Genomic DNA, 72,089 nt, shown 5'->3' with positions numbered 1-72,089 from the left:
TCAAGGGGTGTTTGTAAAAAAACATATGCCCCCATGATGGTTTGTTGAAATCAAAGGGGAGTGTAAGTTCTAATTTTATAACATTGACCTTTTTAACATCAGGTGTCTTCTACAGACTACAAACATTACATGTTAAGGGGATCGACAGACAAAACGTTCCTTATTTACTGGGTGGTAATCATATTAGACTTGAACTAGGTAATTGTGACCTTTTTCCTTTATCAATTGTCGCAAAACAATATTGCTCATTTACTGCAGAAAATAAATCTTTTAAATTCAATGATAGCTGATTTTTAACGTCATTGAGCGGAAACCAGACTTTATTCTGTAAAGGCACGAATGGAAAATGCTTACGATATTGTATCTGCGCCATATCTAATATAAAATACACTGTATCCTGCTGGTGTAATGCAATGCCTCAAAAGTGTCGCAGAATAAAACACAGTCTGTTTGACACAGAATTAGATGAATTTGATTAATACTAGTGTATAAGTTGCGACATTGCCAGTGCAAGTTATAGTACGAGATAAAATCATTTTTGTGGTGTAGCCGTAAAGTTTAAATTGATACAAGTATTTCTATATACAGATCGGAAAAATAGTTACGCATGATATTATGAAGTATTGTGTTAATGTCTACTTAAATTGCACGTACGGATGTAACTATTTGTCGTTAGTACTGCAGGAATGTGTGACTAAAATTGTGCTCCAGATGGACCGCATATAAATAAAATTCTAATAACTATTATAGCCTTTAGTGCCAAACCAGTAAATGTTATCTAAAATGATATGACTCTGTATAAATACTTGGTTCATGGCACTTTGTTGTTCAATTCGTGAAAAAATACAACAAATGTTTAATTCTAATGTCATGTATAAAAACACTTATTGAAGGGCTTGCCTATCAATAGTCAAAACTATTTGTTGTTTGTCATCCAGACATAGAGCAATATACTAGGTAATTTATAAGTAATGACAAACAAGCCATTCAATAAGTTTATAATTTAGATTATCTAAGATTTATACTAGCATTTTCTGAGAAAAAAAGGGTCATGTATATCGTTCACCTGTTACATTTGGCCTAGGGATCATCAAGATAAATAATTTGACCAAGCCTTATGAAGATAGGGTAATTAATACGACCTCAAGAATGTTAACAGACTTTTCGTTTGATTTTAGCGGGTGACCTAGTTTTTAATCACATATGACCCAGTTTCTAACTTGGCATAGGAATCATCAAGACAAACATTCTGACCAAATTTCATGAAGATAGCATCATTAATGTGGCCTCTACGGTGCTATCAAACTTTTCCTTTTTTTTTGACCTGGTAACTTAGTTTTTGACCCCACATAATCCAGTTTCAAACTTGGTCTAAATATGATCAAGTTTGCAAGTTTGTGTCAGATCAAAGCATAAATGAAACCTCTTTATGGCTAAAAGGTCAATCAAATCAGTTTTCGAACTGAACCGAGATCGTATCGAGACTTAAGTCGTAAGTGTGGTTAAAGTCAAACTTAAAATGTCATTTCTAGCGTGTTCATAATGTAACAATTAACAAATTTTGGGACTTTCGTGGTTCAAATAGGGGTCGTTATTCTGGAACCTTTGATTTGATCTGATGAAGTCATCATGGAATGCAAGATTTATTGCTGTTAAAGATATTTCGCAAGTTTGTTTCAAATCAAACTATAAGTGAAGTGCCTGTGTGGCTACAAAAGCCAACATGGCAAATTTTGGCCCTTTAAGGGGCCACCACTCTAGAACACATTATGGGATCTCGCCAGTTTTTGACAGGAACCGAGATATTATGCCAGTAGAATATATGTGCAAGTTTGATTAAAATCAATTGCAAAATGTGGTCTCTACCCTGTTCACAAGCCAAAACAGAAACTTTTGGCTCTTTAAGGGGCCCTAACTCTTGAACCCATTATGGGATTTTCCAGTTTTTAAAGCGAGATTTTATACCAGTACAAGTTGCTATGTTGTTTCTCATCAGTGTTATGATTCCTCCCTTGCTCCTACCCAACCTGTCACAACGGAAGCACTGGTAGCCTCTTAACATTAAAGGATTTATCCTCGCTAAGGTGAATCTCTTCGATGCAGCAGACCTGAATGTCCTTATCAAATAATATGTTCTCTAATTCATTTTCTTATTGAGGAGTCCTTTTGCATTCCAATGCATAACCTTGAAAGGTTGCATTGACTTCTTTTTTTTTTTTGTTCCTGGTGGCCAGTAGATTTCCTCCCTCGTCTCCTAGCTCTTATACAAGTTGCGCGCAAGTTTAATTAAAATCAATAGTAAAATGTGGTTTCTATCGTGTTCACAAACGTATGGACGGACGAAGGCGATCACAAAAGCTTCCCTTGTGTCACTACGTGACAGGTGAGCTAAAACTCTAACAGAATCTATTTGAATTATATATGTTTGGGTGATATAATTACGACTTTTTTATACGATTTGTAAAATTTCTTGAATAGTGATATAATGAATTATCACTACATTAATTAGTTTTAAAATCTTCTGAATAGTAAAGATTATTCAAAATGTCTCATTTTATAAACATTAAAGTTACACATTATGTCAAATTTCTACATTACATTCAACACATCAGAACTACATTCCATCAATCTGTTTATCATGAGAAAGGTAAATACAGATGTGTACAACCCCGAAGCAAGCATTTATACTTTGTTAATTTGTAAAATCTGTATTGATCGATCAATCACATCTTATACATAGTTTTAGATGGGTGGGGTAATGTTCATACCCCTACAATTTCACAATTTTGACAAAATTGCACAAAAGAGTATTTAAATTATTTACTTTCAAATGAACAGTTAGCAAGTAAAGATTTCGTCGCCTTTTATTATTGATGTTTGTATTTATTAAATGGTAAATAACGGGTTGTTTGTTCTAATTATCGGTTGTAAAATACATAGGTTTTCCTACCCCCTTTTTCTATTCAAAATCTTTCAAATACCCCTCATCCGTCTTTTAATTGTCATAAATATAAATTATATTGTATATGTGATAAAAAGAATATATCTCATTGATTTTTCGTCGAATATTTTTATTATACATTTTTTTTTGCATTATATAAAGTGGGTGGGATACATAAAATACCCCGGTTTTGCGTATTTCTTAGCCACGCCTGGAGTAGATTGCACGAAAGAGTATTTAATTAAATTACTTTCCAACTGAACAATTGTAAGTAAAGGTTTCATCGCCTTTAATTAGTGTTGCTCTTATTTAATAACGGGTTGTTAATTCTAATTATTGGTTGTAAAATACATAGGTTTTCCTACCCCCTTTTTCTATTTAAAATCTTTTAAATACCCCTCATCCAGCTTTATATGGTCAAAAATATAGATTATATTGTATACGTGATAAAAAGAATCTATCTTCTTGGTTGTTGGTCGAATATTTTTTATTATACATTTTTTGCATTATATAAAGCGGGTGGGGTACATTAAATACCCCGTATTAGCGTATTTCTTAGCCAAAACCGAACTAGATTGCACGAAATAGTATTTGAATAAATTACTTTCTAAATGAATAGTTTGCAAGAAAAGGTTTCATCGCCTTTCATTAGTGTTGCTCTTATTTAATAACGGGTTGTTTATTCTAATTATCGGTTGTAAAATACATAGCTTTTCCTACCCCCTTTTTCTGTTTAAAATCTTTTAAATACCCCTCATCCAGCTTTATATGATCAAAAATATAGATTATATTGTATACGTGATAAAAAGAATCTATCTTCTTGGTTGTTGGTCGAATATTTTTATTATACATTTTTGCCTTATATAAAGCGGGTGGGGCACATAAAATACCCCGGATTTGCGTATTTCTTAGCCAAACCTGAACTAGAGTATCTAGATGATTTTCTGTTCTAACAGACTGTTTCGCAGCGGTATTAATACATGACTTTGAGAAATAAGACCATTTTAAAGGTTACTTCTTTTTACTGTAAATTTTAGGTTTAATATTTCTATTTTATTCTCTGGTATTTTAGGTGCCAAATCTTATAATAAAATGTACATAAAATGGGTACATTTTGCGTATTTTTCAACCATAAGCCTTATGCGTAAAAGCAATGTTAATATATATATATTTGAACTGATTTTAGAAACATGGTGCCATGTTTTGTTAGTAAAAACACGATTTGAATCTTAAAAAAACTGCAAATATACAGAGTTATCTCCCCTTGATATTTTCAAATTTTGCAAGAGCTTTTGTTTTGCAGGCCCGATTTTTCTGATCCGCGAGACTTTGTACTTTCATAATATGTATAGAAACTGACTATAGCATGACCGGACAGGTAAATCCATTTTTTCATGCCTTGGCTCCCCGGCTATCATGTTGTGTTAAATAGTTTCACATTGAGCTGCATGGTATCATGTTTTGTTGGATGATTTCATATTACGGTGCATCGCAACAAGTTTTTCAATGCATCGTTCCATGTTTAGATGGATGGAATGAAGTTTTGCATTAAATGGTTTCAATATACAATGCGTTGAATGCAAATAAATTGGACGGGATGGAGTTTTAGACTAGACGGCGTTGAAATGCTATGTGCTGACTGACTTGTTTATGAATGGATTGTATATTTACTAATTTTGGCGGTCACCGCCGCCCATAGTATTGTACTTACGATTCTTCAATATAAAAGCATATTTTGGGTATTCGTCTAGCTGGTTTCGACAATCTGCGCCGATAGGCGTTTGTCTTAAACGTAGATAATATTATACTGAAATTTGATGCATGAACAAACTGCAGTTTCATCTACCAACCTGCCTGTAGTATGATGTCTGAATGACAATAGGTAAGATGAATTGTTCTTTCAGACTACTTTACGATATCTATAGCCAGACCATTTATATTGCATGTAACATGTCACAGATAAAAGCGACAGTATTATATTTTTAGACAATGGGTTTTTAAAGCCCAGAATTGGGAGCAAATACTTTTTTTATTAAAAATGATAAAACTTGGAGATAATCTGGACCTGATATTTATCAATGCTCAAGCTTCAAGTAATGAAGGTCGTGGGTTCGATTTTTTTCAAAAGTGTATACAAAAATAAACGTCTTTCGAAGATGGTGTCATGATATTTAGCTCTCTCATTCTTTACAGATACGGATAACACCGGACTTAACATTCTTAATAATTGTCTACGACATGATGTTCGTGCAAGATCTAGTGGAAATTACAGTTGAACATTCATTTACATAATGCTTTGGCTTTCCACAGCAAATTGCTTCGATTTTGGAATGCATCAAGTCCTCGGTGTGTCATTTATCCCGTATGCTGAATATTCATTTGCTCGTTGGTTTTCTAAAATCTCTGGCAAATATTGATGCCACAGACTATTTGGTCATGTTGATTTGTTGTCGCAGTTCTGAGAAAGTGATGGATGACATACGCAAAAAAGAGTGAAGCAATATGTAAATATATTAGTAGAAATAAAAGTACAATTTGTAAATATTACAGAAAACGCCCTTAAGACCACTTCTTTTCTTATCTTTTTTTTCGAATAACAAAAAACTTGTTCCAGTTTTTTATGGCCCTATATTGTCTTGCAATTTCACTCTTGGCTACAGTTAAAGAAATTATTTGCTTTACCATCTTGTGTTGTTGCTACTTTAAATTAAAGTGGGGCAAATAACGTCGACCATCACCACTGTATCTTCCAGGGGCCTCCGTGGCCAAATGGATATGATGGTTGGTTTCGAATTACTTGCCCCTCACCAATGTGGGTCGAAACCTTGCTTGGGGTATAGAATGCTGGCATACGGCGTGTCAGTTGTTCTACCCAGGTAAACAGGTCAGAATGCACTTCATTACAACCTCAAATGTTTTGAATAGATGTCCAGTCATTTGCGTCCAAGTAATTTTAACAGACCCGCGGCAAATAGTAGAGCTCACAGAGGAAACCTTAAATGTAATACAGCATAAAGAATAATTGATATATACTAAAATAATCTACATCAACTTCTGGAAATGAGAAACAAACTAAAAACTGGCTTATAACATTTCTTATAATAATTCATTTAATGACAGTGCTGGATGTTCTTATTTAACAAAAACAGAAATTCTATACTTGGTCAGAAATTTCGATACAATTATCAAACGCGAACATTTCTGTTTTTGTTAAATAAGAACATCCAACTGTCATTAAATGAATTATTCATTTTTGTCAGACAGAAACGTGAACTGCTTTTTTTTCGTATCTTAAATTGAAAATAGTTTTATTTTGATGTGCTACGGGAAACATAAAATAACAATTTCATCAACCGTTTGTGAATGTTAGATGATCTTTTTTCTGTAGAGTGGCATTATTCAGAAGAAATGTTATGTTTTGTTCCAGGCAGTGTCGTTTACAAATAACAAAGAAATAAAATATCGTCAAATGCTTGACATTCTTTATGCGTGCAATACGTATCTGAAATTCCAGTTGAAAACGCATTTACATAATTTTAAGACGTTTGAATGCAAATTGCTCCGATTTTGTTATTCATAAAGTCCTCGGTGTGTCATTTATTCCATATGTTGAATATTTATTTGCTTGTTGATATTCTGTAACATAATTTTCCAAATATTGATTGTATACAAACATAGCTCAGACACGATCATATATTTTATCTTCTGCTGGTGGTATCTAAGGTCAGTTTTCAGAAAGTGTAAAGCATGGACAAACAATTGTTATATTGTATATCTCACCAAAATATGACCAAAATTGATGAGGCTAAAATGTGTCTTCCCACAACAATAATACAAACGAAAGCGCAATTTATAAACCTCTTGGACAATCCTCTTAGCGCTCGTGTTTTCTTCTCTCTTCTTCGATTTTGACAAAAACGTTGGTATAGCAATTTAAGATTCAAGATTCAATACTGAACAAATTAAGTAGCTTTTGCATCTTATACTGTTGCTATCATATTCGAGGTCTGCTGGCATTGCAAAACCCTTTGACCTCCACGTTACCTTCTATTCTCTGTCATTTATTTTTTTTATTTTTTTTTTTTTTAGTTTTATTTATTTCCATCCAGAAGGTCTGAGACCCATGAGGCAATACAAAAATACATATAAATATGGCGACATGTAAAAGACGTATATATCCTAATGACATATGTAAATTTCTCATAATAATATTATCATTTAACAAACTTATCTGCCAACAACATTCTATCCAATAAGACATTATGAATATACATGCAAAACACCAATTCACACACAATTTGAATTTATAACGCTCTGTATATCACACGTACAAAACGAATATTTTCTAGTAAAATGTTTTCATAAATGTTTCTGTCATTTCTTAATATTCCAAAGTTCCAGATCGACTCACAACTTGCTCGAAATCGAAAACTAACAAGGTGTGACATCTGGATTTTTTAATTTTTTGTCACCAATAGGCGAATATCAGACAAAATAATACATTAGATACCCGGAACAATATATTTTCTATGTAAATATTTAACATGTCCATTTATTGAATTTTGGAGTGGAACAACATAATGCGATAAATGCGCATATACTAAGCGTAGTAATATTGCGTATACGTACACTCAATGAGTCTATTAGCACGACATAGAGTCACGTCTTGCTCGAAAGCGAAACTAACAAGGTGTGACGTCTGTATTTTTACAATAAACGAACCTCAAACAAATAAATACAGTAGATATACAGAACGTTAAATTTTTACTATGTAAATATTTTATAAATTCATTCGTAGAATTATGTATTTAAACAACATAACGAAATATATGTGTATCTACCAAACATAGTAATGATGCGTATACATACACTCAATGAGTCTATAAGTATCTTTATATATTGTTATAAACTATAGATCAGTTAGATATCTTAGACAAACGTAATATGTTGATTTCTAAAAAGTGTTGCCTCTGTAAAGTTCCATTGTTCTAACTGCAAATGCTTTTTCTACATAACTGCTTAAGTTTCTTATGACACGTTTATTTTCTGTAATGATTAATTCAATAAATTTTTGCATATTTGGTCGCCTGAAATAATAGGCTGGTATAAGATGTTTTCTTAGGTCATTGTACAAAACACATTCTAAAGTAAAACGATATTCATCCTCTAATCTGTTACATAAGTTACATTTTCGTTCGTTTACTGGGATGCTTACAGGTCTGGTCCAACGGCCAGTTTCAATGAACAGTCTATGAGAAGATAAACGTAAACGTGATAAATATATACGAAATTTCTGTTAGTGGTATGAATCACCTGACCCATCTTTTCATTCATCCCTGTCAAAGTTTTTTCAAAATTCACCATTCCTTTGTTACAATTCATTTGCTCAATTCTAATGTTTCTAAGTTCATCAAACATGTAGTTAAGTTTACTATCAATGGAACTGTTAGCAAAATCATGTCTAGTTATGTCATTATTGGTATTACTTATATTTATTGAAGAATTCATTGTGCTATTTTCCCGCTCTTGTAAAATTTGAAAGCGGTTCTTTGTTGTCACTGCAAAATCACCGTTTACATCCATTTCAAAGTTCTCAAATCTCTATTAAATACCATATGGAGGATTATATATCCGTAAACTACCGGTAACTTTCCAGTGATAAAAATATTCCTTTAAGTTCTTTAAACACTATTTTAGATAACTTTTGTCAGCTAGCAGAAAAAAGCTACCACATTGTCCGCCATATTTAATTTAAGTTTGTAATAATTTTGTTTCGTTGATCTATTAATATGGCTGACCAAAGTGGCAGCATCCGTAAGTTGTTAAGCTACATATTTTGTCTCTGTGACCATCCACGAAATGGAAGGTCAGCGTCGTCCGAAGGTCACATTTCAAACCGGGTTTGTTTACTTTGGGTTTTAGCGCTGATTTTTCAACAATATTTCAGTGACGTAATCTAACCAGTTTTCCCGGATTCTGTACCAGTACCAACCTGTTCTCCGCAAGTAACCTCTAACTTCCTCACATGAATCAGAAGATGAACGATCGTCTTCTCACCTGGGTATCGAACTCATGACCTCGGGATCTATAGAAACGCAATCTCTGTATTGAGCTAAGTGGGAGGACATTTCATATTGTAGTTGACATTAATGAAATATATTGAAACATAAAGAAGAACATGCTGTATGTGTTGGCGCAGATCCTTTGACTTAAGATAATGGATCTGTCATGATAATCGCTATTTTACGTGTGTTTATGTGTTCTAAGTTTCACGAATTCGGCATCCTCCGGCCATAACAGAACATTAGTTTTCATAACAACCGGAGATTGCCGAAATCGCATACGGAGAAAGCGTAAACGAACGAAAATTGCCGATTGTCATTACGTGTCCATTACCTTTTGGGAGTAGGATGAAAGAAAAACAACCTAACAAACATTTACTATGTTTCACTTGAAGAATCTTGCCGGCCGCATAGAAAGAGGAAGAAAAAAGGAGGATCTTAAATGAGTCTATTTATGAATGGGTGTAAAGCTATGAAACGTTTAAGACACACCGTATGTTTCATGTGCAACCCTTTTACAGTCCTCTTTTATTGTGTCTGTCGGAACAGGTGGATGACTCTATAACAGGCAGTTGTATAAGCTGTTTTGACATCAGCCTTCTGGCCTGCTTTTCAAGCTAGAGGTTGCGAAGATCGATATTCTGACATTTGATATCATTTTATGCTGCCTGCTGCGAAGGTAACTCTCAATTGCAGAATAATTTACTATTTTCAGTATACTGATTTCTGTTTTCGTCTTGAAAGGAGACTGCATATTAAGCTAAAAACAATTTTTGATAAGCTAATCACTTCTCTTCAAAATAATATAACTGTGCTTAGACACGCAGGACATGTACAAGCGGTTGGCAAGACACTGCATTCTTACTATCCATGACATGCTAAAGCTTGGAAATCAGTTTATTTTCAGAAGCGGATCCGGCATTTTTGTGTAGAGAAGTTTCTAGTAGGTATTGGGACATATCCTCTAGGAAAAGTTTTGGCAAGTATACTAAAAATGGTGCAATCTGACGTTGATTTGACATAGTTAGAGCATGAATATCAGACAGTCGTCGTTGAATTTTTGAATCCATGTCCAGAAAGCAACAGTACCCAGTTGATACCTTTTTAATTTGACTGTCGTCCAGTCCTATCATTTCTTCAATTATAATATAAAGTTTTGCGAGAAGAATCTAATTGACTGGCTAAAATGACTGATGTTTCGAACGTAGGTTACCAAAAATGTATGCTTGCCGGAATTAGGAAGAAGCGCGTGGCAAGAATTAGCAACGTATTTGAACTGATTCCTCGAAATTATGATTTTACGGAGTTTTACAAATTAGATTAATTCAATTTTTCAAAAGTCGTCTTTAGTAATAAAGAAGTATTATACTTTAGTTTGCTATCGTCTGTGCAAAGAAAAATGACTACAGTTGTAAAATGACATTAAAATACTACAAGTGGAGACATTGCAGCAAACATATAGATGTACTGTTTGATCTATCTTTTCCATCACATTATTTTTCTTAATTTTTCTTTATATTGAAAACAAAGCAATTGATAGTATACACAATTCTAGGGACCTGCGAGAGTGATAATAAGAATATGTTCAAACAAATAGGGAAGCTGTAAACAAAATGCACCTGACACTAATGCTCTTTTCAAGATCGCTTACATACTTACTCCTTACATAGTTGAACACACTTTTCTATCAATATTAAAGACACTGTGAAACCTATTACTTTATAATCTAATTCAAAATCTTGATTGAACAAGAAACTTCATTGCCTATCCCATCTCTACCACAAAATGTTGGAAGGCCTGTACGCCTTGAAAAAAATACTCGTATCCTATTCAAGCACCATAGTTCTATTAATATCACCTTGTAACTGTAACAGGTAGCTAAAATCCCAAGAATGCAAAAAAGAATATCGTTTAAATAACCTTTTACACCTTTCTTATTTGCTAGAAAATGTGTGACATTCTGGATGCCTGAAAAACTTACACTGTTCTCCGAAATTTTGATGACCTGTACGCCTGGAAAATTTTCTCATTACCAATGAAGTATTCGGCCCTAATACTTCATGAGGTCAACGATTTCTTGAGCTAAGGGATTCTTTCATACACAGAGTTGTGTCATCCGTATTGCAACTTATAGCTTCAAGACTTCATATACTGAAAAATATTTAATATTTATAGCTGATTTTTCTTGTCCTTCATACCCTAGCTATGTCAATGTGCGATTCATGTCCGGTGAGCATCCGGCCATTGCACGTTGACTTTATGTCCGGCGAGGTAAACTTGCGTATGCCAAGATATAATGTTAATGGTTGCAATACGAACTGCTAACCACCATCTGGATTACATATTGCGATCCGAACTGCAAACTGAATTGATATTCGATGTTTCTCAAAAAATATATATATATTTAGGGCATTTAGGGCTTTGTAATAGGGCATTTTAGTCACTTTTCTGATTTTTTTCTTTTTTGTTGTTCAATAAATTATGGTGGCGTTTTTTTAGCCATTTCTTTCTGAATTGTTGGTGCCATTGAAAAGCGCCAATAATCAAGAATGACAAATTAGCGCGCCAAAACGAAAAATATATTTGTCGTTCTGAAGTATTAGCGTGCTGACGTTCTTCAAACTAGCCAACAAGTGTGTGCTCGTTTGAATGGACACCAATACGCAAGAAAGACAAATAAGTTCTCCAATACGACAAATATGGGCGCGCTGATTAGTTGTCCTGACTTGTTGTCGTGTTAGCTCTCTTGAAACGTGCAAGCATGCCAGAACGAAATAACAAATCAGCCACTATAAAACATATAATTCATTTTGAACAGCGATCCATTTTATTAGAAAGATATTATAGATTTTCAGGTTTAAAATAAAAAATATTTCAGTCGCCTTTGAGCTTCCTAATGTGAATATCAAACTGCAAAATATTTTGTGATTCGCAATTGCATGCTTTTTTTTCGGTAACTCAAGACTCTGAGAGTACATGCTGAACCATGATCAAGTTTTTTCAAAAAGGAAATGGTGTTGTTTAGGGCATTTTAGCCTTCAGAATTGAACAATTCAGTCTCTTTTGCGCTTAGTAATTTGAATTGCATACTGCAAAATATCGGTTTGCATTTTAGATTCTTATTTCAAGCTGACTTTTTATTTTGCAATTCAAGATAAAATATGGAATCGTGGTTTCTCAGAACAGTGGTATATTTTGGGCCTTTCATGCTTTAAAACTGAACATTTCAGTCGTTTTTACGCTGAGTAATTTGAACTGCAAATTCAAAAATATTTTGCAATTCGAATCGCATGAATATCTTGTTGTTTGAAATTCAAAATACTGGTGGAAATAAGATTTCCAAATTTACTACCAGCTTCTCCACATTTAGGTTAGAAATACCATCTTTCTACGAACCCGCATCGCGGGTCGAAATATCTTTTGAAAAATAAAATTTTAGTTTGCATTTCGAATCGCAAAATGCAAAAAAAGCTAAATATTTTATCTTGAATTAAAAAGTGATATTTGCAAATAATTAAAATTTTGGAGTTTGCAGTTCAAATTACAAAGCACAACCGAGACCGCAATATGCAGTTTCGAAGCCTGAGATACAATAAACAATACCATCTCATGAATTACAAAATGCAAGATCGTTTACAAAATACAAAATCAGTTTGCAATTCGAGTCGCAAAATGCAAAATATTTTGTAGTTTGCAATTCTAATTACAAAACGAAGACAAGATAGAAATTTTCCATCTTAAGCTGAAATACCCGAAAAATACCACCTTTCATGGTTCAACATATCATATCTTGATTGCGGGATCAAATTAATTATTTGCAATTCAAATTGTAAAGCACAAAGCACGCTCAAATGTTCAATTTAAAGTTGACACGCCCTAAAGATAACTGAAACCTCAGAATGTGCGATTGTACCTAATGCATCCACAAATTCTCAAATGATTCCTTCCCGTTAGTGACTCGTTTCAAGCCTGGCTGACAAACTCCTTGCTGTCTTTAATTCAACTAATAAAAATGTTTTCGCCGAAGCTCATGTAATTATATCGACTATGTTTCTTCTTGAAATAGTTGTACAAACTGCATAAATTTGTACAATCATTGCCTAAGACTCTTCCGTGAACTTTTTTTTTCAAAACGCAAATTTAACATTAATTCGCTCCTATTGGAATAATATACTAACAAGAGGTCGGGGTAGGTTATATAGTGAACATTCAATGCGTGTGTACGTTCAATGTGGGAGAGTTAACGCCTTCCTTTTACAAAAACCGTTGGAAATGGCTTTCCTTTGTGATGTTAAATGGTATCACGTCCATTGTCTTACAAAGCTTAGTTTCAAGACTGGGGATTTAAATCCAATCTTCTGGAAATGTAATAGTTTTGCTTTTATGGGTAGGATTTCACATGGAATGAATAGATTCTGACTTCAAATATCGTAAAATAGTCTGAGAGAACAATTACTAATAATAGAATAATACTTTACTTTTGGCATTAAAGACATCATTCAACAGACATATTAGTGGATGAAACTGAAATTTGTTCTTGCAAAAAATCTCCATTTCGCCCACACGTCAGACATACTCGCTCTTTGGCATTATGTTAAAAACAGAGGTGGGGTGTAGGATAAGAATGTTCTTGTGTTATAGATTGTCTCAGTCTGTAATGCTCATGCATTTTGCAAACAGATTATCATTAAAACGTGTCGAAAGAGTTACGTATTTCAAATCAAAATGTATAGCATCATACCAGACATTGGCTACATGAATGACATCTGTCCTTAGTTTCTTTAGTAGAATTTACAAGTTCGCCGGTGTTACGAAAGCCGTCAGTTTTGTCCTCTCGAGAACTTATCTAAATTCATGACAAGGAATGCATCTTAGTAATTTCTTTAAAATAACGACGAAATGAAAAAACAGTGTTGTTTTTCCTATTAATTCCACTATAATATGCATGATCAAGTTCCGTTTTAGTTGTTAAAACCTTAATGCATTTTGTATTGTTTGAAATACCACGGAATATAAGGTCATAAAAATACGAAAAGCTACAGTTTCTCAGCAATTAAGGCATCAGAGGTCGACTTATTCTTTTGTATTTTGAGGTAAATTTTCCAACATTCTTAAATTTTATGTGTAATACCTATAACGTGTAAATGTGTAAAATATCAACTTTGACTGACTGTAAAGACTTACCTGAATTCAGTTTATATCAGTTAGTAATTTGAACTGCACCATGAGAAAACCAATATAGTGCATTTGCGACCAGCATGGATCAAGACCAGACTGCGCGTCTGGTCAGGATCCATGCTGTTCACTTTCAAAGCCGACTGCAATTAGAGAAACGCGGATGCGCAGGCTGGTCGCAAATCCATGCTGGTCGCAAATGCACTATGTTGGTTTTCCCATGGTGTAGCTCATTTCTTGATACATCAAATATAGATAAGCAATATAAAACTGAAATATATATACCTGAGGAGAAAGTCTTAGAGATGTTAAATTTAAGCTTTTGTAATCACACTATAACCATCTTTAATTCCATTCAAGTACGTCAAAGTAATTTGCAAAATGCACAATAAAGTCGTCAACGGGAAATAATTTGATTAAAATTTGAAGAAATTCATCTATCAGCCGGGGTCTCTGTGACCAAGTTGATAAGCCCGCGGACTTCGAATCACTTATCCCTCGCGTCTGTATTTCAAAACTCCACCAGGCTTACCAAAGTTCGGTGGTTCTATCAAAGCGAGTGTTTGTGACTAATATAACATAATGCGCGGAAGGCCAACTAGATTCTTAACCTACCATTAAAAGCGTGAAAACACACGTCTAGAAAAACTGTAGCATCGCAGATAATATCATTGACTAAGACGACATCAAATACATTTTGTAGACATTTGATTTAGATTTTGTTGTTTTAAATTATCTAATTAAGATGAAAGTGAAAAACTTTGTTGGTTGTGATTTGTTCCTTGTAGAAAAAAATCTCGATTCAACAGATTACATGGTGTTAAAATTAAGTTGGAACTCTTATGTTGCTGCACGTTTGAAACGTTGTGATACCATTTTATGTACGGACATACATTTCCCGCACTTCGTTTGAGAAAAAAGAGCTGTAAAGAAAGTCTTTAATTTCTTGTATTGTTTGTATAACATGTTATCAAAGAAAAATGTTCTACCACTGGTAGTAGATACAGCTGTAAATATCTGGTGTTTTGGGGTAATTTTGTTCGGGGTAACTTTGCAGAGCTTCGATACTGTCTAAACAGTTACCCTCGTGTCACATACCGGGTATTCCCATATATTTACATTCGTTCTATTCTTTCCTGTTGAAAATTATGACGTTCATTTCGTATGAACAGCAAAAGGAAAGGCGCGAAAGTTACGTCAACGCTGCTTAGTGATAACGAGCCGCTGTTTTGACGACATCCGCGTATAGACAGGGAGGATATCGCAGTTGTTCCGTCTGGTGAACAGAATGGCCGGGAAGCTAATTTTAATGTTAAATCCAACAAAATGTGTGCAATGTTTCATTTAATCTTGTTTACAAATAGAAAAGAAATATAAAGTAAATAAAAGAAATGAAACTTTTTTCGGTGTTCATGCGAAATGAACGACAGAATAGGATCGGCAATTTGAACATGAATGCCAATTTGCATGAACGCCGAAAAAAAATTGTTTCATTTCTTTATTGTACCTATAACCAGTGAAAGATTACTCTTTTCTTGCATACCAGACGGGGATTTCCGGTATTTTTACCGGTGCTGGAAAAATCCATGTTACACCCCGTGGTGTAAGATGACTCTCGTGCTGTAAATGACGTATTACGAACTACATATATGTAGAAGATTTATGTAGTAATTTATAGTTTATTTCATAAAACGGAATAAAAATCCAATACTTTGACAGTTCCTCTTTGTTCCTGATAGTATAGTTCTCGATTCAAAAAAACATTATTTTATCAAAAAATCATAACATTAATCTGCAACTGATAAAACAAATCCGGAACTAAGCTTTGCCATTTGTCTTTGAAACGTTATGAGGTATTTCCTGTTTACGGACGTTGGTTTCCCGCGCTTTGTTTAAATACGCTACAATATAAGAAATAGTTCTAAAAAGAAAGACGTTCGATTGATTTTATTTTTACAAGAATTACTTGAATATGGTATGCAAGAAAAAGATTCGATCACTGGCTGTAGGTGCAGATAGGAATATCTGGCTCTCGGGAAACTGTTTAGGCGGTAACTCGGCAGGAGCCTCGTTACCGCCTAAACAGTTACCCTCGAGCCAGATATTCCCATCTGCACCTACAACTAGTGAAAGAATCTTATTATATACTTCACCCGGAGATCGAACGCTTGACTCAATTTAAAGGCTTGTGCTCACTTACTGGGCAAACTTGACGAGAAGTTTTAATACAGATATTTCAATACAGTAAAATCGGATGTTATTGTTCAACATCTATACACTCTTATCTTTGTACATAAAAACAGTCATTCACTGTCCAACCAATGCCGAAAAATGTGTTCACAAACTAGCTCTATGAACATTAGTTCAAAGAATTGAAAACATACAGCTTGTATTCCAGTAGAAACCCGATGTCTACATTCATCTCAAACCGAGCGACAAAACGTGCATTCTTAACTTATCTAGATTCACTTCTTCTTTACCAACAAAATAAGTTCCACCTCTCCCTTATGCTGAAGTGGAGTAAACATGTAATCTTGTACCCAAAGCAAACAATTTCAACCACAGACGTTAATGTAGGGATAACGCATGTTTTTTCGTGTTATAACATTTGCAGAATCCCGAGGGATTGGTTGGTGCCCGAGCCCGGTAGGGCGAGGGTACCAACGTATCCCGAGTGATTCTGAAGATGTTATAACATGAAATGAACATGCGCTAACGCTATTAGTTTAAACATATTTTATTGCCAATAAATACATATATAAACAGATAACTACGTCAATTGTACATATAATAGGCAAAAGGGTCGACCCACAAGTTCTCGCAACATTAGTAACGGGTCTTCCCTGATGCAAATATTTACATATTTAATTTACAACAATGACAACTAATCAGGTACATGTGTGGTAAATAATAAATTTACAATATAATAGCTACAAAAAAATGGAAAGAAAAAAAAAGAGTTGAAATAAGTATGAGGTACAAGTACATGTGTACTTATAAAAACAATCACATTTATGATTAATGGCAATGTATAGATAGATGTAAGAGTAAAAATGATGCAATTAATTTGCATTAACATGTACTACATTAGGGAAAAAAACTTTAAAAAGGAGAAACGAGTACATGTGACTTATATAGACAAACATATTTGTGACTAGTCAGTGTACAAAAAGATATAAGAGTACAAAAAAAAGAAGATACAATTCAATTGCATTAACATGTACTACATTTGGGGAAAAAGAACATAAAAAAGAAACAACTGGGGTCTTGTCAATAATAAACTTATATAATTATATATGAATAAATTGAATAATATTGCCTGCTAAATATGGTGAGTCTCAAAAGCGTTTGGTTGATTTTATGTAATGTTGGACTGAGCAGAATATTTTGCAGTTGTCTTCATATGACAATTCGGAATTACCAACTAAAAGAAGTTGGGTATTTAAAGGATGAAATTGCCTTAGATCGTGGAAAAGTTTAATCCTTTGATTTGTATTGTCTTATTGTAAAGAATGACCAACACAGTATTCTTACTATAAGTATATGTTTATTATATCAGTGCGCCTTAACAACTGCTGAAACAACATCCCAAACTGGGTGTGTATAAAATATACGCATGCGCTGTGAGTATACTACATTATCTACATAATGATACATCTCCCCTTTTGGCAAAGAACAAGGAACACGATTTCTGAAAGCTAAAATAAAATAAATCAAAATACTCCAAATTTACTATAACGTAAAATTTCTTTCATAAAGTCTGTTTCTCCATGAATGGCATATTTTTGCTATCAGCACTTAATTATCTCTGCTCACTGTTTACATAGCACGCGTGCTCCGCTATCTAATGTTATCATATTACATTGTTTCAATTAATCTTGTCGGAGGTTTAACTGCCCTGCCAGATCTACTCATATATGTTTTTTCACTTGCTTCATTATCTGACCTTTTATTGCTTTTATCAGAGAATTGTGAAATACAGTCAGAATTTTCTTGAGGCGCCGAAAGGTTGTTATTTTCCACATTTTGCATGTCAACTTCAGGTATGCACTCTTTTGATTCATTGGTTTGTAACAAATGCCTCCTATTGCGACGATATGTGTTACCGTCAGGTGTTTTAACAGAGTATGACCTATCATGGTGTTTTTGCACTACTACTGCAGGACTCCAATTTTTATTTGCTTGCTGAATTCGTGCCGAATCTCCTATTTCTAATGGTGGTAAATGCTTGGCTGTCATATCATAATACACTTTCTCCCTTTCCTTGTTTGCTGACAATTTCTCACGAATGACCTTGTGTGAGATTTGCCGGGGAAGTAATTGTGACTTAGCAACTGGCAACACTGACCTAATTTGACGTTGGAACATAATTTCACTGGGTGAAAAACCTATTTTAAGTTTTGTAACCCTATATTCTTGTATTCCTATCATTGGGTCGGTGCCTGATGCTCTGGCCTTCGTGAAAATGCGCTTGCAAATTTTCACGTACGCTTCCGCAAAACCATTACCGGAGCTGTGGTAAGGACTTGTGGTCTGGTGTGTAAAATCCCAGAGCTTTGCAAAGTTTGCAAACTCATGAGATGCATAGCATGGCCCATTATCAGATACTACAATTTCTGGTATGCCAAATCTAGCAAATATGCCTTTGAGCCTACTTATAACTGTCGAACTTCTACAGTTAGGCAGCTCTTTGACCTCAAAGTAATGTGAATAATGGTCAGCGACTATCAAAAAGTCTTTGCCATTGAACTCAAATAGGTCTGTGCCAACTACCTGCCATGGGTATTCTGGAACTTGGGTGTAGACAAGCGGTTCTTTCTGGTTTGAGTCTCTGTGTTGCAAACATACAGGACATTTCAGAACAAGATCTTTAATTTCCTGGGTGATTCTAGGCCAGAAAACAATATCACTTGCTCTACTTATTGTTTTCTCTATTCCCATATGACTTGAAGAATGTAGTTTTGACAATAAGTCTGCCCTTAGGGATTTAGGAATAACAATTTTGTGACCCTTCATTATTACCCCATCCATGACGGTAAGCTCATCCTGTAATTCCAGAAATCTAGCAGTTCTGACTTGCAGTGATTTCTTTCATCAGGCCAACCTTCAATAATGACTTGCTTCAGGGACAAAAGTTGTTCGTCCCTGTCAGTATTGACCTTGATTTCTTGTAATTTCCGGTCACTTACCGGTAAGCTTCTTTTGACCATATTAACCTGGACTTCTACAGTTTCCGTCAGGGAAGGATCTGTATCCTTGACCGGAAATCTAGACAAAGTATCTGGTAAAGGAATCTGAGTTCCCTGCCTATAAGTGACATCTATATCATACTGTGAAATGTTTAAGAGTAGCCGCTGTAACCTAACAGGTGCAGCAAATAAGGGTTCTTACATATAGCTATCAATGGTAAGTGGTCTGTAACTACTTTGACTTTTTTCCCATACACCCACTGGTGGAATTTCTTCAAGCCAAATACCAGTCCAAGACACTCTAACTCAATCATAGCATAGTTCATTTGGCTTGGCGTAAGACTTTTACTGGCATAACCTATAGGTCTACCTTCTTGAAGGAGTGTGGCCCCAAGTCCTGACCTACTTGCGTCGGTTTGCAACTCTAAGGGTTTGGCCGGGTCATAGAAAGCAAGGACAGGAGCTTGCGTTATGATATCAATCATCTGATCATAAGCTTGCTGCTGTGATTCACCCAGAGAAATTCTACATCTTTCGCCAATAATTCTCGTAAGGGCAAAGTGACCTCAGATAGCCTAGGTGCATATCTAGCGAGATACTGACTCATGCCAAGTACCGTTTCGAGTTGTGACCTATTTTCCGGGATAGGCATTTCTCGAATTGCAGACACCTTGTCTGGATCTGGGCTAAGACCTTGTTTAGATATCACATGACCGAAATAACTAATCTGGGACTGCCCAACCTCCAGCTTATCTGGATTAAGGCGTATACCTTGTTCTAGTGACCTTTGGAGCACTGCTCTCAAATTCGCATCATGCTCCTCCCTTGTTTTGCCATATACTAAAATATCGTCTACTATGGCAGCTACCCCTGGGAGACCCTCAAATATTTCGTCTATTTTCTTTTGGAACAGATCCATGGCAGACGAAATACCCATTGGAAGCCTCAGATACCTGTACCTCCCAAATATGGTATTGAATGTAGTCAACATGGAAGACTTCTCTGTCAAATGCATGGCCCAGTAACCTGACCTAGCGTCTAATTTTGTAAAAAATGTAGCACCGTTTAGCTGGGGAAGTATGTCATCCAGTGTTTTTGTCGGATGATAAGGACGTTGAATGTTTCTGTTCAAGTCACCCGGATCAAGTACTATTCGCAAGTCACCTGATTTTTTCTGTACTGTCACCATTGAATTGACCCACTCAGTAGGCTCACTTACTTTTGTAATGACCCCCAATTTCTCCATCTTATCTAGCTCCTTCTTGCATTTATCTCGTAATGCAACAGGAATCCTACGTGGAGGATGAACCACAGGTTTAGCATCATGTTTCAGATAAATAGAACATTGCCCTGGAATAGAGCCAATGCCCTTAAAAACCTGGGAATATTCATTCAGCACTGCTGTTTTGTTAAGCGGGAGGATACATAATTGGAAGTGACAGCATGTGCGAGTTTAACTAGGCCAAAATCTATGGAAGTCTGAAAACCAAACAAGGGTGGTGACTGGGTGTCTACTACATGAAATTCTACATACTTTGTCTGTGCAGAAGGTTCATGGGTACACTGCAGGGTAATGGAACCTAGACATACTAAAGGGTTGCCATTATAACCTGTGAGCTTCGTTACAGAGGAACAGAGTGCGGTTTTTACACCTAATTGTTGCAATGCAAAATGAGGTAAAATATTCACCTGTGCGCCAGTGTCTATCTTGAAAGAAATTTGTTTCCCAAGAGGTCCAGTTTTAATATCCACAAATGCCTGATTGCACATCTTGTCCACAGCACTAATTACTGTATCAATGTAAATATCCTCAGATGAATCATCAGCCCTCACTTCATTGACACGTTTACTCCTGCACACCCTCGCGTAGTGATTCCATTTTTTACAGTTTCGGCATTGCACTCCCTTCGCCTTACACTGTTTGTCCCCATGGAATTGACCACAGTTTTGGCACGATTTGTGCGCGACATCGGGCTTGTTTTCCGTTGATTTCCGCGACCCGCCTTTGCACTTTATATCTCGTTTTCTCGATTCCTCTTTTTTGTGAGTAGTTTTCCGTACAAAGTTAATAGAAGACGATTCTTGCATGTTATTCATTTGCTCTTGTGCATATTCTACAGTTTGACATATGTCAACAGCTTTCGCCAATGTTAGTTTCTCACCTACTGTCAAAAGCTTCTCTCTAATTTTGGACGACTTTACACTGAACACGATTCGATCTCTAATCAAATCTTCCTTGTAGGCTTCGCCATAAGAACAATCATTTGCAAGTATCTTAAGTCGTGTGATGAATTGCTCCATGGTATTTTCACCTTGCACTTCATTATTAAATTTGAACCGCGCAAATACTGGGTTTGATTTCGGCTGAACGTGTTTTTCAAATGCGTCGGCGGTAGCTTTTACTGATTTTTTCTGATCAGCTGTCAACACTAAAGTTTTATAAATTTCTCTTCCTTTTTGTCCCATCCATAGGAGCAAGTATGTGATTTGTACTGGTTCATCTTTCCCCTTTAACGGACCCTGGAATATCAATTCCGCGTGACCTCTAAAGGTTTTGAATGTTTCCAACAAATTCGGACTGTCCCAGTCCATTGTAGGCGTCGGTACACCGGTTAAATCCATTATTTAAATCCGATACACTACATGCACTATATGCACAATGATTGTTAATAATCCTGACAAATGCGGATGTATTAAAATCGTTAATTTTCTGACACCATGTCTTATTGTAAAGAATGACCAACACAGTATTCTTACTATAAGTATATGTTTATTATATCAGTGCGCCTTAACAACTGCTGAAACAACATCCCAAACTGGGTGTGTATAAAATATACGCATGCGCTGTGAGTATACTACATTATCTACATAATGATACATGTATATATCGTACAAGTGAAAAGAAAATGTTTAACGTCTTCAATATCTTCTCCACAAGAACAGATTGAGTCCTGAGACAGATGGTTGCAAAATAAATGAAAATTCAAATTACTGCACGCGTTTCTAAGCCTTGCATGAATTATAGAAAATTTTCTTTCTCCTACAAGATACCATTTTGGAGTTTCTGTAGTTGGAAAAACGGTATTTTTAACAATCTTTTAAAACTTGATAAGGTGTTAGTGGCTCTTATTTCAGTATATAGCTAACGCTATTCTAACACAAAATGCGTAAAAAACTATTCTAACACGATCCGATTCATTTTCCTATTAAACGCTGGAAACAGTGAATTATTAAACAACAATTCACTGTTCTGACGTCACGATTATTACGTCACAGCGTCAAACGGCGTAGCGGCGCGCTGGAAAAGAAACCGATTGAAAATGGGCAAATATTTAATGAATGCCGACAAGGATGTACTTCAAAATCCTTGGTAACATGTTAGAATCGAAATAATATATGAGCCGTGCCATGGGAAAACCAACATAGTGGGTGTGCGACAAGCATGGATCCAGACCAGCCTGCGCATCCGCGCAGTCTGGTCAGGATCCATGCTGTTCGCTTTTAAAGCCTATTGGAGTTGGAGAAACTGTTAGCGAACAGCATGGATCCTGACCAGACTGCTCGGATGCGCAGGCTGGTCTGGATCCATGCTGGTCGCACACCCACTATGTTGGTTTTCCCATGGCACGGCTCATATCTCATTTAGTGTTTTGCTTTTGAATAAATCACTGTTTGTCGTTCAGATGCGTAGATTTATATCACTCGGACTGCGACCTGCGCCCTCGTGATATAATTCCTTCGTATCTGAACTCCAAACAGTGATTTATTCAGCGACAAATCACCGATAAGATATATTATTTCTTACATAAACGAATAAATTATCCCTCAACGACATTAAATTTCCTGAAACGCGCGGGAATGTCTGCGTTGTTTTTTCACGTTGACGTCATTTGCTTTTAAATTAACCGTATTAGGGCCGTAATGCGCTTACGCTTTGCCACGGTACGCGCATGTATGAAAAGGTGTTATAACAGCACGTGAGCACGAGAATCTCTCTGTTAACACACGTTTTCTCTCCTGTTAAAACACCCCCGAAAAGTGACAAGAACAGCAATTTTATGTTAGAATGTACTTCTTGTACTCTTGAACAGTTTATAGACATTCATGCCATCATGAAAATTGTTAATTTTATAATCATATAAACATTACGAAGAAGAAATCTATACATTGTATCGAAAAAAATTAGTAGGCAGGTGTAAACCGGGATGCTAGATGCCTAGAGCAATGACTGTTATATAACTGTTTTGAACCCCGTTTGGCAGGGTCATAGTCGGTGGGTCGACGTTTGTCGGAGCGTTATAGGGATGTTCGGTGGGGTGAGATTCGGCGGGGCGACGTTCGTCGTCGTGTCGCTGCGACAGAATGAAATAACGAACTGGCACAAATCCGCCACCATAGTTGAACCAATTAGTAAGAAAGAAAGACTGAAATATTAAGTAGCGAAATAAACATATACTACGTATTTTAGCTATTAAAGATGAAGTTTATAGCTTGCGGTATCAATAAATTTTCATTGCAAAACAACATATTTTCTTTCAGAAAATCTTGTAGTTCGGATCCCAATGCTTTGCTTTTGTTTCGTATATATTATATAAATATTGCATTCCTGAGAGGGTGATATGAAAAATGTTCACCGCGAGATATATGAATATTGACCGAGGCGCCAGCCGAGGTCTATTTTTATATTTCGAGGGGTGAACATTTTTCATATCACCCTCTCAGGAATGCAATATTTATTTTATTATACCGAAAACGTATAAGGGTCAAAGCTTTTACTGGAAAATCAACATAATAATGTATTTAACATTAAAAAGTAATTACTAATCTTTATTTGTTAGCACTCATAATTTGTGGCGACTTTGCTGTGTAATAAGACTTTTTTGATAGATTTAGTTTAGACGTTTACATATCGCTGACCCCTATATTTATTCTAATATTTCAACATTGCGTCAATCAGTAACATTCGAAAAACGGTGATAACTTTCTTTTTTCTAAATGAAACATATAAGTGTGAGCACTCATTTTCTTAGTTAGATCATTTCCAAACTTATTGTGGTAGTTTCGATTCAATATTCAGTGATGAAAAATTGTTTTCGAAATATTTTGCACGTAGCATAAAAAAGAAAATTCGGCCGTGTTCGCACATGCAAGAGCACCAGAAGAGGGTAATTTAATCCTAACGTATAATTATATAAGCGCCTCGTCTGAAAATTTATCGACTCTGTCTTTTAATCAATGCGAAAGTATCAATCTCTCAACGGGTGATATGAAAAAATAATATCACATGCGCAGAAAAACAAAATAACGCTGTTGCGCATGTGATATGAAATTGTGGATCATATCACCTGCGCAGAAATTGAAAATAACTATTTTGCGCATGTGATATAAAATCACTGCCCATATGATATATTATTCACGTTAAACTAAAGGGGGAAATTTGCATTGGACATTTATGTGAGGTATAATAAACCTAAATATAATCTAATATCCTGCTATGTTGACCAGTGTCAAACCTGCAGGGGGAAAACGTGCCACCAGGTCAAATAAATTACTCCATTATTTTTTCCTTAGAGCAATTTCTTGTACTGAAGCAATCATACTGTCCGGAAAATGGGTATGACAATGACATAAATCACAAGACATTTTTTCCATTTGCCATCTAATACAGTTATTCTGGATCATTTATTTTAAGTACTGTGTCCAATATCTGTGGTAAACATTAGCATCATCATCATCGCCGCAGTCATCATCATCATCAACACATTCCGCCGAATGCGGAGGGATATAGTTTTGGCGTTGTCCGACCACCGTCCGAGCAATAGCTAGGAAGTGGTTTGGAATATTTAAATAAAACTTCATTAACATCTTCAACACTATAGGGAAAAGCGGCATATCAAGTTTCAGTCAGCTTGTCCAAGTAACACCAGAGTTATGGCCCTCAGTAGTTTCTAGTTTTAACTATATAGGATACTACAAATATGACAATTTCTGATCTATACCTTGTGACATATGACTTAGGACTATGAAACTTGAATTAAATTTAGATCACCATACTGTGGTGGTGCAAACACGTTATCGTCAAGATGTTTTTAGTAACTTCAGAGTTATTGTTCTTTAATTGTTTAAAAATCCACATATTTGTACATAACAAACTAACCAATTGGTAGAATTTCATTAAACTTCTTTCATTTTTTCCATGAACATTTATTATCAACATGTGAAGTTGTGTACCCACATCCGGCCACCCGGATATTTTCCGATGTATATCAGAAGAAATTGGCCAAAACTGTACACTTCTAATGTGTGAAAAGTAACGTGTAATTTTTGTTTGATTTTTAATGTATATTTCTGTTTTCAAATAAAAGTGTCTGTTGGATACCTTTTTGTTTATATATCACATACAAATCTAAAATATTGAAATTACTAAAAGTAAGCCAAAACGAAATATTTTCCTTTTTCTCTTTTTTTTTTAATTTAGAGATTCTCAAATAAAATACATATGACGACTTTTTGGAATAGAATGCATTTATGGAAAGTGCAACACCCCTCACGTCCCCTAGCACCGGCTTAATCTGAATCATATTACAGAGATCCATGATCCCAAAGGTTAATGTTAGTTTGAAATACCTTGCATATTCAATAACTACCTTGTTCAGTTAGATATTGTTTCAATACCTAAGTTGTTGTATGATCACGCCATCTTGACTTTATTCCCCTTTTTGTGTTTTTCTATTTATGCAGACGAATTTAATGGTGGTAAAATCTAGTCAAAGGGTACAGAACAATTTAAGTGAATATGAAAACATATTTCTATTCTAATTACAAGGTAATTTTACTTACCAAAATACGACCAAACGCTTAACAAGTGTGTATTGAACAGCAACATTTTAAATTGCTTTAGCTTCGAAAACACTTTGCAACCTAAAGAATGTCCAGACAATTTATTTCGGGTAAATTCTAAGCAAATTCTTATCAATAAAATCTATAATTCTTTAGAAGCAAACAATCAAATTTGATTGAATCTGTTCATGAAAGGTAATGGTATGTGCAACACTCTTCACGCACCCTTGCACAAGCTTAAGAGGGGTTTAATTGAATGGATTCCATGATACTAAAGGACTAGACAATAACACTACTCTCAGGGGTCCTTTATTTAGGATGATAGTCTGAAACGACGTCTTCCACTAGGTCATGATTTTTTTTCTCAAAAGGACATGACAATGTTATGATCATTATATACCTACGTGAAGCAAAACTGCAACATCCGCTGTATTACATAAATTGTATACTGTGGGTTGTGGTTTACAAACTTCGTAAGATTTGGGTCATGGCAATTTTTCAGTTGTACACTTGTATTTAAAAAAATGTTATAAGAAGTTTAATCAAATGAGCTTTTGACCCAACTATTTTGAGACACATCGCATGTCTAGTGTTCAACCTTTTTTACAATTAGACGCTACGCTTTCCTCTAAAACCCAAAAATTAACAAGAGCATTTTTTGTGTTGTACATAACATGCCTTCTGATGGCATTGCGTATGTTAGGGATTCAGCTGACGGGGATAACTTTTACACTGTCCTGAGAGTTTGGAACATGGTGGGGTAAGAGTGAGGCTAAGTACACCATAAACCGGTTTAAGCTTCTTGTTGGTGTTTTTGCCACTGACCGTTCCAAGTCGGTGTTCCACTGTATTTGTTTGTTTTATCCTCATATGTTTGCTTTGTGTGCGAGTGTATGCAGTGCCGTAGCCAGACACAGATTTTAACCGAGGCAAACTAGGGGCGTCCGGGGGCATGCCAGCCGTTCGAAGCCCCGCCTAAATTTCCCCCCAGGACATCTCTGGTGCGTTCTGGAGCACTCTCAGACTGTGTAATATCACAGTAAAAATCGTCCTTTTAGCCCTATTTCTCACAGTCACTTTCACACTTTCATATTTTAAGAAAAAAAAATATATTGATAACAAGAAAACCAGCAGTAAAGACATACAGAAACATGCTATTTATCAGGTTACTAGTAGTTCAATAGTTTATTAGTTTATAACCCGAGAGGGCGTAGGTACGGGAGGGTTGCTCTGTCCGTGATGGGGTGGGGGAGAGGGGTCGAGGTCAGGGGTCTCCCACTAAAACGTTTTGAAATATTGGCATGACATGATCTCTGTTGGTTTTTGTTGTTGTTTTCTTTTTGGGGTGGGTTTGTGGGGGGGGGGGGGGGGGAAGTTGTTGTTGCTTTTAATTTTGAGGTACCGAAGGGGAGAACCTCTTCATTTTAGGGCGGTCATGGGGCTCTAATTTTTTTTGAAATTTTGAACTAAGATATGAAATGATGGCCTATGGTGCATTTTCGGTCCTAATATTTAGGTATTTTAGGAAAAACCACCTCAATTTAGGGGGCCAGGGGATTAATACAGGTATGAAACATGACCTCTGGTACTTTGGTTGGTCTAAATTTTAAGGTGTGGGAGGGGGAACCCCTGGATTTTTCTCCCTCTGAAAAATTTTGAAATACAAGTATGAAATGGTGGCCTATGATGCATATTTTGGTCTAAATTTTGAGGTACTGTAGGGGAAAACCCTCATTTTAGGAGAGTCAGGAGGCTCTCCCCATGGAAGTTTTTGAAATACAGGTATGAAATGGTGGCCTCTGGTGCATGTTTTGGTCTAAATTTTAAGTTGTTGGAGGGGGGTTCCCCCATATTTTAGTGGGGTCAGTGGGCTTTCTTCCTGGAAAAAAATTTGAAATACAGATATGAAATGGTGGCCTTTGTATGGTGCATTTTTGGTCTAAATTTTGAGGTACTGTAGAGGCAACCCCTCATTCTAATGTGTCTGGGGGCACTCCCCCTGGAAAAATTTGAATTACATGCATGAAATGGTGGTCTCTGGTGCATTTCTCAGCCAACTTGTGGATGGGGGAGGGGCAAGGGCCTACTTGGCCCGGCCCTGGATCTGGGCCTGGCCAGGTTATCAATAGGACTGCTAGGATTTCTGTCTCACCTTGCCTCAATGATGTCATGAGGCAAATGATATTCTGATATATTCTAATGGTGTTAATATACTTTTTTGAACTTTTATAACTGAATTTTCATGAGTGTGACAGGCCTGCTTTTTACTCCTTTTTTATTTTTGGCTCCTCAAATTTTAACCGAGGCAACTGCCTCGGTTTGCCTCAGTGTGGCTACGGCGCTGGTGTATGTATGTTGTTCGTGTGCATGCCCATGTGCTGGGTTTAGGGAGCTGCGTTTTTGGGCATGGTTATTTCCTTGTTATTTTACAAGTATTGTGGTTGTCAAATTACTTATTACGGTCTTAAAGCATCTCAAGTACCACAGAAACACTTTGACATAATTGCATTACTCACAGAGAGCCGAATTACCCAAGCAATACGGATATGGTACGGTTTTGGACAATTATTTATTACCTATCAGACGCATGACAAAATCATATATAAAGCGTTTTTGAACCCAGGAATATTTATTTCTGCAGACGCTCCAAAAAAAAAAAGACTTTTTAGTTTTTACAGCTGAAAACATAAAACAAGAGAACCAAATTTTTATTTTGGTAACTATTTTATCAGACGTTGCCGAACATCTGTGATTTCATAATAAGTTTTCAAACGCAGTATAACAACCTGTGTAAAATGGTCAACCATTCACGTAACCATGCTAAATTTCTATAATGAACTAATCAGTACTGTTAATAACTGTTTTGCACCTTTATTTAACAAGATCCATGTATAAACTTTCCACTATTTCAGTATTTGTCCATTCTAAAGTTTGAAATGTGGCAGTAGAATCTTTAACTTTTTTAAAATGGCTTTCAGTTTTATGACCAGAGCATACATGCCATAATTTTTCAGAACGTTTCCGGGATTCTGAGTTAAAATTTCCGGGATTTTTACCTTTTGACAGGGACATACACCGTGACATTGGTATTCGTCTGTTTCATGCTAAAATATCGTAATATACATGTAGTTTCCTGAGATAAACATTGTTCACTCGCATGTATTAATTTGCGGCAAATGTCGTCTAGCTTTCTAAGGGAGGTAAATATATGTATACGGGTAATACATCTATAGTTCGGCACGTGAATTTATTGCATTCCCGAGGTGAACAGAATTTGGAGACTTACTATATACGAAGAATCAACCTGGTCATCGTGATTTAGATTCTAGCTAATTTGGTATCATTCTAAAGCTTAAACATTTATCTAATAATTAAATCGGATCCTTAAAGAAATGAAATAAATCTTGTAGATAAAATCGACAATATAAAATCGGATTAATTTTCATTGGTCGGTCGGCAAAGGCATTCAGCATTTTAATTTAGAATATGTGTGACAATTGATCTAGATCTTAAATAATTACAACCTTTTAAAATAATTATCGTTTAATTGACCGTTTTCAATAATCTCTTCTATAAAGGCTACATGTAGCTTTACCGCCAACGTGCTAAAAAACAGAGAGATTTACGACTATTGTTCCTAATTTAACTATCATAAAACAGTTATTGATTGCATAATCCTGTCAGTTCTTAATCAGGGTCATCATAATAACTGACTGTAACTTAATCAGTGTCATCAAAAGATCGTCGCCTGATCAAAGCAGGCTTAATTAACACGTGTCCCACTCGAGGGCATGAAACTGATTAGGAATAAACAATGTGACACCGGGGACTGTTTATTATGTAAAATTTAACAACTTATAGACAAAAACAAGTTTTTGGGGGGGATTATTTTTATTTGTTCCTGTATTTTTATTTTTCCGGGACATTTTAAGATTGTCCGGGACACCGGGACAAGTATGTAATTTCCAGGACAATCCCGGACAATCCGGGACGTATCACATGTATGGACCAGAGATATTTTCAAATAGTAAAAGCTAGGCAAAGTCAACAATTTCAAAATCTTACAAAATATTTGCATGAATATAAAAAAAAATATTGCTTTTATGCTAACTAAACTGTTCTAAAAGTTGTAGAACAATCCATTCACAAATAAAGTAAAAACAATAATTTAAGTTCAGACGGTGAAAACAATGTCTGAAATTACAATGGAAAACCCCCCATTTAATCATTTTTGACAATAAATTGAAAACTTATCGACATATCTTGAAAATTTAAAAAAATCTGTTATAAAGAATTCTGCCTGACTTAAAAGTTTATCTTTAACCTTGATGGTCTGTTATATATGCATTAAAACAGACTGAAAAAAAAGCTGGCTGACATTATAATATAAAATGTCAAGTACTGTATAGACCTTTTTACCCAAACTACGGTAACTATGCAAATTCCACAGATGTTTTGATTTTATCGCGCATGTGCTCTTTACGTGTGGCAAAAAAACTCTTAACGATAAGAAAACCTACACAAAATCATTTTATTATGAATTATGAATTGTTTTGCCACTATAAGGTTGATTTCAGTCAAGTAATTTATTATATAGTATGCTTTGGTTAAACACATGTATGTTTTTAATCATATCTTACCTGAAAAGCCTGCTTTATTCATATTTTTGTCAGACAAGAACAAACATTTCCAGTCCATTTCCACACATCATACTAATATAAAACTTGTTCCTTACATTTAAAAATGTCATATTTTTTCATTATATCTATTTTTCCCACAATTTCAAATCATATTGTATATATTTTTCTCCGACCTGAATGATATCTACATACTTGGGGGTCGCGGCTCCATGTCACTGAGGTTGCTGTTTTAAGTGATCTACCGGAAATCGTTACGTAACTATTATGCAAATGACATGATTAAATATAGGACATCGTAATAATAAAGATCCTTTTAGGGGTGTCCCCTAATTAGAGCGGATCATAAAATTTACTGAAGCATGTAAGATGGCTTTGATGTGATGTACTTTAATGTATTCGGTAATCAATGCCATAATATAAGAACGTACTCGGATTAATATATCACGTGGCAGAGCCGTTTTGTGAATCAAAAATAAACATTTTAACGAGGTACCTAGTATTTTAAGTTCTATAAGAATATATTTTGGAACTTTAATGGACATTTTCATTTAAAACTATAAAAGTGTAGTTACAAAAAATCTAAACTCGAATGATATGAATAAAATCCAGGACTATAACTACACACTGAAGGAAAACACCTAATATAAATCTCTAATCATTTTATTTCTTATGTTTACATGCTAGATCATTTTCATATCGAAAATGTATCGTGACTAGAAGTCATTATTTGTAATTCAATAGAATAATTATGATAAACTTTAATTTCCGCACAAAAATAGAACAGATAAAGAATGTAAATGTAGAACACCCTTCCCCGCTACACGCACCATCTCTATTTAATCTGACTGCGTCCGAACCAATTCGATAGTGTCGTATAAAAACTTTCAAATTCGAAGAATCAATAGAAATAAAAATAACAGTTTTAAAATGATTATTATTAGATCTATATTTATGATTTTTATTTATTCATTTTATTTTTTTTCTTTGAATTCGGAATGAATTGATCAGTATGATTGGATAAAAAAAATCAAAGGCTGAACTTTGTTATTTTCAACTGTGACATTAAATTATATTTTAAGAATCATGTAAGCTAATTGCGACAGGTTGTAAGTTATGTGAGATCATGTTAGGAAATAGAACAAAAACTTTATTAATTTATGGAAAATACCATTTTTTTCATTTTTCTTAACCTGAATTTGTCAAGACAACCTTGCTGAAAAAATATTTATTAATCCAAAATCATCAAAGCTAGATAATGCGCATTAGTTAAACTATATCAGCTGTGAGTTTGCAAAGAGCTACATATATTTTCCTTTGTCTTTTAGTGGATATTTACTATAAAACAAACTTATTATTGATCGAATATATTGAAATAAGGTATAACTCTAACGTTATTTATATTGTGCAGTCATGTTTTTTTGCCCTACGTAGATTGCGCATGCGCAAAAATTGTTTCCCGATGCTAAGGAATTAGTACAGAGTAAAAAGGTCTATTGGACAATTGTACATGTTTTATGATCGACTTGAAGGGAAACATTTCTTATTCTGAAAAATAAAATAGAGAAAGAAATTAATAAAACACATCTATAAATGTTTCCTTTATTGCTTCTCAGTTTTCTTTAATAATTCAAGAGGCAATAATTTTGATGCTTACTGAGATACAAGCTTACATACAAAAAACATAACTAAATATTTCTATGTCTTAAAGGAGCATAACTAAAGTCTTTGTAAAAATGCAGAATATAGTTGTGGAACCTAAGCACTATATGTCAGGTCATCAAAGTGTTTTTCATCTGTTTCCTTGAGTGGATACTGAGATACAATGTACCAGCTTACATACAAATCTTAACCCAAAAAAATCACTTCAATAGTTGAAAAGGGGGCATAACTTTGTAAAAATGCACATCAAAGCACAGTATCAGTAAAAAATGGAACATTATGCGTACATTTTTTCATCTTTAAACAGTCGTCCTCTTATTGTGCTCTAGCATATTTTTGTTACCAAGTGTTGATGCTTTGATGTTTGGTTGTTTTGATTAGAAATTATTTGTCTGTTTTCATGGTATTGAGTTTTGTATTGTCACAGTATTAGAGAGCAATTCAGTTTGCTTACATATTGCTTTATTTTAACTGTGACGGCCAATTAGATCTTTGTCAGGTATTATCTTTATTGAATTTATCAGTTGTCGCCACGTCAAAGCCAATTGATGCTGCATTAGTTTGTTATTCACTACTGCACAATCAGCATGCAGGAAATGAGTCGAGGAGGAAAAGGTTTTCAGTTACAATTACTTGCCAACCCGGGTACTAGATATTGTCATCTGTAGCCTTGGCAACTAAATACAAGAGATACTTAGATCGCTGTGATTGGAATCTTGTAGCAGAATTAATTGTTCCATTCTCAGTACAATGATCATATCTGAGTGTGGCTGCTAATTGATTTGCTGCAAAAAAAAATGATGATATAAAACTGTAATTACACACTTTTATCAATATGGTAATGGCCCTTAACAAATGGGCAATCATGAGAAACTAATTTCTTTAATGATTTTTCAATTATATTCAGTTGTTCTGTTTGAAAATAAGGAGGATGTTTTCTTTCTTGGATTGATATTAATAAAAATAACAATGTGTAGGTATCTTTTTTTAACATTTTTAAAAGTACATGTATGTATTAGATTTATAGATTCTTACACTATCTCGGATTTATCAGGGCTTTTTACCCCTATAAATCTACCTCCTGTAAAAGGAGGTAATCCCAATGCAAAAAAGTATGTTTTTTTCCCAAAGTTTAATTCAAAATTCCCAAATGATTATACCTTTTAGGGGTTTTGCTGTTTTAAGATAGTTTTGCTAATTTTTATGTATATTTAGATAAATTATAATACTGTAGAACAATTACTGAAATGCAATTTATTAATATTTCACACAAAAATACATTTATGTAGATTTTGGTAATTTGCAAATTGTCCCAATTAAGACAAATTCCGAGAGCATTTTCCCAATTCCACCGGTGTCGGTGGCATTCCCAAATTGATGAAAAAAGACCTGTTTATGCTATTTTACTGCTAAGATAAAAAAAAAATTTAAATACCGTCAAGGTTGTATTCAACAAAATGCAGGTGCAATGTTAAATTTTGCTTTCCTTTAAATAATTAGGAAAGGAATTTAGATGCACTGTAATATGATTAATTTTCATTGCTGTTGGATTATACGGTAAATGGCTCTCCTACTCCCATCCTGGTTTTTAGTCATAGTTGAGGCTTAATAATATAGTGGAAAAAAAGGATATGTGCTGTACAGCTTTTCTTTTTATACTTACTAAATTTCAGCAGTATTTTCAACATCATTGACATTAAACAAAATGCCAGCTGTACCAAGTTGTTTATTTTTTGCCCTGGTTAAATATGTTGCTGTGTTGAAATCAAGATTTATTCAGCTTTAAAAAAAATGAAACAGGATTTTAAAAGATTGGACTATTTCTTCCCTGTATGCATTTTAGTGCTTGTAGTTTCATTTATTATAATGTAGAAAATACAGAAATCCTTCTTTTTTAAATACAGTTATTTTAAGAGACTATAATTATGAGCCGCGCCATGAGAAAACCAACAAAGTGCATTTGTGACCAGCATGGATTCACATTCGCGCAGTCTGGTCAGGATCCATGCTGTTTGCTTTCAAAGCCTATTGCAATTAGAGAAACCATTAGCGGACAGCATGGATCCTGACCAGACTGTGCGGATGTGCAGGCTGGTCCTGGTCCATGCTGGTCGCAAACGCACTATGTTGGTTTTCTCATGGAGCGGCTCATATTATTATACTGTTTGGCTCAGCACTTTTTCAGCTTAAGTTGATTGTCTCAGTACTGTGATCAATAATGTTATTACAAAGTAATTTTTCATTTAAAAAGCAACAATAGTGAGGAGTGTCCTATCTTGACATTTCCAAATTACATGAACAAGTTTTTTTTAGCTTTTAAATACTCTTACAAGCGTTAAATAATTAAAGTTACATTGTCTGTTTTCTAAAATTTGATTATCTATTTTAGAAGCAGATTGTCAGAATTCAATTAGCATTAATTTTCTTTGAGTTTTAATATGACACTATTTCTCATGTTTTCAGCAGAGGAGAATCTTCCCCTTAAAGTACGGGCATGTACTTTAATTCAAGCATGTACTTTAATTCGAGCATGTACTTTAATTAAAGGTAGTATGTGCTATGTTAGTATATTGTATATTTTTATCTTTATATTAGAATCTGATTTTGTGTATTCACAGTATTGGTATTTAATTTTTAGTGACAAGAAATGTTTCAGGTATATCCAAATACAGAGAACGACTTGTTCAAAGAATTTGAGATGATAAAATTGAATATTTTTTGTTAATGACATTGATTAAAATTTTACATCTGATATTTAAGAAATAGACTGTACGTCCCAAACAGTGGTTTGTCCTTTGTTTGGAGTTCAAATGCAAAGAAATGATATCAAATGGATTAAGGCAGCTGGATGGCAAACAAGGATTCTATTCGAGAGAAAATTGCTGTTTGGTCTAAATTAGTTCAATTCTTACATGATATTGAGGATTATAATCTACATCCTTGACGGTATCCACTAAAATTTTAGTTTTCTTTTCCAGCACGCCACTGGCTATGTCTTACTAACTGTAACATACCAACTGTGATTTTGTAGCGCATTATCACCCAGTTTCAGTCTTTCTAGAGGAATAGGAAAATGAAAAGCATCATGTTAGAATACAAAAATTAAATTTGCCCCATTAATGTAAAAAATTACCTGGTACCAAGACTAGTGCTGATAATTAAAGAGGGTTAATGTACCTTTTTTGCATTAACGGGGCAAAATATGGACTAAAAAAAAGTCAACTGGTTTAACAGATATGTAAAAAAGCTATTGTATATGTATATATATAGTGTAACTGTGTTGTAGATGCTTGAGTGGTCTCCAAACTTTTTAAAAATACTAAATTACAGGGAATACTTTGCAAAAAAACATGTCAGTAAGACCACTTCCACTAAAAATATAACTGAATAAATTTATCATGTTTATAAGTAAAAAAAAAGACACATTAATAATAATAATAAATAAGGCGTAAAAAAAAAATTTGTTTGTTTCTGGTATCCCGACTTACCCTAAATTTTTGGCCCGACCCTAAATGTTTTTATGGCCTTGGAGAATATTTTTTTCAATTTTTTAACAAAAAATTGCAAAACTGCACTTGTTATGCTTTAAACATGGCCAGTGATGTTAGAAATCAACTTACTGATGCTCTAAAGGCATAACCCCCTTATTTGTATTCATTTTTTGACACAGAAATAATTTCCGAAAAGTCTCCATTAATAAAAAAAAAAAAATTTCCAACCTACCTACCCTAATTTTTTTGAGCATGTTACTGGAAACAAAGAATTTTTTTAGGCCTAATAAATACTGTATTTATTCCATAGCTTCATGATTGTCCTTGAACTCTTTTTCATAAAATTCCGATGTAGCATGGCACATAAATAGTGAGCATTCTGCAAGGTAGGACAATTTAATATAGCAGCTAGATGACTTATATTTTATGGTCTATTTAGGCGTAAAAAAAAAATTGTTGTTTCTGGTATCCCGACCTAACCTAAATTTTTGGCCTGACCCTAAATGTTTTTATAAATGGCCTTGGAGAGTAAAACTGCCCTTTTTGTGCTTTAAACATGTTTGTAAAAATGGTACTTTCAGCGCCAAATATAATTATATTAGTTATTCTAGGAAAAAGTGCTACTCACACTTAAGGTACTTCCGCCATCTTGAATTTAGGGTGACCTTCATTTGAGGTGTGAAAATAAATTGGACAAAAGCTTTCAAATGCAGTTGTTTCAAAGTACAAAATCAGCTCAGTTTGCAAGACCTGAACTAAAAGTAGCTGTATAAAAAGTAAAACTAAAATTTGGAAATAAACAAAGAAGATATTTTACCTGTAATGTATTATTCCAAATTTTTGGTTAGATTTATAAATCCTTTCAAAATACTTTATTAAAAATTCATGAATGGCAAAAGATAGTTCAAAGTTTCAATTAGTGCATAGGAGAATTGTCTTACTGAAAAGAACTAAACTTAGTACAAAATCTGTTTTCAAATCTGACCACCTCATGTATTAAAACGAAAATAAATCTGTACATGTTGCTATTTTCAGCATACATAAAAGTAGTGCAATGTGCGGACAATGATTTTTCTACGTATGGTGTACCAAACTGCCTAAAATTGTAAGACAAGTCCAAGATTTAATGTGAACAAGATTTGGTAACGATCCAAAATTCTTTTCAGGGATTGTGCAAGTATAAGAAAGGTTTAATTTATTATAGTGGAATTTATGTACTTACGCGCTGCTTATCTCACGGAAAATTTGGTGGAAATGGAATTTTCGGCGCTTCCTGCAGTAACTACCCAAATTACTTAACGTAAGTTTCTAACCCATACATGATTGTATATTTATAAATTATAAAAACAATCGAAATATTTGCTTTATCACGATATATGCAAATATTTTTAGACAATCTTGAAACATTTGGCCACAGTATTTCCGCATACTGGTCCGGGACAAGTTCGATGTGTATAGTAATTCCTTATTAGATGTTTCATGCGTCGTAAACTAACCAATTTTGATCTATCGACTTTTTATACAATATGAGAATTTATGCAGCATGTTTTTAAAAACACAGTGAGAATAAATCGCAGAAAAAATGTACAGCCAAATATGTTAGGAGGTAATACAATTTGTATACAATTGTAGATAACTACGAAACATTTTACAAAATGCAATCAGTTGAACTTCTCACGCGAAAACCTGATGATTAAAATCAGCAATATCTCAAAAGTAACTTTTCTGTATCTTGGTTCTTCGTCAAATAATGATATTTTTTCACATTCATAGATTTAAACTGATAATAAATGTGTATTGAAATTCCGGCATAGAAACGGACACTGACTTTACATTAGTGATTACTGCGGTGTTGACAGCGGAAGCAGCGGTCCAGTACTAAGACTGTCTACGAAACCAAGGATAACGAGTTCTTTATCTGAAAATTACGAACATTGGGATCAGTGTTCAGTATACACCTGAAAATAATAGACTTGCTATTTGCCGAGTGCACACTTGTTTTCTATCGTCGTTAAAATAAAGTAGACTAGTAAATATTCGTACATATGCATAATCTCATCAACACTTCTTTAATGTATGTTCTGTGAAATTAACAAATAACTGGCTCAACTGAGACACCATACTTTAAAGTAAATTCAGTTTATTCACCACGAGGTTCAAAATGCACGGGAGTCTCGTGATAGTACATGCCTTTAATTTCACATGGTTGAAGTGTAAACAGATAGTTAAATATGCTTCGTTTTATTTCTCACGGAAAAGATCGGACTTTTTTATATTGGAATAATTATAGAACATATATGCATCTGAAGTTGAAAGTTGATTGTTTTCTACAGGACGTAAAACTGTAAAAAAGTAAGCACTTTTACTTTTTCAGCAATGTTCCTCATGTGAACTTTGACATTGTTTACGAAGAGAAATCAGTTTTGTGTCATCTTGAAATGCGTTGTTCGGCTGAAACGTATAGTTCCTGGAAAAGTTCTAAAATGGTTTATTTTGGGGATTTTTGTTTTATTTATAAATTCAGCACAATGTGCAATATTTCCAGTTTTTGAAAATGATTGAAATTCAACTTTATTTTAGAAAAAGTTCCGATCTTTCATTAATATTTTGCCAGCGGATGCTTACAAATTTTAAGTGAAACGGCTTTCTTGTCCAAGACAGGTGTGTAAAGCGAAAAACTATCATTACACATTGCGTTTATTCTTTAAATGTGAAGGATCGGTAACAGATTAAGGAGATCGGACAGTGAAAAACTATACTAAATGGATATCTCTAACCATGAATAAGTAGACATACATATTTCAGTAAGTAAATCTGAGGTAAAAGAACAATCATATATTTTATTCGTTGAAATAAACATGGCGGCGAAATATTTTAGAAAAACTGTGCACATGTTTTGCGCATTAGAATGTTTAACGACATTTTCTTGAAAAAGTAACGCTCGTGTGCACTATTTTGGCATTTCTTTGATTTGAAAATAAATATTTTATAGCAATTTAGGTTGCATACGATACCAAAATTTTGCACCAAAAATGTTCACTCATTTTCTTCCAAAGCACTGTGGAGATAGGGTTCAGCGTAGCTTTCATGCTCGCAAGTTTACCTACAGATATATCTTTTCAGCTTTTATCATATATATTTTATGTCCTTGCATTTCGAAAGCTGTTTCGAGGATTCTGATTTTTCACATGAATTTCTAATTTCAATTTGCGGAAGTACCTTAATAGGCATTATTTTCTTATTTTACATTCTATTGTAATGAAACCTTGCATGAATGTTGCAATTAAAGTATTGTGCATAAATATACAGTTTTTTTTGTCATACTTCCTTTGTCTGACCTTGACCGGTGACCTCAAATGATCTTGACCTTTGGCGATATTGGTATTTTTTTTGTTTTCTGGCTAAACAGTATGGAAATAAAACAAATATTCTTGATTTTACCTTCTATTTATAAAGTTAAAGGTAAAAATGCTTCAAATAATTCAAAAGGATTCGATTTCATAGAAAAAAAAGCAGTATTTTACATGGTTTTATGACAGAAACATTCAATAGCAAACTACTCATTTGTAACTAAAACACACTATGTCGGAAAAAATGTATTCAAAGTTTCTATTTCATTTCATATGACAATCTGCACCAAAATACTGAACTGTATGTAAGAATCAAAACTATTGTGGAAGTTTCTGCTTGATAAGCTTTATTTACCATAAAGTGGTCGTAAATGTTTTAGATGTCGTAAATATTTGCAATAAAACCCGTCACTATCCGTCCGTCGCCGATCAGGGACTTTGGCAGTCAGGTCTTAGTAGCCGTGTAGCGACGTTGGTGCCGAAAGAGTTAAACATGGCCAGTGATGTTACAAATCAACTTACTGATGCTCTAAAGGCATAACCCCCTTATCTGTATCCATTTTTTGACACAAAAATAATTTCTGAAAAGTCCCCTTAATAAAAAAAAAAATTTCCGACCTACCTACCCTAATTTTTTTCAGCATGTTACCGGAAACAAAGAATTTTTTTTTTCAGGCCTTAAAACTAAAGTTCGGCACATACATTTAAAATAGCACTGGGTTTTTCCCCTAAGCTTTTGTTTTTATTTAATGGACAAAAAAAAAAGTTGCAAGAGAAAATTAAACGCATCTAAAAATCTAGAATTTCACTGTGCAGAATGCTTCATATAATTATGTTTACAAAGTGCGTTGTTTCCTGTTTGTAACAGATCCAAAGCAGAAAACATTAAATTGAGAGCCTAGGTTGTCATAATGGCCAATTATCCATGAAATTCTAGTGAAATTCATTGCAACCAATATAATTCCTCTGTAATTTGATTCCAGTAGACAGGAGTGCTGGTAATGATCCTCCGGCAACAAATTTTGGTACTCCTTGAATGCTGTTTTTGTAAGTAATTTCTAAAAACAAATTGATTACACCATACTAACTTTGTTGTTTCAATTTTATTGCTAGGTAATTACACCATTAATTATTTAGAGATGACAGAATTGTATTTTTTTTTCAGGGCTTAGTCAGAAGGACATTATGGCAAATATACCTTTGGGCACGAGGGTTTCTAGTTTATTTGATGTACCAGAGAGGCGAGACTTACAACCCCATGGATCGAGTATTACCTCCTTTGCTTGGGAACCACATGAAGATGGACCCAGAAAGGCCAAAAAGGTATGCAGTGTATGAGTTGTTATAAAAGAAAGTTTTAAAGTGTGAAAAAAGCAAAAGGTCACAGTGACCTCATGACTGAAAATGGCTTTCACTCAGTAACTGAACTTTCGGCCTAATGCCTCAAACGTCATAGGATGATTGCCTGTGGTCTTTAGATGACCCTTATTGTGTTGGGAGACAGAAGGTCAAAGGGTAAAGTCATAGTGATCAAAAGACTGAGAATGGGACAGGCTTTCATAGGTGGCATACATGTAACTTATTTACAAACAGCTCTTGTTTTATAGCTTACATTTTATAATAAAAAGGGGATGCATTACATAGACCCACAGAACCTTAACAGAAATTATTTTATATATTTTATTGCCTTTTAAAAAAGCAAATAGATGACAAACATAATAAAACTGTTTTTGTTTAAAAAAATTCTGCCCTTCTTTTATATGCAAAAAGGAAGAATGTTTATTAAATTAATGAATAGCTCCATTTTAAAAAAAAAACAACAACAAAAAAATGCAACTTTCAAACAATCTCAAGTCAATGAAGAAAGAGTTGTTTTTTATAGATATTGAACAGCATATAAAACATGTATACATATTACTCTGCAGAACAGTTGTCCCTTTACTGATATATATGAAAAGGTCTGCATTAAGGGGCAACACTTTCAGACTTCTGGGCAGTTCAGTGTCTTTAATACCTCACTGTTCGCATAGAACTGTTACATTAATATGTGGCAGTAATATCCCAGTGCTGAAATTCCACACAACTTGGTTCAACATACTATTCAGCAATTATTCATTTTTGGTTGCGGGATTTATCCCGCTACCAAAGTTAAGTGTATTTCTGACAATCATGTAGTATCTTTGTTTGATTCCAAATCACATCCAAAGGAAGGATGTTCATGTGCTACACAAAGTAGTCCCATTCATGAACAATGCGGATGAATTATCAATGATCAAGTAGTTCTTATTCATCCTCTATCCATTCACACTGGCCATTTAGATTATATAAGATCTGTCAATGATTAGGTATTCCAGCCCATGGTTACATCTCTGACTTCCAGCTGTTCATGTAAGGTCAGGCAGAGTTTATCTTAGATATGAGGCACATTAGTATTTGTTTCTTATACATGTATATTTATAGATTTGCATTTTAAAGGAAAATAATTCTAGCAAAACCCGCAACCACCAGACATCTCAAGGCTTTGATTATTCTATACAAATGGCATTCTTTTGTAAAGGTGAACAACTTTTTGAGAATATCTTAAGCAACCAGTCGTATGGGACAATACCATAAAACATGTATTGGACAGGTGGAGTTTTGGTAAAAATGTTGTTTGTTTAGCAAATATATCAGTGATTTGGTGATACTAATAAGCTTTGATAATGTGGCAGTTGAGTCCAATAAGTCTGGAGGTGTTCAAAGATAATCTGTCATTGATCCATTGTAAAATAAATATTGGATTTACTTGTATTGGAAAATAAACAGTGTCGATTGTATTGAGGTCAGCTGCCACATTATCAAAGTTTATTAGTATGTATACTGCTAAACCTTAAAAAATATTATACTTACACTACACAACTATATAAATAAGTGTAAGTGATAACTTGTGAAAGTTTAATTTTGAATAAATTCATAACATGACCAAAATCAGGTTGACCACCTTTAATTCTAAGCAGTGTTCTTGACATTTGTATTGGGTATTATTGAAAACAAAATTTAATGCAAAGAGAAGTTTTATGTCAGTCAGAATATGTTGCATGCACAGTTTTCCAACATAGTCACATATTTATAAGCAGATATTTGTCTTTTGGTGTCAGATTGCACTTACCTCAACACGAGTTATTTGCAGTAATCATTTCCTAAGTATAGGATTGTTGTGTTGAATACCGTACTTTTACTCTAAAAAAAACCCACATGTACCCTTGTTGAGGAATTTCGCCCTGTTCTCCAGCCTCTCAGTTTAGACACAACCAGCAGGATGTCCAAAGACTTCAGTTTTTGGACAACTGTCTTTCACAATGTTGCTGCTGAATATCTTCAACAGCGACTTGGATGGGAAACTTCTAACTTCACCTTCCACAGGGAAGAATTTTTGCAACTTGTTTATTTTCTGTGCTCCTAAGGGTAGCATATTATTTATCCCCCCACCAAAGGTGAAGGGGATATTAGAAATGCTCTCCGTCCGTGCGTCCGTCTGTCCGTCCGTCCGTGCGTCCGCAACGATATTTGTCCGGAGCATAACTCCAAAAGTACTTGAGGGATTTTCTTCAAACTTCATACACTGATAGAACACATTGGGAGGAAGTGCAGTGTGCAAGAACAATAACTCTACCTTGCCTATTTTTTGAGTTATTCCCCTTTATCTTATTTTCTTAAAAAAATTTGTCCGGAGCATAACTCCAAAAGTACTGGAGGGATTTTCTTCAAACTTCATACACTGATAGAACACATTGGGAGGAAGTGCAGTGTGCAAGAACAATAACTCTTCCTTGCCTATTTTTTGAGTTATTCCCCTTTATCATATTTTCTTAAAACATTTTGTCCGGAGCATAACCCGAAAAGTACTGGAGGGATTTTCTTCAAACTTCATACACTGATAGAACACATTGGGAGGAAGTGCAGTGTGCAAGAACAATAACTCTACCTTGCCTATTTTTTGAGTTATTCCCCTTTATCATATTTTCTTAAAGAAATTTGTCCGGAGCATATCTTCTTCATGCATGGAGGGATTTTGATATATCTTGGCACAAATGTTTACCACCACGATGCGGAGTGTCATACGCAAGAACTAGGTCCCTAGGTCTAAGGTCAAGGTCACACTTAGAGGTCAAAGGATACAAGAATAAAAACCTTGTCCGGAGCATTTCTTGTTCATGCATTGAGGGATTTTGATATAACTTGGCACAAATGTTTACCACCACGAGACGGAGTGTCATGCGCAAGATCCAGGTCACTAGGCTTAAGGTCAAGGTCACACTTAGAGGCCAAAGGTCAGATACAAGAATGACTTTGTCCGAAGCATTTCTTCTTCATGCATGGAGGGATTTTGATGTAACTTGGCACAATTATACACCATCATGAGACGAAGTGTCATGCGCAGTTCCCTTCTTTAGAATTACTTCCCTTTGTTGTTACTTTAAATAGCTTTTATTGTAACTTTTTCATTACTAGTCGTAGGGAAAAATCGAGACCACTTTTCTGTAGTACAACAAACATGCTAAATCCAATTTTGAGGTGTATTTTGACCAGTCTCTTCCTGATAAAGATTTTTGTGTGGACTTGCAATTTTTTTTTTTTTTTTTTTTTTTTAAAGATTAACTTCCCTTAGTTGTTACTATAAATAACTTATATTGTAACATTTTTATAATTGACCCTAGGGAAAAAACAAGACCACTTTTCTGTGGTACAGCATAGATGTTACTCTCCAGTTTTAGGTGTATTTTATTAATTTTATTATATATAAGGTATCTCTTCCTAGTAAGGAGTTTTTTTGTGGACTTTAAAAAACAAAAGACTTACAATGATTACTAAACAACCACAAAATTAACATTCCATTTGCAAATACAGCTGCTAGAGTAAAGAAATTTGCTTTGACGGGCATATATTGTGACATTCTGGCACTCTTGTTAGCCATATAGAAAAACATCATAGTTATACTCTTCATGAAAATTAATAAAATTTAGCAGTAAACCACCTCACTACTGACTTATTCTTTCTTCCACATCTTAAAACCCCTGATGCGGACCACATCCTTCAATTATGATAATTATGCCCGGTGGGGGGATTAGCCATGTCTGACATGGCTCTTGTTATAGTATTTATGGATTATACCTCTCACTGTCCATCCCTTCAGTTTCCAGTCAAAGAGTGCTTAGGCACAGGAACTTTAAACTTGGAAGACTGGTTGATAATTGGCAAATGACTCCTATTGATTTTCATTTTGATTGCTACAAGGTCCTTTATCTTGGAATCTGTTTACAGTCAGTAACTGAAGAAAGCTTTGGCACAGGAACCTCAGATTTGATAGGTAGGTTGAGCATGACTGGCACATGATACCGATCAATTTTGAGATTGGTAGCTGCTTAAATGTCAAAATTGTGATGAGCCTGAGCTGAAATTCAGCTTCCGATGGATTACATATGAACGCTTCGGCACAGAAACCTCAGATTAGTAGGCAGGTTAATCAAGACCGGCGAATGACCCCTGTCAGTTTTTTAAGACTGGTTTCTTGAAGTTTAAGGTTGCAATGACCCGTAGAGAAAATTTTTAAATTTCCAATCAATAATTTAAGAATCTTCAGCTCAGGTACTTCAAACTTGGTGGACATAGTGGTCAAGATCAGCAGTTGACCCCTATTAATTTTGATGCCTGTTGCTCAAAGGTCAGGTTCGCAGTGACTTTGAGCTGAAAAGTGGATTCCCATTGATAACTGATGAATGCTTTGGCGCAGGAACCTTAAACTTCGTAGGTAGGTTGGTCATGACCAACAATTGATCTCTATTGATTTTCAGATCTGTTGCTAAAGATCAGGGTTGAGGTGACATTGAGCAGAGAATCTGTCTCAGATTAATAATAAAGAATATTTTGCGCAGGAACCTAAAACTTGGTAGGCAGATTGGTCGGCCCCCATCAGTTTTGAGATTTATCGCTTGAAGATCAAGGTTGTAGTGCCCTTGAACTAAAAATAGATTTTAGGTCTGTAGGTCAAAGGTCAAGTTTTTGGTGATCTTTAGCTGCAAATACTTGGTTTCTGGATGATAACTAAAGAATGCTTCAGCTCCATATAACCTATACTGTGTTGGTATGCCGTAAAACCCGAATAAAAAAAAAAAAAAATCAGCTCAAGAATCTAAAACTTGTTAGGCAGGTTGGACCCAAACAGAAGACCCCTATCAATTTCGATGTCATAAGATCTGATGTCAAAGTTTAATATGCGTCTTGTTTTATTGAAAAGTAACCACACAGTGCTTAACATTTTTATGCAGGCATGGATATTCAAATAACTTTGTGCAAACTTCCACTATAGCAAGTCAACTTGTCCTTTTTAAAACCAATACATACCCTTAAAGGTCATGGTCACACTTAGAGGTCAAAGATTTAAGGTCACTTTTCTTGTCCTTTCTTGAGTAGAATTTGATTGCATGTTGTATCCATAAACCTTTTCCAATGCATGAGACTCAGTGCTGGTTTAGATCCCTGGAACCAGTCCTTGTATAATTTTGAACTTTCTTTGCAGTTCATGTTAGATTAAAGGGTTTACACAAGAAAAGTAATTTTGGTTTGACTTTCTGTAGAATGTATGATTTTAATATACCCTTATGATAAAGAAAATGCTATCAAAGAATCCATATCCTCCAGATAGTTAAAAGTTTTGATTAGCTGATGAAAATGAAAAAAAAATCAAATGGTTTGACACTGCAATCAGTTGCTAACATTTGCCAATGTTTGATGAGCAAATATATTATTTGCTTGCAGTGATGGAAATAGCATTCCTGAAAGTGTTTGTAAACATTGATAAATGGAATTAAGGTCTCTAAGGTATAAATTTTCATTTGTTTTAGTGTTTGGTAGCACTCACCAATCTTGTTTTATTGAAAATTAACACCACAGTGCTTAACAGATAACAAATGAACCCATTTGGAAATTGAAGTGAATGCATTTATCAGATATATAGTTTGCGCCATTGTTGTTTTTTTTATTGTATTTTGTTTTGTTATGATGTTTATTTTTCTGGTACGTCATGGAATGTTTCTTTTTCTCTAACATCATTCCGCTTTAAAATCCTAAATATTTTCATTACTTTCAAATACTTTATTATAAATTCTTGCAAATGGTTATTGTGTGTCACATACTTTTTCTGTTCTTTATTTAGACTAAGGTTTTTCTTTTGTATTTATAAGAAGTTTTCTTAGAATAAATACAAAAAAAATATTTTAAAAATCTTAACATGGACTGTGCAAACAATTCATGCTGCTATTTTAGATATTTAGAAATCAACTAATTTCATGGGCATGAAGTTTCATAGTCTTAAGGTTTAGAATTGGGCCTAGAGAAACAAACATCAAACAACACCAAATCATAGAAAGCAAAAGTTGTTTGACATGAAAATTGAACAGCATGTAAAACATGTATATTACTTTACGAAACAAGTGTCAGTATACTGATATAAACATTGGATTCCAGAAAATGACTGCCTATAGGGGCCCCACTTCCGGACAGTCAAATGCCTTTAAAAAACACCATTTTCAAAGAACTGTTACATATCTTCGTTTTGATGCATTTGCAATAGCATGCGAGTGGTGAAATTTCACATAACAAGGTGGAACACAGTTTTCAGCAATTGTTTATCTTTATTTCTTTACAAATGGCATTCATTTTCAAAGGGAGACAACTTATTCTCGACGATTACTTAAAATAATTGGAAAAATTTGTCTCCCTTTGAAAATGAATGCCATTTGTACTTAAAATATTTGGAAAAAGTTGTCTCCCTTTGAAAATGAATACCTCCTTGAGTTTGACCTTGATTTTTTTTTAAAAAAAAATACTGAAAATACTTGTAATTCAAAAAGTATTTCAGCTTAGAGTCACCAAAACTCGTATTATTATTGATTTAGTGCTTACATGTTGTATTATCTCCCTTGACCCAGTTAAAGCTGAGTTTTCCCCCTTGATTTGGTAGAAAAAGATTGAAAGTGCTTGGTAATTCTGCATAGTTGAAAAATATAGCAAATTTATATGAAAGTGAACAGTTTCTTTTTGCATCATATATATATATATATAGCATTAAATTTAAGGTCAATATTCTTATTTTTAAATGCATCGTTCAAGTGCCATCACAAAATGGTTTTCCTGAGGATAAGCTTACAAAAGCCTTAAAATTGAATTTTCGCAATTTCTGCTGCAGAAGTTTGTTGTCATCATAAGACAGTCTGGTTCCTGAAAACTTTACTACACGGGTACTAAACAGTGCCTGTGGTACCGCCTGTGCCGACGAGGATTGAAGGCACTTCGCTTCCTGTACCGCAGGTACTTCGTCAATGTTTACAAAACGAGCGAGATCGGTGAGTGATTTTTGTCATTTTGTTACTGCATGAAGCATTTTTTCAAAAATCGGGAAATGTAGCGGGGTGAAGATGTATCTCATCTACATATCCATGCTAAAATTTGAGGCAAATGATCAATTTCCTAGAAACGTAAGGACAAATAAGTTGGGAATGAAACGTGATTTTTTCACATCAGTGACTGTTTACACTCTTTTCTTTTCGCTGACCCAAACGATGTCGTCTCCGCCATCGTAAATTGTATTTATAAATGACATGTGATCTGCTAAAACATAAAATGTGTCCAGAAAATTCCGAATTTGAACGTTATGCCAATTTTGGAAAAGTGCTACGGGCATTTCGACGATGCCGCAGGCACTTTCAAAAAGTATCGGGGACATAAATTTGGCCGAAACTAGACAAACAGACAAATGGAAGAACAGAGAAACAGAAGGGCAAAAACTAAATGCCCCCATGATACTGTAATAAATTGACTTTATAGTATTGTAAAATAAAAGGGACCAAACCTTTGTTAAGCTTTAAATATCCATCCATTATGGTGGCATAGGCTATAAACCAATAAAAAATTTCATATAAAATTCAGCTACTTCAGAACAATTTTGTTACAGTTTCTAGATTTTCACTCCGTCGTAGACCTATTTTCCACAAGATATCCATACATTTCCTTCTAGAAAACGAAAAGAAAAAGGGGTGTTGAATAGTATGCAGTGAATTGCAAGTCAGATACCCTCATATTGCCGCATTTCAGAAAGCGGTCCGCAGAATAAACACTCTACTTTCGTTTTCATGTAAACAACTCGAAAACATGCGAATATTAGCATGAAAAGTGTCCTATTTTATGTAACAATCATTCCAAGAGTGAAATAATGCCCATTTGGCTCCTGATTTACGCACAAATGCGGGAAAAATGGAAAAAATTAGGATCTATTTATTAGGGACATCTTTCGAAAGTCACCGAAGCACATTTCTGACCGAATTACTGCATTACAACCTATATTTCTGCCACGAGATAGGTAGGTAGTTGTCGCGATACTTCAAGAAATTATCGTGATAAAGTGAAAATTTCTAATAAGAGTCTCAATAGTCAAAAGTTTTCTGTAAATATTATAATCTTGATACCATTTGTGTAAGAGCCCATTGTGGACAGCTGACATTTACTAGCTAGACAGTTATTTCGGTATAAAGTCAGAAACTATATTGATTTTTCGAAATTTTCTGTAATTATTTTAATAGCCTAATGTTTCCTGGAAATATGAAGCATATCTACAAAAAAAAAATATTGTGAAAATGTTTTCAGAAAAATGGAGAGCTTAAAAGGTATAGCTCATAAACGATCAAACGGGAGAAATGTAATAGTTTTTACATGTACGTAAAACCTATTTTCTTCCTGCAAACAAAACTTTGAGAAAAAAAAATATATCGAGCAGCATAGGACGGACAGAGAAGGCAATTTTCAAAAAGCATAATGTTTGGGAAATACAGTTTGCTTCAACTGACCGGAACAATCCTGTACTAGAGTTTAAGATTACCCGCGAAGATAAACCAATTGCTAAATTATTTGATATTAGTGAATATAAAATATAATCGTGCGAATGCGAGTTATTGGAGATTTGGTTTGTTATGGGCCAAATTTATGAAACTTTTTGAAGTGCCTGCGGCACCTCGAGGGGCTGCGTCATTGTCGAAATGCCTGCGGCACTTTTCCAAAATTGGCATAACGTTCAAATTCGGAATTTTCTGGACACATTTTATGTTTTAGCAACTCACATGTCATTTATATATATAATCATCATTTGGGCCAGCGAAAAGAAATGAGTCTAAACAGTCACTGCCCTTACAGAAGAAAAAGGCCTGCTGCGTACTCTTGCTGTGTACATACAGCGTATATGATGCGTACATGATGTGTACTGAAATCAAGGGCTTTAAATAGTACGCAGGATATACACCGCACATGCACCGATAGTACGTTTGTAGTACACTTTTGACATGCAAATGAGCTCTGCCGCGTACTACTTGCTGCGTACATGCTGTGGACTACATAGTACAAAGGATGTACGCTGGAGGAATTTAGTATGCGGGAAATAGTACGTAGCATATACGCAGCACATACACTTTTCACATGCAAATGAGCCTGCGGTGTACTACCCCAGCGGCGTACATGCTGTGTACTCATGCGGCGTACATGCTGTGTACTCCTGGCCAGAGTCCTGCGGCGTACATGCTGTGTACTCCTGCTGCATACATGCTGTGTACTCTTGTGGCGAAACTGCTGTGATAATGTAAATTCCTTACCCCACCAACTTTCGTATGCAAATGCTGATCATTTGGACAGAAAAAAAACAGAAAAAAGATAAGTGACATGCATCAATAAGTATTTACCCTTACCAAAATAATGTTTTTGTTTGTTTATTTTGGGTTTAACGCCGTTTTTCAACAGTATTTCAGTCATGTAACGGCGGGCAGTTAACCTAACCAGTGTTCCTGGATTCTGTACCAGTACAAACCTGTTCTCCGGAAGTAACTGCCAACTTCCCCACATGAATCAGTGGTGCAGGACTAATGATTTCAGACACAATGTCGTTTATCAAATAGTCACGGAGAACATACGCCCCGCCCGAGGATCGAACTCGCGACCCCGCGATCCGTAGACCAACGCTCTTACCTACTGAGCTAAGCAGGCGGGCTCCAAAATAATGTAGATTGATGTTATCAAGTAAATTAGTATGCTTTTCTTCATCCACTTTTCAATGAAATAAATCAATTTTTGTAGCATGTAATTTGGTAAACATTTGAAGAAAATGGCGTAACTGCATCAAGGGGAAACAACTTTAATGCAAATAAATATAAGTGTTATGATTTATTATAGACTATGTGTGCGTAGTATGTATTTATTTTGATTAAAATCCATCTGAGAACAATCGAGGACTGGAATTATATAAGCATTTATACACTTTTATGTCCGTAAAAAGTAGCGCACCAAAAAATTTTGGATTGATTTTTTCCAATTGGGCGAGCTCAATTAGCCAAAAATGTTCTGAAAATTTACGAGCGGCAAATCCGATGAACAACTTTTTAATTTGGTGAGGCCCTAATGAGTTAACATAATGAGCCCTAAAGCCTTTATAAAACATGATAGAATGGTGTTTTGCTTAAGAGTATTCAAATAACAGTGAGAGCTATTAATTATTCTCATTCGGGCACTGTTGAGGCATTATCTTGGTAATTATTTCATGTATTACAAAATGTAATGCAACGAAGTTCAAATAAGGCTTTTCAATTATCCAAGTTAGAAAGCTCCAGGATTAATTCAAAATGAAAAAGAATATAATTACACTGCATGCAAGGTGCAGCTCAGAAATCACTAAGATGTAAGCTTCACAAAATTTGAACATTACAAATAGTTTAGCAAATTTTCATTGTTCAGAATACCGGTAATCTGAACTATTCTATGCTATTAAGATAAAAGTTACTCGGAAATCAAGTTCTTGCTTCCAAAAAAAAAAAAAAAAAAATGTACAAATCCTTCCTGCATGAAGTGTACTTCAGACTTTTACCTAAAAAAATCCCTCCCGCGTATATGAAGTTTACTTCAGACTTTAACTTATAAAAAAAACTAAGTATAAATGCCAAAAGAAATTGTACAAGTCTTTCCCGCGTATATGAAGTGTACTGCACAAATTTCAAAGTATCTGCGGTGTACATGCAGTGTACTTTTTTCTTATACAAGTCTCTCCTGCGTACATGCAGTGTACTCCTTAAATTTTCAGATGTTGTGTACTCATCGAAATAGTATGTGGCATGTACGCGGCATGCGGTGTATGTAAAATGTACTCCTCTGGCGTACTACTGTGTTCGCGGCATATACACAGCAAATACACAGCATTACGCCACAGAGGCTTGCTTCTGTAAGGGTGATGTGAAAAAATCACGTTTCATTCCCAACTTATTTGTCCTTACGTTTCTAGGAAATTGATCATTTGCCACAAATTTTAGCATTGATATGTAGATAAGATACATCTACACCCCGCTACATTCCCCGATTTTTGAAAAAATGCTTCATGCAGTAACTAAATGACAAAAATGACAAAAATCAATCACCGATCTCGCTCATTTTGTAAACATTGACGAAGTACCTGCGGTACAGGAAGCGAAGTGCCTTCAATCCTCGTCGGCACAGGTGGTACCACAGGCACTGTTTAGTACCCGTGTACTACCCGACCAAGCAGAGTTCTTTTTCTAGAACTCTAACTCTTGATAATTTGAAAGTTATAGTGTATTTTTTTCTTGGTTTAGGAGAGTCAGTTATTCCCATTAGCTTTCAATGTGACACAATTAATTTTCATGAGGCCTAAAAAAAATTCTTTGTTTCCGGTACGTGCTCAAAAAAATTAGGGTAGGTAGGTCGGATTTTTTTTTTTTTTTTTTTTTTTTTTTTATTATTAAGGGAAACTTTTCAGAAATTGTTTTAGTGTAAAAAAATTAATACAGACAAGGGGGTTATGCCTTTAGAACATCAGTAAGTTGATTTCTAACATCACTGAGCATGTTTAAAGCATAAAAAGTGCAGTTTTGCAACTTTTTGTTAAAAAGTTGAAACAAATATTCTCCAAGGCCATAAAAACATTTAGGGTCGGGCCAAAAATTTAGAGTAGGTTGGGATACGGAAACAAACAATTTTTATTTTTACGTCTAATTAAGTTGACCTACCCTACCTTGTATTATTTGTGTTTTGTTCTGAGGTAAATTGATCCCATCGGCAACACCATTTGTTTTTCACCCATGGAATTGTCTTATATTGTCTCACTCACAGATTAATATTTATTTGACCTGATTTAAAAGCACCTGAAATTAGTTCTTTATGGAAATCAGTCCTCAGAGGAGTTGCCTTTGTCCCATGTTACTTGTCTGGAAATTGATTAAATGAATGAATTGTTGCAAATATTTTCATACATTAAACGTATCATTGTGATTATGTTCCACCGAGAGTCCGAGTCCGTGGCATTCAGCTGTGAATTTCATACTTTGTTACTTTAAATGTAAGAACAATACTTTTGCCGTTATTGTAAACTATCTTTTTTATGTCATTCAATAATGTTATGAAAAGTACTAGAACATGATAAAAACTTTTAGGCTTTACAAATTACTTTCATTTGTGCTATACAAAATGTGACTGCCTTGATTGAATTTATTTTATTTCGATGTAAATGAGATGTGAAACCAAAATTTGTAGTCCTGTTTGGCGCCATATAACCTATACTGTGTTTGTGCGTGGTAAAACCCAAATAAATAAATTGATTGAATTTAGGTCAAGGTCAAGGTCTAGGTGAGGTATTGTCATAAATATAGACATGTCAGTATAAATGAATTTTCATCAGGTGTTTACCAGTTTCTCTAAACAGATATATAAGAAAATAGAACAAAAGGACAGCATTATATGAGCCCATAAAGTACCCGCCTCCTCCTTAGCCCTTGATAATTAATGGTTGTAGGGCATCTAGTGTAGGTAGCTTGTATTTTTGTGTGTATATGCATGAATATAAAACAGAAGGTCCTGGCTGAAAACTAGGTACAATATAAATTAAGAGTATGGCTTGCTTACTTAACCTGATACACTTTTATTAGGCGTAAAAAAAAATTTGTTTGTTTCCAGTATCCCGATCTACCCCAAATTTTTGGCCCGACCCTAAATGTTTTTATGGCCTTGGGGAATATTTTTTTCAACTTTTTAACAAAAAGTTAAAAAACTGCACTTTTTATGCTTTAAACATGGCCAGTGATGTTAGAAATCAACTTACTGATGCTCTAAAGGCATAACTCCCTTATTTGTATTCATTTTTTGACACAAAAATAATTTCCAAAAAGTCTCCCTTAATAAAAAGAATTTCCAAAAAATAAAAAATTCCGACCTACCTACCCTAATTTTTTTGAGCATGTTACCAGAAACAAAGAATTTTTTTTTTAGGCCATAGTGTTTTAACTTTTGTATAGTGGACCAACTTGACCCCGATGGTTGACCTTTGCATTATAATACATAATAAGGCACAGTCTATTATTGAAAAGGAGTGTACGTAAAACACGAGCTGCACGAGAAAAAGGAAATATCAGTTTGTGTAAATATAAATTAGTGTGTTGGAAAGTTTTAACTGATCAATTGTAAGTATATCTACTTTGATACTGCACTGTATACAAACTCATTCCATATAAATATACACGGCTACCCTAAGCATACTTGATTTCTACAATGAAATAATCGATATGAATTATATAAGTCAGCCTAAGGTCAGCCATCGCAGTCAAGTTGCGACTACTATATACATCCTCTTCATTTCCAGGAATACAGTAATACAGTCATTATTCACAGGACACTTCTGTGTCACATAACAGGGAAATTTGCAAGTGTCGACTATGAACACATAAGTTTGTATTGGAATCAAATATTTTTAAATGTGTATATCAACTACATAAATCTGGCATAATGTGTAAAAGACAGCAATATAGTTCATTCAAACTTTTTTTTTTTTAATTTCTGGCAGAAATTTTCTGCATCATCGAACAATGTACTGAACTTAAGGCCAGTATTTTTTTATCTTTAGTTTTACCGACCCGCCGACCCTAAAATTTGGGAAAGTGAAAAAAAAAAAAAAAATTAAGAAAAAAATCGAAGTGTCAAATACTGGTGCACACACGAGTGATCCGCCAACTGACCATAATTAAAACGGTAACTGAACGTTAAACGTGCGGCTTTTATACCAACAGTACGTCCAAAAAGAGATGTCAATTTTTCGTGCAACAAAAAGCACATCGATACGAACACCGTGTCCGTTTATCCGCGCCCAGCGATCGGCGGACACGTTGTGTCGTGGTGTGCAATCGCGGTGATTCTCTGTGTATATAACGTCTAATTAAATTAACCCCGTTTTTCATTGTAGAAAGATAATTTTTGCTCCCATATTTTGTTTTCTGTTTTCAGGTAAATACCAAGCTTATAAGATGTGTAATTATAAACCTTTTAGTTTCCTTTGTTTATGTTTATAATTCTATGTAAAATTGTTAAAACGTCCACTAACAATTACTACTAACATTACATGTTGGAATAAATGTTTTACTCACCTCCGTTGCAATTAAACTGCATAATTCTTTCTTTCGTTTAGCATGTTTGCCCATTTTCACATGTTGCAAAACTATTTGGTAAGTTACTTATAATTAATAAGTTCATGTTGGTTAATAAGTGCTAATTAGATAATAATTTGTCGGTGCCCGTTCAATACGGCCCATACGTTTGTTATCAATAAAGAGTAATTAAATTTTTGACTGTTTTCGAGTAAAAACTTATTTGCAGTTTCAAAACAGTTAATATTAACTCCAACTCGTAAAAGTTGTTCGATATTTAAATCAATTTCATTTTTACTTGTAGCCCCGTTTATTTTTATTTTGCACTGATTTATTATCGTAAGGCAGTGGCTACGATTACGGTACCGTATTATTATTATCGTAATGTTTACAATGAATTAAGGGATAAATGAAATGTAACGAAGCAATTATTGTATTCTATTTCAGGTACAGTCACAAACTACTAGTACATAAAATTAGAAAGAAACAAGAAGTAAAGTTTCGGAGCATGACGCGTTAGTGGCTAGTAATACGGTCCCGCACGGTACTAAAGCTAGTCATACGTGAGGCACGTTCAGCTAGACCGTCGTGTTTGGACTATATGAGTAGTTTTGATAATGCTTTTGATTTCAAATAACTGTATAAAAAGAAGTTTATTTTCAAACAGTGATAATCACATACTACTAGATTTTTGGCCGTCGTGCGGGACCGTTCACTAAAGGATGTTTTAAAGCCACTTATAAATATGTATTTCCACATGGTGTATAATAAATAATGAAAGCGTAAAATAGTTGTTATCTATGCTTACGGGAAGAAACTTTCAACAAAAGTGAAAATTACAGCACAACACCAGAGGAGGGAAGGAGCAGAAAACAAAAATCGGCCTTCTATATCTTTTTTATTTCCCTTTTATTCTATACAAAATTTAACGGAATATAACATTTATTAGGAAGCACAAACAATTTAAACAAAAAAAGCCAAGAATGCTTTGCAATAGACAGAAAAAACATTTGTTATGTTGCGTTCTCATAAAAATTATAATGCTTCCATTTAATTTCATTTCTTTATTTCTTATTCATAAGATGTACATAGATTTAAACGATACCAACAATTGAAGTTTATTTATATAAAATACAGACAGACAGGCATACATATTCTATAAACCGTCATGTGATAATTACAGATATTATGTGACAAATATACCTTCAGTTGTTAAAACAAAAGTGTATTGTATTTATTTTTTGCTGCTGTTCCCCTTAGCCTATTACACAGACCAAACTTTATGAAAAAGATCACATATCGAGGGTTCAACGCAATAAGGGCGTATCTACATATAATAATTATATGTAGATACGCCCTTGTTGCGTTGAACCCTTGACATGTTTTTTACAAATATGCAAATATCTTAATTTTGCCGAAAATAATACAGAATGGAGAATAAACAATTTTTGTCATATATGAATTATATGATGAACACAAAATAATCTGTTAGCACTATCAATACACAGGTCTTTGTATTATATGATGCTATAGATATATTATGACATTTAATGCTAATAAAATTATGTTATTAACAAAACAAACATTAAATTGTAAGTTCTTGCTTCCAAGGCTCGTGTACAGCTTTCTTCTTGCCCTGAAAAAAGCAGATAAAATTTATATTTTTTAATACAGATGTATGTTACACATTAATAGTTTCTTGAAATTCGACATGTCATGTGATAGAATTCGATTAATGTTATTTCAGACATGTAGACGTGCATCGAAATGTTTAAATGGATGATTGCTTTGTTTATATAAAAGTGAATACCACTGTTTCCTGAGCAAAAACTTTTAATTCTGATATTCTATATTGTACTAAAATTATATTTCAAAATTCTTTTTGATAGTTACATTAGCAAATAAATTCGTAACAAATTAACAAGTTATTTAAAAATTATTGATTTTAACTGGTAACTTACCTCTTAAATAATTATCAAATTCCATGCAAACTGTGAACGAAGATTAATTGTTAGGGTGTTAAATAACGTTATCGTATTAAAATTTTTGTTAGTATAACAACAGAAGTTTGCAACGAACATACAAAACTGAAAAGTGAACTCTAAATAAAACAACTGAATTCACAGGTTTTATTGTTTATTAAGCACAGTCTCATCGTATACGCTTCTTGTCAAGTGCTCTACCTGCAAAATACGAAAAGTCTCCAAAATCAACTAGCAGACGAACATTGAAACTGAAAAATTACGATGTTATTTAATGTTATCATACATATATATATTTCCTTTCATTTTTGGATAAAATAAAATGGAAAATAGCATATTTTAAAACAATCTTGAAAACTGCGATTCACCGCGATTTCACGGCGAAACAGCGTGGTTGGCGAGCACCGTGTCTGGACACGCTGGGTGTCCATTGGGACTTTTCATTTTGGACGTACTGTAAACCAAAGAAAATTAAAAGTGAGAAAAATAAAACTATAACGACTGTCTTTAACTTTTATCTGCCAACTTGTTTCACAAGTTTGATTCAATAATCGTCAAATAAATTGGTAAGAGTGTTGTCTTATTAGTAGTTTCAGTTTAGGTCGAGATTTTGCAAAAATACTTTACAAATGAGGATTTTATTTTTAATTTTTTTCCCGCCGCCGACCCTATCTTTTTTCCAAAAAAATCGGTAAAACTAATAATAAAAAAATACTGGCCTAAGTAATAATATAAGCATTTATGTATAGGAATAGTTTTAGCCTCATCACTTCAGCATCTTTTCTAAGTCTAAGTTAACTGTTTAGGATTTCATCAAACATTGTGTTTAGAGTATTTATTTCTGGCATCAAACTTTCCCAAATTGGTTAAAAAGAATATTCCATTTTGTAAGCATTTTGCCAAAGATTTACAAAAAATATAACACCGCTGCCTGCAACATTTTGTTGACTGAATGCATATCTGATATGTTGTTATAGCGGCTACTTCTGTCTTAGTGAGAAAATTGTGTTCTAAGATATTGACATCTACGTACTTTATTAACTTCCATTTTTCAAGAAAGGAGAAGGTTTACTTTTGCCTCAAAATGGCCTAAAATCTGAAAGTTTCTAAATGGAGTAAAGAACACGTTTTCTTTCATCAAGAAGAATTCTTGTATCAAATTGCACAATATAATTTACAATATATTCATTATAGAAGAAAACATTTGACATAACTGAAAATACGTTTACCATTATGGGTATGGGAAACCTTCAGTTTTTAACCGAATTTTTAAACAAAACTGAAATTTTCGCTACGAGCACAGCTGTCGACCATAATAAAAAAATGACCATATATTCTGTGAAAGGAGCTGGACCTATTTTTGTGGTCCTTGAGTGTGCTTACTACTAAAATTATTCTTATGTGACCTAAATATGGCAAAAAATGCCCATTTTCTTAAAAATCTGCGATTTCAGTAATATTCAGTGATATGTGTTGAACAAAATGATAAATCTGTTTATAATCAAAGCCTTGAGATGTCTGGTGGTTGCGGGTTTTGCTAGAGTTATTTTCATTTTAAATGCCAATCTATAAATATACATGTATAAGAAACAAATATTAATGTGCCTCATATTTAAGATAAACTCTGTCTGACCTTACATGAACAGCTGGAAGTCAGTGACGTAACCATGGGCTGGAATACCTAATCATTGACAGATCTTATATAATCTAAATGGCCAGTGTGAATGGATAGAGGATGAATAAGAACTGCAGCTTGATCATTGATAATTCATCCGCATTGTATATGAATGGGACTACTTTGTGTAGCACATGAACAAATTCTTTTGGATGTGATTTGGAATCAAATAAAGATGCTACATGATTGTCAGAAATACACTTAACTTTGGTAGCCGGATAAACCCGCAACCAAAAATCTTAATTCCTTACAGAAGATAAACATTCTGGTAGCAAACAATATATATAGTTTTTCAAATTTTAGCCAATTTGAAAATTTTCAAAATTGCATAGGCCATAATTATAAGGCTTAAGTGAACTTTGTCCTTTGGCTGTTTTATATCAAGAGCAGTATATTATGGTTATATGTATTTATGTATTATATATACATGCTATAAATCCTTTCAACATGCACATTGTTCTATGTCCAACATTGCTTTCCTGTGATAAAAAATCTGATTTGGTTGAGCCTGCTGGCGGTGAGCTTGACATAGTTGTCACAATGGCGGTTCAGTGTATGTGTGTGTATCCGAGTTTGTCCGGGCTGTAACTTACCCATGGATCAAGGGATTCTTAAATATTATAACTTGGTACATATGTTTGCCTCAATGACATAGTGTGTTGTATGCAAGAACCAGATTGGTAGCTTAAAGGTCAAGGTCATACTTTAAGAAATCCTGTTTGGCGCCATATAACCTATACTGTGTTGGTGTGCGTCAAAAGTTGATACAGTTTCTCTTGTCTAGGCTGTAACTTAGGCATGGGTGGAGATGTTCTTAAATAACTTGGCAGAAATGTTTGCCACAATCAGTTCTGTCACTGCCAAATGGCATCATAAATGTTAGTCCTTTCGACAGCTGATGGGCTCGACATGTTGCCCGTGGGCATCTAGTCTTCCAAATACACAGGCCATTATCTTGCAGGTGCATCTAATCAGTTTAAATAATTATCTTTTCCTTTAAAAGGAATTACATGGAATCATAAATAATCTTACATCTCCGTTGATTTCAATGAATTTTAGGCAAGTTTCAAACATTGATGACACATGACCTACTTAGAAGTATCTCGTTTGTCATCATGATGGACTTTAATATCATTACAAGATCTAGAGTTACACGGTTACTAAACGCTAGCACCACCACCAAATTGTGGTGATAAGGAAAAGAGCTATCAACATTTCCGTGGTGCAGCAATTGCTCGTTTGAAAATGTAAACACGTGACTAATATTTATATTTTATCTTATTTTTTTATTGATAGAACTTTTTTCAAAAATCGGAGAATGTAGTTCCGTGTAACAACACTTTAACTAGCGGTTGGCTGTGATTTCATTAAAATGATATGCAAAATGTGGTGTCCGGAGCTTTTCTCCCAAATCTGACATTGGCACATTTTCATATCGGCCAGTATTCGAACACCATTCCGATTAATGGACACACTGTAAGAATATACCTGCGCATGCAAATTGTGTAGAAATGATAAATAACTTTATACGCACACACCATGAATAATAGAATCTCTGGTTAGAAGAAATATTCCAGGATTTTTAAAAAGTGGTGGCGCTATAACTCTAGTGATGTCGCCATATAGTAGCGGTGGCGCTGTTACGGCATTCAGTAATACGAACTGATGATGCATCCGGAACAAAACAAACACCAACATTCTCTAACTGATAGAAAAACACAATCATAGTTTATGTGCCTTTATGAAACATTCTCTATCCAACAGTCAGGGGTGTAACTGTTTCAAGTTATCACATTTTATAACCCATTTGAGTTATTGCGATTACTTTCATAACTTGTTTCAGTTATCATAAAATATTACAAAGCCCTCCTGTGCCAAATCCTTATTTTGAATGTGACTAATGCAATAATTTCCTGAATCCTTGGTCTTTTATCTTTCCAGCTATGCAGTAAATTTTTTTACGCAAGGCTGATAAAGTCTTACGCAAATGGTTTTAAAGCTATAAAACTCTTAACATCCCATTATGCTCATCAGGCCATGATCAGACTAAAAGAGAATTTGATTAACCACAATTTGCTACTAATTACACTTTGATGGTCAATTTGTGAGAGCAGCAAAAAGGCTTTTTATGAATAACTTACCTGGGTTATCTATATTTTATAACTCATACAGGTTATAAAATGCTGGAAAAAGTAACTGAAATAGGTTACATAACTTAAAACAGTTACACCCCTGACTGTCCAAGAAAAAAAAGAACAAAATACTCACAGACCCTTGGGACTCTTGTAGTCAAAGTAAATATTTTCCTTTGTTTATAATGTTAATGTAGAATAATTTCTAACCTTTAAATATTCTACCTAAATATAAACGCAAGTGTACTTTAAATTCAGGTCATGAAAAATAGAAGCAATACTTTTATTTCAAACAAAGATTTGTGTAGAATTTATTTGTTATATTAAGATTCTGAAAGTTACTTGCCTTTGTATTTTTACGTCGTTTGCATGCATTGTAAACAAAAGACCCAACCTTCACAATTCTTTCTAAAAAGTACAGTACATTTTCAATTCCAATCGATTAAATATGATTAATCAATACAGCTAAGATGTACAATCTGAATCCATATACATGTAGATTATTTTACGATCATGTACAGGTTACTACATGTATTTTGTTGAGTAACGTAATTTGGGTGTAGTGTGGGATAAATTAATTATTGTAGAAATTTCCGTGGCTTGCAGTCAGACATTTTCATATTTTAAAATTGAATATATCAGCCACTAATGATATACAACAGCGCCACCACTACTGTATAGCGCCACCACTTGGGTGATAGCGCCACCATTTTCAAAAAATAGTCGTGTTTTAACTTTTTACTGTGTTTTTCGTCATTCTTTGGTGTATAGGAACACGTGTTACTCAGTTCTACACAATTTGCATGCGCAGGTATGTTTTTACAGTGTGTTTTATCATCGGAATGGTGTTCGAATACTAGCCGTTATGAAAATATGCCACTGTTAAACTCGGGAGAAAAGCTCCTGGCACCACAATTTGCATAATATTTTAATGAAATTACAGCCAACCTCTAGTAAAAGTGTTGTTACACGGAACTACATTCTCTGATTTTCGAAAAAAGTTTTATCAATAAAAATATAAGATAAAATAAAAATTTTACTCACATGTTTACATTTTCAAACGGGCGATAGCTGCACCACGGAAATGTCAATAGCTCTTTTCCTTATCACCACAATTTGGTGGTGGCGCTAGCGTTTAGTAGCCTTGAGTTAGAGAAATGAATTTCTAAAATTATGGAAATAATAATTTAAAAGCTGGACCTATAATTGTGTTGTTGTGATGTTAAACCCCCCAAAAAAATCAAAGGACAAAATAAAATTGACAGTAACTTTTAACAGCAATAAAGATTTATTTTATAATTTATAATAAACAAATGATGAACATATAACTCTTTCACAGTATTTTCTTAAACCTGATATAGAACTATGACAACTAAGCATGCAGTTAGATAATTGTTTGTAAAGCATCTTTGAATCTCTCAGCTTGTTTTCATTGGTTCAACTTCATGACTTTAATTGCCATCAGAGCAAGAAATGGAATTTGTTTTACAGGATGATTTCTAATTTCAAGCTTTGTTGATTTAAACTTCATTTTAAGCTTGGTTGATTTCAACTTAAAGTGCACTAACCTTTTACTTTTATTTTGTGCTGGTACAAAAAGAAATATATTGACATTAATTTTTCGCAGATATACTATGAGAACACCTACAAAATGGAACCACCGGAGAAGTTTCGACCAGATAAGGTTAGGCCTATTATTGAGAAGGTGCTTGCTACAAATCTAGAAGGTTTGTCATTGAAATTTATTTATCTTAAAAAATATCATGTTTTTATACTCCCACAAACAAAGTTTGAGGGGGTATAATATTATAGGAGTGACCTTGTCAGTCTGTCTGTCTGTCGGTTGGTCTGTTGGTTTTCATGGTTTAAGGATAATAGCTCATGAAAGGCTTGACAGATTTAAATAAATGTTGGTACACAGAACTGTGTAACATCATAAGGTCACAATGACCCGGAACAGCAAAATGGTTTCCGGATTATAACTTGAGAAATGCATGGGCCTAGGATCATTTAAGGTCAGTAGGTCAAGGGTCAAGGTCACAGTGACCCATACCAGTTAAACAGTTTCTGGATAATAAACTTGAGAACACTTGGGCCTAGGATGACCCTTATTGATTTTGAGGTTAGCAGGTAAAAGGTCAAGGTCACAGTGACCCCGGACAGTTAAACTGTTTCCGGACGATTACTTGAGAACGCTTGGGCCTATGGAAGTTGATTGGAAGGTTGGTCATGACCAGCAGATGACACCTATTGATTCTGAGGTCAGAGGTCAAGGTCACATTTTAAACTTTTCCAGACGACAACTTGAGAACGCTTGAGCCTAGAATCGTGAAACTTGATAGGGAAGTTGACCGGCAGATGACCCCAGTGATTTTGAGGTTCGACTTTGACATAGGATTACTTTTGTGACAAGGCCGTATTGTGGGTGTATATAATTCGTCACTCCTGGGACAGCTCTAGTTCAGTTACAACAGTATTCAAAGCATTTAAATTTCTGCAAAGATTTCATGGTGATCTACCTGACAGAAAAAAATGACTGGAACAAACACAATCTTTCCAGCTCCAATTCAGATGGTTTCCTAGTCTTGTTTAAACAAAACATAAAATTGCAGTAAATATGAATTTCCTGAAAAAAAAATTACATGTACTGTTTTTGCAGCTGCATCTTCCATTGATTTTGCCTCTCAAAATTAGAAAATTTCATTGATTTAGTAAATGGTTTGTGTTTTAATGAGCATGGTGCAATTATCTGTTTCTCTGTACTTGCATGTGTTGGTTTGTCCTGGTATTAAATGCTGGTTGGAAGACTATAAAACTTTTTGATTAGAAAGACTAACTTGACAACATCTAAAATGAGCAGAAATGTAGTGCAACCTTCTTGAAAGTCAGCTGTGTAACATTATTTACATTGATGTTTAGCTGTAGAACATCGTTATTATGTCTCCCACAAGTAATGGTGAGACATATTGATTTAGTGCTGTCCGTCTGCCTGTTTGTATGTGACAAAAAAATAAAGTTTGTTCAAACAACTCCTCCGAAACCACTGGAAAGACTTATGCCAAATTTCACAAGAATAATCATTGCCAAGCCAGGTTATACATATCTTTGGCATTTTCCAGTTCAGTTATTTGCAGTGGAGTTTTGATCCTAAATGATTTATACAATTTTATGATGTTTTGGCCACTTCTCTTATATTATAGGGCAGATGTCCACCAGAAATCAGTGTCAGGCCTCACTGTGTATTTTGTCAGCTTTTTCCAGTTCAGTGATTTTCAGTGGAGTTATGACCCTTGATTAATTAAATTTTATGTGTGTGAGTGTGTGTTCATGTTTAACTTATTTTTCAACAATTTTTTAGTCGACAGGATCTACTTGTAGCAGTGAGTACAATGCCCAGCTTTATAGTGCTGCCTCACTGAAATATAAAGCCGTAGACACATAACATGATACCCCACCCAGTAACATTATACTGACACTGAGCTGACCAGTCCTAGCACTATCCTCTTAATGCTGAGCACCAAGCAAGGAAGCTAATAGTACCATTTTTTTATGACGCGACCAGGGATCAAGCCCACTACTTACGGCACTCAGAAGACGCTTTACCCCTAGACTACTGAGGCGGTATGATGTTTTGGCCCCTTCTCTTATATTATTGTGTGAGTAATCCACCAAAGCTTACAGGAGTAATCAGAGCGATGCCTTATTGTGCATTCTGTTGGCATGCTCCAGTTCAGTGATTTTCAGTGGAGTTATGGCCCTTGGTTTATCATATTTTACCTCGTCAGGGCAGCTGTAGTTTAGAAATATTGACTGGACACAAGCTTAAGCTATTTGACCTTTTACCTCGAGGTGGAAAAGTCGACATAGGACCTAAATTGTGTCATGTGATTCTGAATCAAACAAAAAACTGACCTTGGAACTAGTGATCTAGGTTGTATGCTCTGAACTTTGTGGTCATGAGATTAACAAATGATGCTAGTTTTATTAAAACCGTCCCAGCAGTTAAGAAGAGATAGATTGGACAGAAAAATAGACAAATGGATAGACACATCAATGGATGGATATGCATGATTCAAGTATAGCTCCCATATATACTTTGTATCTCGGAATATAATTATGTATGCACTTTATTTCATGCTCTTCTGTCATCCAGTCTACTTTTGATCTTTTCAGGCAGGAAGTATGATCCTATCGAATGTTCCTTATTGTCAAAAGCCCTCTCTGATGATATCAAACATCAAGTTAGAGCTCTCAAGTTTGAAAGGCAAGTTACTTATAACATACAAAGGTACCAGTTACACTGTAAACTATTTCATACACTGAATGAACTTTCTGAACAAGAGGCCCTTATGAGCCTATGTTGCTCACTATGGACCGTGTATGAAAGGAATTGGAACCACTGCCTTACCCTTGCATGATCGTAAGAGGCGACTAATAGGGTCTTAACACTTGGTTTTGCAGTAACTCTGTGATTCCAGCAGGTATGCAAATTTTGATTCCATACCTCATGTTTTTATTTCGATGTAAATGAGATGTGGAACCAAAATTTGTAGTCCTGTTTGGCGCCATATAACCTATACTGTGTTGGTGCGCTGTAAAACCCAAATAAATAAATAAATAAATTGTCCTTTTGACCTTTCTTCAGACCAAGTTTGGTGAACATCCAATAAGCTGTTCTTTAAAATTCATTTTGTTTTTTCCTTGGATGGTTATAAAATGCAGTTGTGAGACTCAGTGCGAGTTTGAATAGACTTTGTTAAACTTAAAACAACAAAACATTGATTAATCTGCATAGTTAAGGCACAGCCTTGTTCAGTTCTCTCAAGTCTGCTTTTATTCTTCAGGTACAAGATTATAGCTTTAGTAACTATAGGACAGAAGGCAGATCAAAGTGTAAATGTGGGTAGCAGATTCCTGTGGGATGCTGACAGGGACAATTTTGCTACTGCTTCATGGAGTAACAAAAACCTTTACGCTGTCGGAACTGTTTATGCTGTCTACTATGAATAGAAGTCATTTGGATTTTTTACGTTTAAGCTTAATTATTTAAGAAATCAAGCACTTGTTTACCATTGGTTATGAGGCTCTACCAGCAGCATTTGGTTGAAAATATATTACACAATCCACTGACTATCCATTAAATTCTACTTTAGACTGAGGGTCTAATATTGATTATGACTTGGTGCAAAGTGGTTATATCGCTATTATTTCATACGAGTTACAACGGTTTCACACTAAGCACTCCAAACGTATAATTATTGTGTTCCTCACTGCCAAATTGGAGTTTTATATTTCAGTTTAAATTTTGTACAAGATTTCAATATTTGATCATTGTGCCTGTCTATTACAAGTCTTTTCAGGAGCAATTTGGTGATAGTACATGTACATAAACTTGATATTCTTTTAAAATTAGTTATTGATAAAAAAGTTTTAAGAATGTTTTTAATGAACGTCTGTTAGTTCATATTATACTCATTTTATTATTAAACATTGTTGCCATGACAGTCTTTTTTTCTGCAAAATAAAGCAATGTTCAAGAGGTCATATTGCCATTTGGCAGCAGTTGCATTGAACTCTTATGTAATTTGTTACAAAAAAATTTTATTCGTGACTTTCTTCTCATGAAAGCAATATATAAAAGAACTTAGAAGCCATCGGCTATTTGCTACTAAAGTTGACAGCACTCTTAAATTCATCTTGTGTAACAAATAAAGGATATTAGGTTAGTGTCTTTTCATACTGGATTATTAAAGTTATTGGATACATTTGATAGAAACACTCGAAGCCTAGTGTCAATTTCATTCAATGAGTTAAATAAATTCAGTAGTGAAAGGCACAGATGTAATATTCTTATTATCAGATGTAAGCTTTACCTGCCAAAATATCAAAAAAAAATTCTTTCTTTACCTGTTCCAGTCACAGTCAATTAGATCTCCTATACTTAAAACATCATAGTCAAAATGTTATAACACTAGTGTGATACAAACGTCATGCAATGGCTTTATTCACTGATAGAATGTCAAATATGTGATAAAGAGTTATAATTCTAGAATTTTTTTTTATCAGGAAAGCAATGTACAAGAGACCATTATATTAACTTACTACTTAAATGGCAGCAATGTGCCAAGAATTCATATTTACCCAGACACATTTAATGTTTTAAACAGTTTCCATTTCCATGGACCACTTTCATTTTTTTAGTAAGAAAAGTAATTTTGACTCTTTCATAATAGGTACAATATGAACAGTTTATTCAAGCCAAAAAAACAACAACAAAAAACACCAACAAAAAACATTATTTACATTGTTATTGTTCTTTAATAATTTCTAGTCAAAAAGTTTACCTTGTTAAGTTTTATTTGTTGTGCCTTAAAGTGTTTTTATTTGTTTTGCTTAATTTTACATTTTAATGAATTGTTAATGTATGGTGCTGAATAACAAGGAAAAAAGGGACAAAAAAAACCTACTTTGTATTGTGTTCAGAAATTTATGTAAATAAAACTGTATATAATGCCCTTTACTGTTTTGTTTGATAACCAACCTCAGCTTCAAATCGTTGGACATCAGATACTGTCAAATCTGATACATGTATTTACCTTTTGTCACATTTCTGTTGTTCAGTTAGTTGAGGTCCTATGTGTTCTTTGACAACTTGGGTATGAAAAGAATTTGAACCACTGTCTTGCCCTTACATGATCATAAGAAGCGACTAAGAGGGTCTGAACTCTTTGTTTTGCTGTATCTTTGTCATTACTGCAGGGGCAGAAGTTCCATTTTATACCACATATTTTTAAATATTTTGAAGTAATTTAGATGTGAAACCAAAAGCTTTATTCCTGTTTGGTGCCATTTACTGTAAATCACTTTATATTAGCGTGATCTTTATTTCCCGAATTTCGGCACCCTGAATTATTTCGCGGATTTATGAATTCGCGACGGAAGGGTCAGAAATTTAAATTCGCGAAGGTTCTTATCTCATGTTAGCGAAATTTCAGTTCCGGAAGTTATTATATCAATGCCAATTTTTCTGTACCGTAACGAATTTATGCATGCCAAAGACTCGTCAAACACGTTTATTTCTTTTTAGCAGTCGGTTACTTTATTCATACAGACTGAAATAATTGAGCCTTTAAATCCTGTATTCAATTTACTGGCAATTGTTCTTATTACACTTAATAGCTGATAAAATGTTTGTAACAGCCATTTCATAAATAATCAACTTACCAGTATATAATACAATGGTGTGATAAATTGTCCGCTTATCCCTGTTGTTGTCTAAACAAAATGTGTAAAAAAAAAAAACACCCCGAATAATACCGGATTTACAGTAACCTTTACTGATGGTGCGACATACCTAAATCAAATCAAATTCAAGTAGATGATTTTAAAGACACTGCCTATTTAACAGTCACAACTAGAGCTATCAATAAAGGTGATAAATACCCCCAGACACTACTTTGATACGGGAAATTCTAATACGACCAGCAAATAATCTACATACATGTAGAGCAAAATCTATCTTGGGTTATTCTGCAATAAACCACTCGCGTGCAATGATGTTATCCGATCCAGGTGCGTAAAAAGTAGTTACCATTTCGCCCTGTGTCCGTCCGTCAACAATTTGACTGTTAACACTCTAGAGGTCACAATTTTGACCTAATCTTAATGAAACTTGGTCAGAATTTTACCCTCAATAAAATCTTGGATGAGTTTGATACTGGGTCATCTGGCCCCGTGTTCACAAAACATTTTTCGATCTCAGCTGAGTTTGAGTTTGAAATTTTAATATCAATTTCACTAAAACTTATAGGTTAACTTCCAACTGAGACTGACCATCAGTACCGAATAGCCACTCGAGAATAGTTATTGACTTAAAATTTAGTTTAAAACATGCTACTTAGATATAAATGACAAAAAAGTTTCATTATCAAACTCAGCTGGGACTGAAAATGTTTTGTGAACACGGGGCCTGGGGTCAAAACCTAGGTCACCAGGTCAAATCAAAGGAAAAGCTTGTTAACACTCTGGAGGTCACAATTTTGGCCCAATCTTAATGAAACTTGGTCAGAATGTTACCCTCAATAAAATCTTGGACGAGTTCGCTATTGGGTCATCTGGGGTCAAAAACTTGGTCACCAGGTCAAATTAAAGGAAAAGCTTGTTAGCACTCTTAGAGGTCACATTTACGACTATATCTTCATGAAACTTGGTCAGAATGTTAATCTTGATAATCTCAAGGTCCAATTTGATTCTGGCTCATGTAGGGTCAAAAACTAGCTCATTAGGTCAAATGAAAGGAAAAGCTAGTTAACACTCTAGAGGCCACATTTATGACCATATCTTAATGAAACTTGGTCAGAATGTTAATCTTGATGATCCATAGGTCAAGTTCAACTCTGGGTCAGGTGGGGTCAAAAACTAGGTCACCAGGTTAACACTGTAGAGATCACAATTTTGGCCCAATCTTATTGAAACTTGGTCAGAATTTTACCCTCAATAAAATCTTGGACGAGTTCGATATTGGGTCATCTGGGGTCAAAAACTAGGTCACCAGGTCAAATCAAAGGAAAAGCTTGTTAACACTCTAGAGGTCACATTTATGACTGTATCTTCATGAAACTTGGTCAGAATGTTTATCTTGATGATCTTTAGGTTTATAGGTCAGGTGAGCGATACAGGGCCTTCATGGCTCTCTTGTTTCTAACACTGTTGATACTAGTATGTTGTGTTAAAATCGAAATAACAAGTTCCCAAGTGTGATTTATTGTAGAATAACCAGAGTTTTTTGTTCTTATGCGGCCTTCGTGATATATTTTACGCATAAGAACTCAAAACACTGGTTATTCTATGATAAACCACACTTGGGAACCTATGGCAGTTACCTGTGGAGAACAGGTTCAGAATCCAGGAACACTGGTTAGGTAAACTGCCTGTCGTTACATGACTGAAATACTGTTGAAAAACAGCGTCAAACACAAAATTTCTTCAGTAATATATTGTGATCATGACCTTTGACCTTGAATTTGACCTAGTGACCTGGATTGTACAAGTTGTCTTTATGAGTTCAACAATTATTATTGTTACCAATGTTATGAAGCATACACAGATTTGAACTTTTTGAGCTTTGAACTCAGTGCAGCTTTTACCTTATGACCTGGGTTGTGCATTCTGCTAGTCGGCTGGATGAGGTTAAAAACTGACCCTAATGTCCATCATGCGGACCATGAGATGTTTAAATGTCTTCCTATTTTTGTCTCTGGTAACCACTATAAAAGGGGCAAAGTTAAACCATTTAAATTAGCCTGAAAAGGTCCATGCGATGAAGTTACATGAATATTTGAACCATTTAATTCCATTTATTGACTTGCAAGCTCAGCCTAGTTATTAGCATTGTAACCAGATGCTTCATAGAAAGTGCATGTCTACCCCCAAAGCATAGTTACTGTAGTAATAGGCAAGAAGTTTTAAGAGATAGTTGAAATATCTTTGTAATGAATTGGGCTATCTCTTGGTGGAGCTCTTTTAGTAATCTTGGAGAATTTTCATCAGGACCAGAGGATTTATTTTGATTTAGCCCCATTACTAACTTGTCCACGCCCTCAACATTTATGAGGATCGTTGGCATCTCTGGTGCTGATTTGGGGTTGGTTACCTTTTTGCAGAGTTGTTTCAGGCTTAGGAGTTTGGGCTTTTTAAGGATATTTGCCTTTTTGGGTTGGTATGAGTTAGACCGTCATACTTCAAGGGGCTACACCACAACTGTTTTGTTATGTTTAACAAACGAGTAGAACTTTCTGTTCCTACCTAGTTTGGAGTCGCCAGTAAAAATGACTGATTCCAAATAAGACCAATAGGAGGTTCTTATTTCCTTTTGGATCCTACATTTTAGGGCCTTAAAAGCTTGGCAAATGATCGATTGTTTACCTTTCTTTTTCATGTTTGAATACATTTTGTCCCATTTGTGTACAAGTCTGAGGATTTTGGGGGATAATCAAGGGATGTAATTGTGTAAGACAAGCAAAACAGTATCTTGCTAACAAGAGATCACAGAGTGATCTTGGCGCCCACCAATGTGCCATTTTTGAGTGTTCCAAATTTCAAGACTTACTGACTAGCTCAAGGTCAAATTTTCATTTCCATACACAACACTGTGCATGTGGTCCAAATTCGAAAGCTGTAGCTTGAGAAATGTGAAAGTAGGTCACTAGGTCAATGTCAAGGTCAAATTTTGTTTCGGTACACAATCCTATGCATGTGGTCTAAATTTGAAGCCTGTAGCTACAGAAATGTGAAAGTAGGTCACTAGGTCAATCTTAAGGTCAAAGTTCATTTCGGTACACAAAACTATGCAAGTGGTCCAAATTTGAAGGCTGTAGCTTGAGAAATGTAAAATAGGTCACTAGGTCAAAATCAAGGTCAAATTCTATTTCGGAATACAAAACTATGCATGTGGTCCAAATTTGAAGCCTGTACCTTCAAAAATGTGAAAATAGGTCACTAGGTCAATGTAAAGGTCAAAGTTCATTTCGGTACACAAAACTATGCAAGTGGTCCAAATTTGAAGGCTATATGAGAAATGTAAAAGTAGGTCACTAGGTCAAATTTTATTTCGGAATACAAAACTATGCATGTGGTCCAAATTTGAAGCCTTACCTTAAAAATGTGAAAGTAGGTCACTAGGTCAATGTAAAGGTCAAAGTTCATTTCGGTACACAAAACTATGCACGTGGTCCAAATTTGAAGGCTGTAGCTTGAGAAATGTAAAAGTAGGTCACTAGGTCAAAATCAAGGTCAAATTTTATTTTTGAATACAAAACTATGCATGTGGTCCAAATTTGAAGCCTGTACCTTCAAAATGTGAAAGTAGGTCACTAGGTCAATGTGAAGGTCAAAGTTTTTTTCGGTACACAAAACTATGCATGTGGTCCAAATTTGAAGGCTATAGCTTGAGAAATATGATAGTAGGTCACTAGGTCAAAATCAATGTCAAATTTCATTTTGAAACACGGAACTATGCATGTGGTCCAAATTTGACGCCTGTACCTTCAAAAATGTGAAAGTAGGTCACTAGGTCAAAATCAAGGTCAAAGTTTTTTCCAGTGCACAAAACTATGCATGTGGTCCAAATTTGAAGGCTGTAGCTACAGAAATGTGAAAGTAGGTCACTAGGTCAAAATCAAGGTCAACTCATGTCAAGGTTCATCTTGCCACTCAAAAATATACATGCGGTCCAAATTTGAAGGCTGTAGCTACAGAAATGTGAAAGTAGGTCACTAGGTCAAAATCAAGGTCAACTCATGTCAAGGTTCATCTTGCCACTCAAAAATATACATGTGGTCCAAATTTGAATGTTGTAGTTATTGACAAGAACATTTTAAAAGCTTTTCCCTATGTAAGTCTATATGAACCATGTGACCACCGGGGCGGGGCCATTTTTGACCCTAGGGAGATAATTTGAACAA

At 34.6% G+C, this 72,089-nt stretch overlaps 2 protein-coding genes across 4 annotated transcripts; one reads left to right on the top strand and one right to left on the bottom strand.

Annotated features, from left to right (window-relative positions):
- Window positions 1-18,036: 18,036 nt before the first annotated feature.
- LOC128555943 (uncharacterized) lies at window positions 18,037-19,209 on the bottom strand. Its single transcript, XM_053539785.1, has one exon. The coding sequence runs from the start codon at window positions 19,207-19,209 to the stop codon at window positions 18,037-18,039; it is 1,173 nt and encodes a 390-aa protein (XP_053395760.1).
- Window positions 19,210-28,798: 9,589 nt separating this feature from the next.
- Window positions 28,799-67,142, top strand: LOC123524299 (dynein light chain Tctex-type 5-B-like). Of its 3 annotated transcripts, none has more exons than XM_045302384.2 (5): window positions 28,799-28,923; window positions 40,513-40,670; window positions 62,255-62,354; window positions 64,801-64,891; window positions 65,472-67,142. In XM_045302384.2, exons 2-5 carry the CDS (start codon window positions 40,533-40,535, stop codon window positions 65,635-65,637), a joined length of 495 nt encoding a protein of 164 aa, XP_045158319.1. In that variant the 5' UTR covers window positions 28,799-28,923; window positions 40,513-40,532; the 3' UTR covers window positions 65,638-67,142. The 3 variants fall into 3 exon arrangements, with proteins under 3 accessions (XP_045158319.1, XP_045158317.1, XP_045158320.1); XM_045302382.2 differs by lacking the exon at window positions 28,799-28,923 and adding an exon at window positions 33,461-33,479; XM_045302385.2 differs by lacking the exon at window positions 28,799-28,923 and adding an exon at window positions 34,221-34,336.
- The last annotated feature ends 4,947 nt before the right edge of the window (window positions 67,143-72,089 follow it).

The sequence above is a fragment of the Mercenaria mercenaria genome, chromosome 3 (assembly GCF_021730395.1).
Source record: "Mercenaria mercenaria strain notata chromosome 3, MADL_Memer_1, whole genome shotgun sequence".
NCBI classification, from domain to species: domain Eukaryota; kingdom Metazoa; phylum Mollusca; class Bivalvia; order Venerida; family Veneridae; genus Mercenaria; species Mercenaria mercenaria.
The sequence above is the reverse complement of the archived record's forward strand: the minus strand, read 5'-3'. Positions and strand labels throughout refer to the sequence as shown.

Excerpts from the sequence above, each read along its gene's own strand:
- LOC128555943 (XM_053539785.1), bottom strand. The coding sequence starts at position 19,209 with ATGGATGGGGTAATAATGAAGGGTCACAAAATTGTTATTCCTAAATCC.
- LOC123524299 (XM_045302382.2), top strand. Across the intron at positions 40,671-62,254 it reads GACCCAGAAAGGCCAAAAAG|ATATACTATGAGAACACCTA; the intron begins GTATGCAGTGTA and ends AATTTTTCGCAG. Across the intron at positions 62,355-64,800 it reads GCTTGCTACAAATCTAGAAG|GCAGGAAGTATGATCCTATC; the intron begins GTTTGTCATTGA and ends TGATCTTTTCAG.